The following is a 71780-nucleotide window of genomic DNA, read 5'->3' on the forward strand; positions in this document are numbered from 1 at the left end:
AAATCCAAGGAAGCTTTGTAGCTGATTGCGGGCACTTCAGGATTTCCAGTCTAACACAGCTTTCACTTTCCTTGAATACATCTCTATCCCCTCGCTGGAGATGTGATAGCCAAGGCAATCAAGTGAGATTTTGTGGAATTCACACTTTGACAATTTTCCGTATAGCTTGGCAGCTAGAAGTTTTTCCAGGACCTGTCGTATCAGCTTCATGTGCTTTTCTAGGGTCTCAGAAAAAAACAATGATATCATCAAGGTAAATGAGCACCCCTTGGTATAGGTAGCACCTCATTAATGTATTGCATGAAGACTGCAAGGGCCCTTTGTAGCCCAAATGGTATAATGTTGAATTGAAAACTGCCAAGGGGGCAGTTAAAGGTGGTCTTCCAATCATCTCCCTCCCTGATACGTATGTGGTAATATGCTTCTCTCAAGTCCAGTTTGGTGAACACCTTGCCTTTAGCCAAGTGGTTCAACATGAGGGGTATGGGATAGGTGTTTTTTGTGCAAAAGTCATTTATCCCACACAAATCGATGCAGAGATGAACTCTGCTATCTTTCTTGTCTTTGAAGAGCACAAGGGCTGTTACTTCTGACTTAGCTGGTTCAATAAAGCCTTGCTTCAAATTGATGTCAATGTACTTCCTTAATTCTACCATCTCTTTAGGAGTCATGGAGTACATTTTTGGCTTTGGTAGGGTAGCCTCTGTTATGAATTCTATTGCACAATCAGTGGGCCAATGAGGGGGGAGATAGTTACAGTCTTCCTCACTGAAGACCCCTGCCAGGTCCCAGTACTCTTTTGGCACTTGCTGGATGCCTGGGGGTTTTGTGTCTGTTGCAGGGGCTGCAGGCTCAGGGTTCTTTATTGGGTTCAAAAGTCCCTGGGTGGCCCTCTGGCTTCACAGGTGGTAGCGGTCCAAAGCTTATGATCAATTTCCGAATGCTGTCCTCCCACTTTATAGTAGGTGTCCACTTGTCCAACCATGCAAGCCCCAAGTTAATTGATTCATGCATCTTTGGAGCTATGATGAATCTGAGGAGTTCATAGTGGCACCCTATCTGCAACTTTACCAAGTTGATAATTAGTTTGGCCAGGGCCCCTCCAATTAGCATCCCATCTACCTGCTCAAATAGAATGGGATTGGCTAAGGGTCTTGTGTGTATGCCTAGCTGCTCCATGATAGACATACTGATTAAGCATCGGCAGTTTGTGTATGTGCTTGTGGGATTGGGGCCGGAGCCAGGTACTCCGATGCTCTGTGCTCATGTTGACCACACCGGTAACATTGTATTGCCCCCACTGATTGGAGGGAAGGCTTCTCAGCTTGCTTCATCTGTGTTCAGTGGCCCAACGGTCTTCTAGCCAGTTTTTCTGCAGTGGGCTTCCAATGGGGGTGAAGATCGTGATCCAGAAGGACTGTGGTGGTGTACCAATTCTGGATCTGTTCTGGACCCCCCCCATGCTGCATGCCTTTCTCAGTTCAGGATCTAAGGCGTTTTTGAACATGTGCACCATGAGTCTTTCTGGCCAGTCTTAGTTTTCCAGCCTCTCTCCTAAACTCCCAAACTAACTTCTTCACAGGATGGCCAGCCCGTCGCAATCCCTGTCTCTGCTCTTCTGCTTCCATGTGTTGGGCCGCATTGTTGAATCAGTTTCGCATCAGCTAGACAAACCCATCTGCATATTCTAGTCAGGAGCCCCTCCTCGTGGATCTCCGCTATCCACTCTGCAGCTTCTCCCTCATTCATTCCATCTGATATTGCCGAGATCAATTCTCTATCGGAAAGGTATTAATCCCCAAATTGATCAATGTGTGCCCACACTTGATTTAGGAAGTGCTAGCTTTCCTGGGGTCCCATCAAATATTGCATGAGATCAAGGGGGTGAGGGAGCTGGTGGAGCTGGTGGCTGGATTTGAGTGGATGCTTGGGCACACGCTTGCGGTGGTGGCCCCCCCTTATTGGGCTGCTCCCTGCAACTGAGGTTGGACAGGAGCCATTGCTGCTGGGGGCTGCCCCTGAGGTGGGGCTGGAACTGATTGGGGGTTCAGTCCCTGGGGTTGCCCCAGCCCAGTTATCTGAAATAGTGCCATCTGCTGAGGAGGCGCATATGTCCATTGATATTGTGCCCATCCATGGCCTGGGAAGAAAGCCCACTCCAGTAGATATTCATGGACAAGTGTGGCAAAAAGCAAATCAGTTCGTGAATTCTCCACCAGGCTTAAAAGACCTTTAGCCCTGTAATCCCAAATAAGCAGGCCCACACTTTTCACTGAATTAGTAGTATATTTATTGTTCTTCATTTTAAATATTGTATTATTTCATAGGTTTTTTTGCACTACAAATGAAGATATGTGCAGTGTTCATAGAAATTTGTTCATGTTTTTTTCAAACTATAGTCTGCCCCCCAACAGTTTTTATCCCTTCTTAATTCACCATTGGAGGCTGGGTATGTGTGTGTGTTGTTCAGGGGTGGGTTTCAACTTTTTTTACTACCTATTCTGTGGGTGTGGCCTTTTTTGTCGGCATGGCTTGGTGGTCATGTGAACAGGTGGGCATGGCCAACTTGTAAAATGGGGTGAAACTCACTTAACAACACTTTTGCTTAGCAACCAACATTTTGAGCTCAATTGTAGTCATAAGTCAAGGACTATCTCTGCCTTCCTCTGCATGGCAGCCTTGTCCTAGTAAACTCCTTCTGGCAATTTTCCTCTCTGTTAGAGTGACCAAAATAATCCATACAGTGTAAGGTTTGCTGCTGCAGCAGGGGGTTAGACTAGATGACCTCCAAGTAGACTTCTAGTCCTAAATTGCTATGCTGTTTTTCTTTCTTTCTGCTAACAAAGAAACCTTCCTGAGGCTCATTTCACATTCCTGCCAGATAGAGGTAATGAGATAATGAACCTATAGAAATTTTGGCTCCATTCACAAGCAGGGAATGATCCAAACCCTTTTAGAAACATAAAGTCCATATTGCACAAACCCCAAAACTTCAAAAACATAGAACCATATAACACCGGGATGGTACACGAGGTGTTGCCCTGTCAGCTGGCCACCACACATGTGTGCACTGGCCAGCTCAGTTCAGCCTTTTTAAAGCCATTTCTCACCCTCCCCAGGCTCCAGAGACTTTACAGGAGCCTGGGAAGGTCATAAACAGCTTCCCTGCCCCTGGGAGGCCCTCCAGAGGCTTCAGGAGCTTCCCTGAAGCCTCCAGAGCACAAAAAAACGGCCCTATGGGCAAACTGGAAGTTCAGGAATGGATTTCCGGTTTGCTCGTAGGGTCAGTTTAGCCCTCCGGAGGCTTCAGGGACCTTCAGGATGTTTCCCTGAAGGCTCCAGAGGACTAAAAATGACCCTACGAGCAAACCAGAAGTGATTTAGTCCTTAGGATTTAAAAGCGACAGCATTTGTTTTTCTCCTTTGCTAAAAAGTAAGTTTCCTTCTTTCTTTCTTTTATTTTTCTTTCTTTCTCTCTCCCTCCCTCCCTCTCCCTCCCTCCCCCCCTCTCTCTCAAACACACACACACGCGCACACACACACACACACACACACACACACACAGAAGTTGGATTGGATATCTCACTCCCACCCACCCCTACCCTCCCTCTCTCCTACCCCCTACCCCCTCTCAAACACATATGGACACACAGAGAAGTTGGATTGGATATCTCTCCCAATGACTTAAAAGCAGCTCCTCTGCTACCCTCCCCCATTTCCCCGTTGCCTTACCCAAACCTCTCCCCCATTGCAAATGTGTCATGCTGTTCAGGTGGGAAATGCCTGGAACGCAATAAAGCCCACACACTCACCTCCTACTGGCAGGCTGGGGTGAGAGGAGAGGCAGAGAAGCCAGAGGGGAGCCGATCAGAATCTTCCGAATGAATGGGGCTGAGGGAAAGTGTGTGTGCTACAGCATGCTCCTTTGCTTGGCTTCCTTCCTGCTGGGAAGCCACGTTGCTTTTTTAAACCTGCAGTCAGTGAAGCTGGGCTGGCTTTTTGCATAGCTTTATCCAGATGTTGGGTGGGAGAATGACTTCCTCCCCAGGCCCCTGTACATTTCTCCCTGCATAGACACACACACAGCTAGATAAAGCTATGCAAAAAGCCAGCCCTCACCGGCACCCAGCTTCACTGACTGCAATCTGCATCAAACTACACTAGGGAAGGAGAGAGCGTGAGCGAGCCAGGACTCTTCCCTCCAGCCTTTGCCCAAAGCCCCGCACCGCACCAGAATGATGAAATTTGAGTTCCTTCCTCCTCCTCCAACCCACGCGTTCATTTTCTAGCTGCTTCAAATAGGGCTTTTTTCTTTTTGTTTCTCTTTCTTTCTCCCTTCCCTTCCTCCTTCCCTTCCTCCCTCTCTCTCTAAAACACACACGCACACGAACAGAAGTTGGATTGGATATCTCCCCCAATGACTTGAAAGCAGCTTCTTTGCCACCTCCATTCCTCATTGCCTTGCCCAAACACCTCCCCCATTGCAAATGCAGCATGCTGTTCAGGTGGGAAATGCCTGGAATGCAATAAATCCCACCCACTCACCTCCTGCTGGCAGGCTGGGATGAGTGGAGAGGCAGAGAAGCCAGAGGGGAGCCGATCAGAGCCTTCCGAAAGAATGGGGCTGAGGGAAAGTGTTTGTTCCTTCCTGCTGTGGTCTCCCCAGTGCTTGCTCATGCTCCCCCTCCCCAGTCTAGTTTGATTGTAGAAAGCCATGTTGCCTTTTTAAACCTGCAGTCAGTGAAGCTGGGCTGGCTTTTTGCACAGCTTTATCCAGCTATCAGGGAGGGAAAATGACTTCCTCCCCAGGCCCCCATCGAGCAAGCCAGGACCCTTCCCTCCAGCCTTTGCCCAAAGCCCCACTCTGCACCAGGAGGATGAAGTTTAAATTTCTCTCCCCCACCGTCTGACCTATGTGTATCTTTTCCAGCTGCTTCAGAGAGAGCTTCAATGCTGCTCTTGCCTCAGGTCCTCTGAAGAAGCCCCGCCCTCACTTCCTTCTCTTTGAGAAGCACTTTGCAAATGTGGGCAGGCCAAGGGAGCATACCGGTACAGGGGTGTGGCCATGCCACCGCTCTATGGGTATGCAAATGTACACCAATTTCTGCTCCTAGTACGCTTGTACTGGTGGAACCCACCTCTGCTGTAAGTAAAGAATCAGCAACTAAGTGCCTTCATCCTGCCAAAGCCTGCTCAGAATTCATCTATCTCATCCACTCTGGTCTATTGCATCCACTCTGGTCTATAAATATAATCAAATGGTAATAATATTTTATATTATATATAATTTTAGGATACACACATTGTGTTATTAGGGTTTTTTAAAGTTAAGGCTTTTGTGGTAGATCCCAGAAGCTTCATAGTTGTGCCTGTCATGTCTGATGAAGCATCTTGGTTTTCCAGATCCAATGGAAGGAGGGAAGTGTCTGAGGTCTTCTCCCCGGCTGCCCTGATCCATCAGGAGAACCTTCCCTGCTCCTCTCCTCGTTCACCCTGATGATTCTGTTTGGCTTAGGCATCAAAGCCTGTCTTTGCAGAATTTGCCATGCTATGGTCATAATTTGGTGCAAAGGCTGTGGCTCCTGGGGGCAGAGCTGCTTTCCAGAGCAGGTAATGTACGCCTCTTCCCCAGATGGATCCTGTTGAGGTCTTCTGTGATGTCTAGGATGGACTTCCCTTTTGTCTCTGGAATGAAGAAGTAGGTGAAAAGTCCCATTCCGATGAGCACACCAAAGAAAACAAGGAAGCAGTAGTGGCCAAGGGCCTCCTAAGAAAATCAGAGGTCAGGATGAGTATTTTTGGCAGAGGTTTAGTTAGTTTACTTTATTGTCATTGCACCTGAGGTGTAATTGAGGCCTTGTCAGACTCTAGGAAGGGTAAGAATTTCCCATGGGTAAAGATGATTCTGTTTATCCTCAGTTCATTCTGGACTTTCTGAATGAAATCAGGACACTTTCTGGTTTTCTTCTCCCTTCCCAGAACCACATTCTCCCCTGCATAGTTCTTTGGGGCTGTAGGGGGTACTGTAGCACTGGAGAACTGAAAACCTAATTAAATCCAAGCCACTGAGTGAATCTGATGGACAACTGGTGAGTTGGACAACAAGAAAGTCCTTTTTACCCATCATATAGTCTCCAAGAAGGAGTGGACAATGTGCTCAGTGGCTCCAACTAAAAAGAGGTTGGACAAATTTAAAAGAGCTCAGGAAGGCCTGGACATGGGTGGATGTGTAGCTGAAAGTTGGGGGCAGCACAGGTCCTTTCTGGAGGCAGGAACCTAAAGGACTGGTAGAAAATTTTGGTGGCTGAAGGAAGCATTGAAGACATTTTCAACCTTCCTCCGAGCAACAAAGCAGAACAGAGAAGTAGGCAGAGGAGAGAGGCAGAGGGAGAAGGTTAAGCTCTTCTGGTGATTTTTGGCTGTCAATTCTTTAATCCAGAGGAGTGGCTCAAGTGCTGGTCAGTTAGGTCCCTTTTTTTAAAGTTTTTATTTTACACACATAAACACATCAACAAAAACAAACACGTGACGTAAGACAACATAGGAACAAGAAGTTCCATCATATATCATACAGCAGTTCCGTATCAGTTTCTTTGCAGTTAGTGTTTTCCCTTTCTATACCTTTCTATCTTACATTCATGGTCTTTTTATTCATTATCCATTTTTATGTACAATTCTATATTTATTTATACTTAGCTATTTATAACCAAATATTGTTTATCTATAATCTGCTATATATTCTTATTATCATTTATTCTCTTACATACAATTCTAGGTATACATTCACATGGTTATTCTTTTTCTTAGCCAATCTTATACTATTGTTATTCCATTTAAGAGATTATAGGGTACAGTTTGGATTGTATTGTTTATCATCCCTAGCGTCCATTATGACACCACCTTATTTTCTCTTTCTTTTCTTTTCTCTCTCCCTTCCTTCTCTACTTCCTTCCTTCCTCCTCTCCTTCCCCTTCTTTCTTCTCTTACCTCTCCCCTACTCTTACCCTCTCTCTTCCCCTTCCTACCCTCTCTCTTTCTCTTTTTCTTCCTTCCACCCACCTTTCCTTATCTCTTTCTTCTTCCCTTATCTCTCCTCCACTCTTCCTCTTCCTTTCCTACTATCTCTCCTTCTCTTTCTCTCCCTTCCATCCTCCTCTCCTTTCCCTTCCTTCTTCCCTCCTTTCTCTACTTCCTTTAGGCCCCTTTGGCGAAAGGTCCCTTTTGAATGATGCTCCCTATAGTGCCTTGGAGCTCGAAAGTCAAAATGGGAGAGAAGGAAGGGAAAACAAGAGTCTTCATTGGGGCAAAGAAGAGGGGTGGAATGGGAACCCTCTTTGGAAATAATTGAAAGAAACAGAAAAAAAATGCTATATTGAGCTATTTTAAGACTCTTGAAGGACAGCAGAAGTAAATCCAAATAATATTCTTTAAAGTGAACACATTTCTCTGAAATTAAGAATAATATGAATGTTTTGAAATGGTGCATTGGAAATCAGCTTTAAAAATCAATCACCAAGATTGTCATTACATACATGATTCATGTTATTATTTTAATTAATTTCTCCTTCCCTTTGGGCTCATGGCCTTCATTCCTACTTACCACCACAAAGGGAAAGGCTAAGCCGGTGATGAAGAGACCCAACCAGCTGAACGAGCCGGCCACGGCAAGGGCAGATGGTCGTGCATCAGGACGGAAAATCTCCACCATGACAGAGAAGATGGCACCAGCTGAAAGAAGAGACAGCTGTAGAATGTCAAGAGTTTCTCTCCTTGCAGGATTCATGTTCCATGCTCCTGAGCAGCCCTGGGTGTGGCCATGCCTTCAGTGCATGAAACAGCTTGCTGAGATTGCTCCCGGCACCCTCTAATCTCTGTATGTTGTTCACTTAATTTAAATTTATAGTTCATAGTCCAGATTCTGGTCCCCACACTTCTGTATGAACATCTTACACATAGTATTCCACCTCTGCCCCCAAGGTGGCCGGGAGAGTGAAAGACACATCACCCCCATGCCACAATATGAGATAATAATAATCTGCTGCACAAAATGCACTTTCTGGGAGCAAAGCTGCTTTTTCAAGATTGGTGAGGGGGCATAAATAGCTGTAGAAGCCAGGACAAAGCCTGTGTGGTAGAGGCATGGATTCCAGGGAGAAATTGCATCTGGACTCTCTTTAAGTGCAGTTGTCATCTACATCAGTATCTAACATCAAGTAGAATCACCTGTTACAGAAAAGGACTGGAAAAAACTCCAATCATATTTATTAGAATAAGGAGCAAAGTTGTTGTTGCTGAAATGCACAGACATTGAATGAAAAATATGTCACTTGGCAATGAAAAAGAATCTTGGATATTGAAGAAGAGGCAAATTCAGGACATGAAATCATGGGCATGAATAGTTCAATTTTGTTTAACTCTGTTTTCTTCTTGCTCCCAAATTTTCAAGTTCCAGACAAACTGGAATAGATTCAGATAAAGACATCAAATATGATTGGAGAACTAGAAATTCAGCCCTGATAAAGAGAGATGAGAGGAAGCAGCTGTATTTATCTTGAGAAGGCAAGATTGAAGGGGTGTGTGACCAGGCCCTTCAAATATTGAAAGGACAAAAGTACAATTTACATAAAAGTAGGTTCTGGTTGAATGTCAGGAAAAAAGTATTTGAGATGAGGCAGTTGAGAACCCTTGCTAAAGAAGATGGAGGCCTTCCCTTTATTCAGGTATTGAGTAGTGCCCATTTGCCATTTGCAAAATAAAGTTTCTTTTAACATGTAAGAAACAAAAAAGTCAAGGAAATGATTGGTCACCTAGCAGAAGAAGATAGTAAGGAGGTGATGAGCAGAAGAGAGAAAACATAATGGTTTACTTCATTCTTTGCATCTCTCTTTGCACAAAAGGGAAAAAAACAGTCCAGCCTATCAAAAACAGTGCTGTAAAAGACAGAAAAGGAAAGCAAGTCAAAACAGGCAAGAAAAAGATAAGGCGACACCTTTCCACCCTAGGTGAGTTCATATCATCAGGACTAGATGGATGACATCCCAGATATCTGAAGTAGTTGGCAGATGTGATCTTGAAACCACTGACCGAAATCTTTCAAAGATCCCAGAGCGTAAAAGGACGGCCAGAGGACTGGAAACAGCAGAAGTGGTTCAAATGTTCCTTGAAAATACAGACCAGTCAGTCTGACATCAATACCTAAGAAGATCCTGGAAAAGATAATCAAGCAACAGATCTGCAACCACCTAGAAACAAGCAAGTTATTAATAGAGCAAGTTATTGCTAGAAACCAACATGGTTGTTAAAAACAGATCATACCAAATGAATCTTATTGCATTATTTAACAAAATGTTGTGGAGTTAGCATATTTGAACTTCAGTAAGCATTTGACAAAGTAGACCACAGTGTAAAGTTCCCAAGAAATGACCTAATTAATTTACGAGCCTCGAGACAAAGTTCAAACAAAAAACATTCATTCATTAGGATCAACATCTTGGCTTGATCTTCTGTGGAGCCTAAACTGGCTTTCGCTTAATTGCGTTTGAACTGTACTCCTTATCTCCTTCCTTCTGTCATGCATCATACTAGGTTGTAGAAATATGAAATCCAACTCTGGCCGAAGATATGCATGGAATCCTCCCTCGAATGCCAACCTGATAATAGCCATGGCAACACTTTAGAAGTTGACATCTGCTACCCTAACTTCCCAAAAGTGATCTGTGTGACACAAAGACAATTTGAGTATAGGTATATAATTTAGGGATGCGTTCCTTCCCCAGGCTTGCCTGGATTTTCTGCATGGAATTTTGCTATAAGGCAATCAGCCTGGATATTCCTACTTTTTACCCAAGATGCCGCTGATAAGGGGTAGCCCTTCCACTTGATTAAGTATTGGAGTTGTCTTCTGTGCCACCTCGAATCAAGGACTCATTGAACTTCATAATGGGTTTGGCCCCCAATGACCATAAGGACTGTGGGCTCCTGGGGTAGTGATCGCAGAGTGGATCCGATCACAGGTTTTAAGAGACTACTATGAAACGCCAGATGTATCTTTCCCAACAATCGAGGCAGTTTCAATTACACTGTGACTGGGTTGATGATCTTTACTATGGGGAATGATCCCATAAACTTTGACCCCAGTTTCTTGCTAGGCAGTTTTAATCTCAAATATTTTGTGGAGAGGTAAGCCTTCTCTCCCACCTGGAATAGCCATTGTGGAGCTCAGTGTTTATTTATTTATTATTTATTAAATATATTTATATGCTGCCCAATCCCGAAAAACTCCAGGCGACTTACAAAAAATATAAGAAAAAAAAACATAATAAAAGAAAACAATTTAAAAACAACAAACACCCTCATACATTTATTCTAGTCAGGGCTGGACCTCAACAGTGAGGTCAACAGCCCCAGGCCTGCCGGAGCAGCCAAGTTTTTACAGCTTTCCTGAAGGCCATGAGAGTGGGTATGGTCCGGATTTCCGGGGGGAGCTGGTTCCAGAGAGTCGGAGCAGCCACAGAGAAGGCTCTCCTCCAAGGGCCCGCCAGCTGACACTGTTTGGCTGATGGCATCTGAAGGAGGCCCAATCTGTGGGATCTTACTGGCCGCTGGGAGATATGTGGCAGCAGGCGGTCTCGAAGGTATCCTGGCCCTAAGCCATGTAAGGCTTTAAAGGTAATAACCAACACCTTGAATTGAGTCCGGAGACCAATTGGTAGCCAGTGCAGCTCACAGAGGACAGGTGTAATGTGGGTGTACCTCGGCACACCCAATATCGCCCGCGCGGCCGCATTCTGAACTAACTGCAGTCTCCAAATGCTTTTCAAGGGTAGCCCCATGTAGAGCGCGTTACAATAATCCAGCCTTGCAGTGACAAGGGCATGAGTGACCATTAGAAGCACCTCCCAGTCCAAATAGGGCCACAATTGGTGCACCAGATGAACTTGGGCAAAGGTTTATCTGCCTGTTTCTTATAGGTTTGTGCTGCTTTAGCCAGTGCTTTTTTTACATTTTCCCAAGTTGCTTTCAGCATCAACATCCAATCAGTCAAGCTGAGGGGGGGGGGTGTCCCTTGGATACTGAGGCATTGGGACAAAGTCCATGCTGCTCACTACTTTGAGTGTGAGTCCTGTGCTACTGTGCTATTATGAACAGCAGTACACGACCTCAGCAAAGGATAAAAGGTCTGCCCAATTGGACTGCTGACAGTTCACGTAAAACCTCAGGTACTGCTCTACCATCAGTCTCTCTGCTGCCCCATTGGTACTCAGGTGAAAAGCTGAACTAAGACCCTGAGATGACCCAATGGACTGCAGGAACTCCCTCCAGAACTTAGCCGTGAACTGGACCCCTCTGTATGAGATAATTCTTCGAGGTACTCCATGAAGTTGGTAGATATGCTTCACAAACAGTTTAGCCAGCTTGTGAGCCAAGGGTAGTCCACTACAGGGTATGAAGTGCGCCTGTTTGGAGAACAGATCTATTACAGTCCAAATCACCGTGTTTCCCCCACTTTTGGCAACTCTACTATAAAGTCCATTGCGATCTCCTCCCACGGCCTCATTGGCTCTGCTACTGTTTGCAGCAAGTCCGGGGGGGGGGGGGGTTCCATTGTCTCTTCATTGTGGCACAGATGGTGCAACTTTTCATGTAACTATCCACATCTTTCTTTATGCCAGGTCACCAGAATGGCATCCGGGCTAAGTGTAAAGTCTTTAGGAACCCAAAGTGGCCTGCCGGTTTGGCATCGTGAGTCTTCTGGAGAACTAGGGTACGTAGGGATTCTGGAATGTAGAGTTTTGTCTCCTTCCATGCAAGGGCATCTCTTTTTGTCAAGATGTGTTGGTTGTTTTGGAACCAGGGGTCTGCTAGCAGTTCAGTTTTGAGTCTCGTGGTTAGGTCGCTTGTGGGTTGGTTTTGCTGGTCATGGTGTTGGTGGTTACTTGGGTAGCTGTTTGAGTAGAGGGAAAGATGGCGTCTACTACATGCTCCCATTCGCATTTGTACTGAGGCATGTGGGAGGGGCGTCAGCTAGAAAGTTCCTCCCGCCTGGAATGTGCTTTAAGACAAAATTAAAACGGTTGAAGTATTGAGCTCATCGGACTTGTTTGGGTGAGAGTTTCCATGGGGTCGTAAGCGCCTCCAGATTTTTGTGGTCATTCCAGACTTCAAACGGTTTCTGGCTCCCTTCCAACAGGTATCTCCAGGTTAGCAGTGCCCATCTCACTGTGAAAGCCTCCTTTTCCCATGTGTCTCATCATCTCTCTGTGTCTGTGAGCTTGCGGGAGGTGTAGGCGCAGGGTTGTAAGTTTCCTTGGTTGCTAAAAGAGCCAAGGTGGCGCAGTGGTTAAATGCAGCACTGCAGGCTACTGCTAGATCAGCAGGTCAGCGGTTCAAATCTCACCGGCTCAGGGTTGACTCAGCCTTCCATCCTTCCGAGGTGGGTAAAATGAGGACCCAGATTGTTGGGGGCAATATGCTGACTCTCTGTAAACCGCTTAGAGAGGCCTGAAAGGCCTATGAAGCAGTATATAAGTCTACTGCTATTGCTATTGCTATATTGCTTCTTTGGAGTAGCACTGCTCCCACTGCCATGTCGCTGGCTGGCTTGGATCATGAAGGGTTGTTCAGGGTCAGGATGCTTCAGCACTGGCTCCTTTACAAACATTTTTTTAGTGTTTTGAATGCCTCTTGGCAGGTGAAGTCCCACTGTAGGGGCTGTCCCAGATGAGGTTTCGTTCCTGGGCTCCCTATCTTGAGGTCTGTCAGGGGCTTGGCAATCTTTGCAAAAGAGGGAATGAATTGCCTGTAGAAGTTTGTGAAACCTCGGAAGCTTTGTAGCTGTCTACGGGTGCAAGGGGGCTGCCAGATTAGGACGGCTTGTACTTTGGCTGGGTCCATCTCTATTCCCTCATTTGACACTCAGTAACCCAGGTAGTCTAACCATGCATGGTGGAATTCACATTTTGATACTTTGATGTACAGGTTGGCTGCCAGAAGTTTTTCAGTACTTTGCAGACCAGGGGTACGTGGTCATCCATGGTCTCAGTGTAGATAAGGATGTCATCTAGGTAGACGAGGACCCCCTTGTAGAGGTGCTCGTGCAGCACCTTGTTTATTAACTGCATGAATACCGCTGAGGGCCCCTGCAGTCTGAAAGGCATCACTTTGAATTGAAAACTCCCTAAGGGAAGCTGAATGCTATTTTCCACTCATCTCCCTCTCTGATATGTACTCAGTAGTATGCTTCTCTGAGGTCTAGTTTGGTGAAGACTTTTCCCTTGGTCAGATGAGATAGCATGTCCTTTAGGAGGGGGAGCGGGTATAGGTTGTATACGCACACCCCATTTATCCCTCGAAAGTCCACATACAATCTCATAGTCCTATTTTTTTTTCTTTGAAGAGGACTGGTGCCATGACCCGTGGCTTGGCTGGCTCAATGAACCCCCTTGCTAGCTTTTTGTCTATGTATTTGCGCATCTCTTGCATTTACCGGGGTGTCATGATGTACAGTTTGGGCTTAGGTAGTTTTGCCCCGGGGATGATTTCGATGGCGTAGTCTTTCTCCCGGTGGGGAGGTAGAACATCACATTCAGCCTCGCTGAATACTTCTGCAAGCTCCTGAAAGTCCCAGTATGACCGCATCTGTCATTTTGGTGGCTATTATGAATCGGATTACTTCCCAGTGATCCGCTAGTTCTAGCCTCACTGGTTCAGTTAGGTGGATGGCATAGGCTCCTCCCATTAAGGACCCATTGACCTGCTCGAACCAGATTGGGTGGGCCAGTCTTTTTGCTCTGATCCCCAGTTTCAGAACTGTGGTTAGGTTGATCAAGCACCTTGTGCAGCCTGAGTCTATTAGGGCTTGAAAATCCCCCTGGTTTCCTGTTTTTGGGGCTGTGAGGCACATTGGAAAAAGGAGTGAATTGATTCACTCACCATTGGGTCATTTTCTCCCTCGTCCTTGCTGTCATATGATTCTGGTGACTGGTTGTCGTTGCCTGGGGTTCTACCACTTTCGCCTGCGGGGGAAGAGGCCTCTGCAGTCTGGAGAGCTTTCCTGGACATGCTGGTGGTCCATTTGGGCCCTTGTTCTGGTCGTGCCCTGTGTGGTGGATCTGGCCTTGGTTTTGGGGCTGGGGTTGGGCATGCGGCTGACATGTGGCCCATCCCCCCACATCTGTAGCATTTCAGCAGACTTTGAGGGAGGGCTGGTCTCAGGGCCGGCTGTGGTGCTGTGGTTCCCCACCAGCTGGGTGGTTTCAGGTCAGGTTGACCTCTCTTATGTATCTGGTTGCTTTCTCATATCGTTGGCGTGCAGCCTGCTGTCGACTTTTGTTGCTATTCGGAACGACTCAGAGAGTTGATTTGGGATGTCACAGAATGCGGTTACCTGGGCCATTTGCTTGTCCAGGCTTGTTCTGAAGAAATGCACCAGCAGTCGCTCTGGTTAAGGGGGTAGCCTTCCTTTGACCCTCCTAAATTCACAGATGTGCTCTTTGATGGGGTGGCCCCTCTGCTTTAGGTTGCTGAGTTCCTCTTCCGCATATGGGTCCTCCTCCACCTCCTCAAATCTGGCCTCTAGCAGTTGCAGGAAGTCATCTATGTCTTGCGGTTGGGGGGCTCTCCTCTTATGGAGGGCTGCTAGCCATTCCCTTGCTTTTCCGTTTCTATGCTTGCGCCTGATATGGCTGGTCATCTTCTTCACCCCTAATTCAGAAAGAGGATGGAGGTTGCCTGCTCTTGGCAGCCTGCCTGGTGCGTGGGAGAGGCACTGGTTGCCATTTTGGGCTCCTTCTCCTTCTATTGGGAGGGGGAGGGGGTGCGCTCCAGTCTGCATCTCCTCCCTTCAACAGGATCAGATGTCTCTCCCCTCTCTTTTAGACGGCATGATGGGTGGCCCGGTCAAAATCCTCCCTCAATTGCTCTTTTGCACTCCCTAGGGATTCCATCTGGGGCTTTGGGAGCCTGACTTGTTTCAAGTCCCACCTCCAGTCCACCCTTGCCAGCTTGCTTTATACCATCCCTTTATCTGGGAATTGGAATAAGGGAACTCTACTTCAGCTGCCTTAGAGGTTAATTTCCAAAAGTACTCATGCTTTCTTGCTTCTGCTGCTGGGGAAGATATCACAGCATGGAAGTGTGGAACTCTGATGGGGGTGGGGGCTGGCTGACTTCCTCCAGTTGAATTCAGACTTTCTCCTGATAATCCACCTTGTGCCATGGTTGCCTGATTTTCCCTCCAAACACCCCAAATATTGGGGGGAGTGCTCAGAGAGCTCAGGATTCAGGAAACCCGGAAATCTTGATAGATTTTTAAAAGTCAATTTAGGCTCTTTGTGAAGTTCCCAAGAGATGGCCTAGTTAATTTACGAGCCTCAAGACAAAATTCAAACAAAAAACATTTATTTATTAGGATCAACATCTTGGCTTGATTTTCTGTGGAGCCAAAACTGGCTTTCACTTAATTGCGTTTGAACTTTACTCCTCTATCTCCTCCCTTCTGTCATGTGCCATACATCATATTCACGAACTAGGTTGTAGAAATATGAGATCCAACTCTGGCCGAAGATATGCATGGAATCCTCCCTCGAATGCCAACCTGATAATAGTCATGGCAACACTTTAGAGGTTGACACACAGGTTATATTCTGGGAAAGATAGAACAATATGGGATAGACAGTAACCACCACCAGATGGATTCTCAATTGACTGACCAAATGTACTCAGCAAGTCATCCTCAATGGAGGGAAATATGCAGTCAGGTACCCCAAGGTTCTGTCTTAAGCCCAGTGTTCTTCAATATCTTCATAAATGCGATAGATGAGAAGATAGAAGGGGAACTCATCAAATCTGCAGATGACACCAAGCTGGGGGGGGGGATTGCTAACAGTTTGGAAGGCTAAAGATCCAGGACCTTAAGAGATTTGAACACTGAGTCCTATCCAACAAGGTAAATTTCAGTGCTGTGAAAAGTAAATTCCTACACATAGGCAAGAAAAACCAATTGCACAGATGTAGAATAGATTTAACTGTGAGATGGATCTAGGTCTCCTAGTAGAGTACCACTGAAGTATGAGCCAGTAGTATACTGCAGCTCCCCCCAAAAACTAATGCAGTACTCTGAATCAACAGAGAGATTGTTTCAAGATCATGTGAAATGATAGTACAGTTTTGTGAGATCACATTTTGAATACTACACCAAATTCTGGTCACCACAATACAAACAAAATGTTGAAACCCTAGAAAGGGTGTAGAGAAGAGCAACAAAGATGCTGAAGGGTCTGGAGGCTAAATCAACAGAGAAGACATATGGCTAATGAGAGCAGTATTTCATTACTTGTGGGGCTGTTACAGAGAAGACAGAGTCAACCTATTCTCTAAAGCTCCAGGGTAGGACAAAATGTAATTGGTGGAAGAAATTGTGGGTTCTCTATCACTGGAGGTTTTCAAGAAGCGAATGAAGAACCATTTGCCCCCCCAGATGATATGTTTTTCCTCAAAAAATTGTTGGAGAAACATTTTTACTTGATTGAAGAAGTAAAAGATTGTGGTGAGTAAGACATCAGACTAGAACGAGTGGGAAACCATGAGTTCTACTTCTGATTTAGACGTGAAACCAGTTGTGTGACTTAAACAATTTATTTGTTAAATTTATATGGCCACCCATTTCACAAAAAAGCAACTCTGGCAGCATATGATAAGGTTAGAATAAAATTAATATATAAAGCTAATATTTTTAAATAAACAAACAAATAAATAAAGTGTATAGACAATGAAGGAAGGTCCATATCTGATTTCACTGTACTCACATGGACCACTTCCATAGAAAATTATGAAGAAGAAGATGAAGGCAATGCTGCTGTAGGAAATCCAGGGAGATTGATCCTAAAAGGGAGGAATAAGAGCCGGTGGGATTAAAAGGAGGGTCCACTGAGAGCAAACCAAAGTTTAGACCAGACATTGTCCCCTCCTGCACGATATCTTTTGCATCCTGTGTGTGGAGGATATTATGGAAATAGGAAACCCAAATTATTCAGCTTACAATTGATTTAGCTGCTTCTGTGATAGTGGTCCTAGCAACAGTAAATCTTTTTTTCCCCAGATTTTTTTTAAAAAATTGTTCTCTTACATACCATTTTAAGTATACATTCACATAATTTTTCTTTACATTTGTTATTCTTACACATTTATTATTTCATTTAATGGATTATAATATACAGTTTGGGTTGCTTTATTTACCATATCTTTCTCCTATTGTAACACCACCTTATTTTCCTTTTCTTATTCAGCTTACAATTGATTTAGCAGCTTCTATCACAGAAGCTGCTTCTGTGATAGTGGTTCTAACCAATGTTCCCTCTAATTTTTTTTCAGTGTGAGCAGAAAAGTATAGTGTTTGAGCGGCATATTTTCATGCCTGAGCACCTGAATTTTTTTCACAGATGTCACCTAAGACAACAACAAAATCAGTATTATTTGAAACTCAAAGTTATGTTTATTCAAGGTACCCGCTTAATTAAAAGTGTTATATAATATCAGTATCACTTAACAACGCTCCTGCTTAGCAACCAAAATGTTGGCTCAGAAAGTCTGGCATTTGAAGCACGCAAGTCTTAAAGCTGTTGTTACAAGACCCTTACAAGACCCTAACCCTTTAGGGGAAAAAAAACCCAGGGGTCTTCAAACGTGACAGCTTTAAGACTTGTGGACTTCAACTTTCAGAATTCCTCCCTGAGGGGAATTGTATATTTGGACTGTTTCATAGTTACATTAGAGAACTACATTGTTAGAACTTAGCACAAAAGATACCTTTTATCTGAAAATCCAAATAGAGTAAACCTGCTATTATCCCAAAGCACTAATGTCATTTGTCCCAATCTGTTTTACGAGTCTGTATTAAAATAGATTTTCACTAAATTTTATAGATCTATATTTCAGGAACCTATCAGAAGTTAGGGCAAGATAAGAGTGGAAGAATGAATTTTGTTGCAGGTCATGGGGATTTTTTCAGCATCTTAAAAGTGGAGCGCATGTGCATTGAACTAGCAATACCCATTTAATAACAAAAGGAAATGGCTGAATTAAATTTGGTAAAGTTGCAAGCGAGCTGTAAAAAGCTTGTGGTTTTTAAAATCATAGAATTAGAAGGGATACTGGAGGTCTTCTAGTCCAGCCCCTTGTCCAAGGCAGGAGTCTTTATATCATCTGACAAATGGCTGTCCAGTCTTTTGAAAACCTGTAGCAAATGAATTAAGATTCCATTGATTTTAATTGTTCTTACTGTCAGATTTCTCCTTATTTCCAGCTTGAGTCTCCTTCTGACAAGTTTCCATTGCTTCTTGTCCTGTCCTCAGGTGCTATTGCTGCCGCCTCCTCCTCCTCCTCCAACAGCACCAACACATTTGCTGCCTAGCGCTGCGGCTGAGGTGAAGCCACCAAAGCTCCTGCTGGCGCCCCCGCAGTGTTGGGCGGAAATCCGGCAGTGCTGTTGGAGGAGGAGGTGAACCAGCCTGCCACCGCTGGCCACCACCAGCCCCGCCACTCTTCCCACCCCCTTCCCAGCCCCACAGTCCAGTGGACACAGCAGAAGCAGCCCCGGGTCTCCGCTGCCGCTCCCCGCATTTTCTGGACGGGGTCTCTCAGGAAGGAATCCCCCTTTGAAGAGCCGTGCTCTTCAAAATAAGTCTGGGGAGGTCCTTTGCAGGCGGCTAGTTGTAGCCGCCTGCAAAGGACTTCCCCACGTTTGCTTTTCAGAAATCTCTGCGCGGCAGTTAGAAACTGCTGCGTGGGGGTTTCTTTCCACATGCGCGGCCGCGCAGCCGCGCAGCCGCGCACCTTAGAGGGAACAGTGGTTCTAACACAGAAAATCTTAATAACTCCTATAGTCAGTGACGTGCGGTGAGCTTCATGGCCAGTGAGGCAAGCATGAAAGCCCCGCCGAAGCCCCGGCACCGTGTCCGCCATAGAGCGGTCCCCGGCCATGAAGCTCACTGCACGTCACTCGGCAGTTCAAACTCTGCTCTGCAGCCCAAACTTTCTCCTCCCATCAACTTGGCCTGTTGGACACAGTGGTGGCGGGGGAGGAATGGGCTGGGTGGGCTGGCTGGCTGGGGAGGGGGGAGCCCTTTAAAGCCCTGCTGCCGCGCCTTCCCAGCAAGACTTCCTTTCAGCTCGTGGTTTCCCTTGCCTGCCTTAACCAAAGCTTGGCGCCCTGCCTCTGCCTTCACGCTCTCCCTCTCTCAGCTGTGCAGCAGCTTCGGCAGCAGCTCTCGGCCTACGGCAGCAACATCGCGCAGGCTGTGGAAGGAGAAGGAGGAGGAGGAGGGAACCAAGAGAGGCGTTTAACGGGCGTGCGCCCCACAGCCAGGACCGTCATTGCGCCTCAAGCCACGTTTCTTCCTGCAAAGCCCTTTGGGCAACCCGAGAGCTCCGCCTAATGCCCGAAGGGCTTTGCAGGAAGAAATGCGGCTTGAGGTGCAATGACGGTCCTGGCCGTCGAATGATCTCACCCAGTGGCTTCATGTAGATATTAAACAGGAGGGGGGACAGGACCGAACCCTGCGGCACCCCATAATTCAGGGGCCTAGGGGTCGATCTCTGCCCTCCGACCAACACCGACTGCGACCTGTCCGAGAGGTAAGAGGAGAACCACCGTAGGACAGTGCCTCCCACCCCCACCTCCCGCAGTCGTCGCAGAAGGATACCATGGTTGATGGTATCGAAGGCCGCTGAGAGGTCAAGGAGCACTAGGACGGAGGCATAACCTCCATCCCTGGCTCTCCAGAGATCATCGATCAATGCGACCAAAGCGGTTTCCGTGCTGTAGCCAGGCCTAAATCCCGACTGGAATAGTCATGGCAGACAGCCAAGCAGGCATCAGTATAATTTAGAAGCTTGGGACAGAACACTAATATGTGTCAGTAGTACTTCTAATGATAAGATAAATAAAATGGTCCACCTCCTTATCTTTTTTTGGTCCCTTTCATCTCACTTTAAAGGGATTATATCTATTTCTTCTATGTCCCTTCTCAGTTCTGAATTCATCCATCCCATGTCGATTCTTGACCAAGAGTTATGGAAGTTTGAGAAAAAGGTATATTGACTCTTTTTTGGGGTTAACTCTCTCCACGTATCTTGCGTCATTTCAAAAAATGTATTCGGCAGTGTTCTTCTCTTCTTCTTGTTGTTTTTATTACTTATATAATCTTTCTTAGTATCTACCACTGCATTGAAATCTCCTATTAGGCATATGTTTTCATGACCTAACTATTATTTTCTGATGCAATTTATAGTAAAATTCCTTCTGATTATTATTCAGTGCATAAATTACTGCAAGTTACATTTTTTTGGATTTGTTATTATTTCAATCAATAGTGTTCTTCCCTCTTCATCAGCATAGATCTTTTTCAGTGTCAGCCACTCTTTTGCTATACCCCTGTTCTTTTACTGTGCCAGAGCCAGATGAAGTTTCCAAATTTTAGGAAATTCTAAAATATTATCATATTGTTTCTTTTTGGGTATCTCTTTTAAACAAATAATATCCATATTCTGTTTTTGAAGTTTTGTGAATATTTCTTTTCTTTTGGCTGTGGAGTTCATTCCATTAATGGTAATTGATAACATATTAATTTCTTCTTCCATCTTATCATTTATATATAAGTCTCAGTCCACTCTTTGCCCTTGTCTCTCTCTCTGTGCTCCTGTTCTCACACCTTCTCTTTCAATGGCATTCCATTTCCATCCCTTTTCTTATGACTTGGTCTAACTTTTTAGTTTGTGTATATCTCCTTTTACCTCTCCCATCTCGCTCTTTATTTCCACGTGATTTTTTTGTTATTGACTCCTGCGTTTTCATCATCGTTTCTTGAATCATAATGTGGGTCAACTGCATGTTCTGCAGACTCAGTGTAGAGCTTGATTTCTCGCCACCCAACATACTTTCTTTTGAGCACTGTCCAATGGTAGTAGTTTCTTCTCCATTTAGATATTCTTTTATTTGTTTTCCATCTACTTGTTCCCCTTTATACAGATTCTCAAAGTACTTGTATGCAATCTTTTGCTTCCCGTCTATTGTATGTTGTAGTTCACCAGTTTCCTCTTGAAGTTGATATATTAATCTTTTTTCTCTTTCTTATCTCAATCTATATGACTGCCACCTCCCTGGTTTATTTGCTTGCTCAAAGAAGTTTTGTTTTCTTAGTTTTAGGCCCCTTATCATTTCTCCCTGGTCTAATATATTTAATTTATGTTTTGCTAACATCCAATCCTTTCTAATTTTGTCACTTTGTGGCTTATTATGTAATTCTATTTCTAAATTTTAAATTTCCTCCTCTAATATCTTCTGTTGTGCCCATTTTTCTTTGTTTCTTTTTGCTGAATACGCTATAATAATTCCACATGAATAAGTTTTCATGATGTCCCATAGATTTTGTATAGATGTCTGTTCTTTTGTGTTTTCTTTAAGGAATAATTCCAATTCATTTCTACATTTTTGAATAAATTCTTTTTCTTTTAATATTTGCAGTTTTAACGTCCATCTTCACCTAGTTTTCCCCCCTTTCCAGATTATTTTAATGGGGTTGTGATCTGCCCATGTATTTGGTAATATTTCAATTGTATGTATTTCTGCCCCAATTTCCCCATTCATCCATGCCATATCAATCCATGACCAAGATTGGTGTGGGTTGGAATAAAAAGTAAATTTTTTTTTTCTAGTTCCATTTTTCTCCAAATATCTATCAAGTTTAGCTCCTCCATCATCTCCTCATCTCAAAACAGGTTGTTGGTAATACTTTTTTTTTCTTTTTAGTTTTTTTGTCACTTATGTATTTTTTACTGTCTACCATAGTAGCATTATAATCTCCTATTATGCAGATATTCCTCACTCCAATTTCTCTAATTTTTTCATGTAATTTTTTATAAAAGTCCTTCTGATTTTCGTTTGGGGCGTATATTGCTACCAGTAGTATTGATTTTTGATTTATCCATATCTCTATCATTAATATTCTTCCCTTTGGGTCTGCATAAATTAAATTTGTCTTATCCCATCTTTAACATATATAGCTATCCCTTTTCTCTTTTCTTCTGCTGAGGCTGCATATAATTTTCCTAATTTAGGACATTCCAGTGATTTTATATCTTGTTTTTCAATGTGTGTTTCCTGTAAGCATATTATATCTGCCTTTTGTTTTGTTAATTTTGCCCAGATACACTTTCTTTTTGTTGGCGAATTTAAACCGTTAATATTTACTGACAATAATTGAATTTCTTCTTCCATCCTCCTAATTCTCTACCTGTCTTTGTTTTTTATTAACTCTAGTTTCTTTTTTGGCTCCTTGTTTTTGGTCTCACTTCCTCCTCTCTCTGTTGTTCTTCCTCCTCCCTACTACCTTCTCCCTGTTCTTCCGTTACTCTCTGTTGTTGTTCTTCCTGGCTTCTATAAAAAATCTGTTTGTGAATATATCAGTTACTATGCAATGCTCTCTTCTAAGTTAGTTCTTTATAGTGCTGTCTTTATCTATCTATCTATCTATCTATCTATCTATCTATCTATCTATCTATCTATCTATCTATCTATCTATCTATATCTCTATCATTCTAGATCTAGCTGTATAGGCCAGGGCATGGTGAGGCTGGGAGTCTCACGAGCAGGGTGTGGAACATCCGCTTGCACAATCCCTTCTCCAGCTGTGCAGAGTGCCATTCACTGACCTAAGGGTATTCCGAAGGTGTCAAGCCACAGGAGCCGGGGAGTGGGGAACAGGCGCTCATGTGGCTTGGTTTCTTCGGGATACCCCTAGTCAGTGAATGGCACTGTGTCAGGCTGGAAAGGTGGTTTGTTGGATAGCTGCTCATGAGCATGGTCACCTCATGGCTGCTGTGTTGTGCTGCTGAGACAGCGCAACACAGCTGTTCCCCCTGAGGGTGTGACCAGCTCTTCAGGAGCCTGCTCATAAGAGACCAGATGCCCAGCAACCCTCCTCTCCAGCTGGGCATAGCACCAGTCACCGACCTAGCAGTATCCTGAAAGTGCCAAGCAACGCGAGCTCCTTTGCCCCACCCCCCAGTTCCCATGGCTTGGCGCCTTCAGGATACCGCTAGGTTGGTGAGTGGCGCTCTGCCTGGTCAGAGGGGACATCATTTTTTCGAGGAAACATGGTACCTATTCTGTGGGTGTGGCCTATTTTGTGGGTGTGGCCCAGTGACATGCAGTCAGGTGAGGCAAGTGAGGCACAGCCTCATCGCTCTCATCATGAAAAGAAAAAAATGTAAAAGGAAAAAGGCGAAATCTGAGGTGAGGCTGCTGCCTCACCATGGATGACTCTGTTTAACTGTTTAAAAAAGCCTCTAAAAAAGCACCCTCTACTATGAGACAGGAAAACTGCGTACCTCATCTAGTCTGACTTTTTAGGCATTTTATGATCGCTCAAGCAGAATTAAGCGAGGCTTAAAAGCCTAAAAAGTACAGAGGTAGGTGAGGCACGCAATTCTCCTGCCTCATAGTTCTTCCTGTGATTCGTTTCCTTTTTTCTTCCCTTCTTGCTTGCAATACAGTGACAATAAAGGGGGAGTGCAGAGATGTACCTTTATCTCTTCATTGATTTCCCTTTTTACAGGATGAGCCAGCTTCCAGCTTCTTTTATTTTCTGGAGGGCTCACTTCTTTCTCCATTTCTGCCATTTTTTTTTTTTTATTGTTTGGTGTGTGTGTGTGTGTATGTATATATCTACTTTGGTGGAGATGAAATGGCTGCTGGTATTATTTGGGGAAAAGCTTTTGGGGGAAGGTTGTGGAGAGGAAGGGAGGGAGGATCGGGGCGGCTTTTATTGCTGGGCACTACGGGTGTCAAAGGAGAAGAGCTCCAGTTCTTTTCTTGTGCTTATCTCACAGAGCCACGCTGTACAGGAGACTCCTCAGCGCTAGACTCAGATCAGCGTGAGCCGCTGCCTCCTTCAGATGCCCTCAGCCAGACAATGTCAGCTGGCGGGCCCCCGGAGGAGAGCCTTCTCTGTGGCTGCTCCGACCCTTTGGAATGAGCTACCTCCTGAGATCCGGACGTTACCCACTCTCATGGCCTTCAGGAAAGCTGTTAAAACCTGGCTATTCCGGCAGGCCTGGGGCTGTTGACCTCATTGCTGAAGTCCAGCCCCGATTAGAACGAATACATGTGTTGTGATTTTAAATCTGTCTTTTCTTATTATTTTTTTCTTCCTCTTCTTCTTTTTTGTAAGCCGCCCGGAGTCCTTTGGGATTGGGCGGCATATAAATTTTAATTAATTAATTAATATTAATAATAATAATAATAATAATAATAATAATAATAATAATAATAATAATGTTGGCTTAGGAAGGAGGGGAATGGGGAGCAGCAGCAGCAGCTGGTTGGATGCAGGGAGGGAACACAAAGCCAACATGGAGGGAACCGCAGCTGGCGCTGAGTGTGACACTGAGGAGTCTCCTGCACAGTGTGGCTCTCCTCAGCATCAGAGAGGGGAGAAAGAGAGAGAGAGAAAGAGAGAAATGAAAGAGAGCTGGAAGGAGAGAATGGGAGAGAGGGAAAAGAGAGGGAAACAAATTAGAGAGAAAAGGGGGAGAGGGAGAAAGAAATGAAAGAGAGCTGAAGGGAGAGGATGGAAGAGAGAGAAAAGAGAATGAAACAAATCAGGAGGAAAGAAAGGAAGAGAAAAGAAAGAAAGAAAGAAAGAAAGAAAGGAAGGAAGGAAGGAAGGAAGGAAGGAAGGAAGGAAGAAACTTTCTCAGACCTATGACGAAAGCAATGGTAAGCTAGATCTCTTGCCAAGAAAATTGCAGTTTGCCAGAAGGTACAAAAAATGCATCGGAAAATAAGATTATTTATAATTTTAGATAACGTATTATATTGTCCAACTGAAAATACTTAATTGTCATCATCATTATCATCATCTTTCTCTCTCTCTCTCCTCCCCCTCCCCACTCATAGGGACTGTTGTCCCTTGTGGAGAACACAACAAGGAACTCCTCAGCTCCTTGCTTCCCCCCAATCTCTTTTTTTGTTGTTGTTGGCCACTGGGGGTCACCTCATATGGTCCTCGGTGATACCCTCTTGCCCGCCAACCCTTCAAAATGCGCAAGGATGGGACGAAATGGTGCAGATCCTTTTATTAAAACGCCCTGTATTACGAAGGCATTTAATAAAAAGATTGCGATGACGTCAGTGCCTCACCGCACGTCACTGGTGTGGCCTATTTTGTGGGTGTGGCTTGGCAGTCATGTGACTGGATGGGTGTGGCCAACTGATGTCACTCAACAGGAGATGCCATGGATTGGGTAAAATATGGGGAAACTCACTTAACAACGCTCTTGCTTAGCAACCAAAATTTTGGGCTCAATTGTAATCATAAGTCAAGGACTATTTCTGCCTTCCTCTGCATGACAGCCTTGTCCTAGTAAACTCCTTCTCCTTTCTGGCAATTTTCCTCTCTGTTAGAGTGACCAAAATAATCCATACAATGTAAGATTTCCAGCTGCAGCAGGGGGTTGGACTAGATGACCTCCGAGTAGACTTCTAGTCCTAAATTGCTATGCTGTTTTTCTTTCTTTTTGCTAACAAAAAAACCTGCCTGAGACTCATTCCGTGTTCCTGCCAGATAGAGATAATGAGATAATGAGCCTATAGAAAGTTTGGCTCCATTCACAAGCAGGGAATGATCCAAACCCTTTTAGAAACATAAAGCCCATATTGCACAAACCCCAAAACTTCAAAAACATAGTCCCATATAACATAATCTAACCAGTTTGTTGTTCCGAGCAGCTTTTCAATTTAAAGCTTTAATTTAAAGTTTGCAGCATTAAGACTTGTGGACTTCAACTCTTAAAATTCCACATCCAGGCATGCTCAGTTCCAATTTAAAGCAACAGCATTTTTCTCCTTTGCTAAAAAGTAAGTTCCCTTCCTTCTTTCTTTTTCTTTTTCTTTCTCTTTCTTTCTCCCTTCCCTTCCTCCCTCCCTCTCTCTCTCTCAAACACACATGTGCGCACACACAGAGAAGTTGGATTGGATACCTCTCCTACCCCCTTCCCCCCCTCTCTCAAACACACACACACACACATGCACATGCACACACAGAGAGAGAAGTGGAATTGGATATCTCTCTCCCACCCCCTTCCATCTCTCTCTCTCACACACAAACACCCACACACAGACACCCACACACACACACACATGCACGCACACTTGCATGCACATAGAAGTTGGATTGGATATCTCTCCCAGTGGCTTGATAGCAGCTTCTCTGCCACCCACCCCCCATTCCCCCGTTGCCTTGCCCAAACAAGCATGAAGTTTGAATTCCTTCTCCCCCCCCACTCAGACCTCTGTGTACCTTTTCCAGATGCTTCAGAAAGGGCTTCAGTGCTGCTCTTGCCCCAGATCCTCTGAAGAAGCCCCACACTTCCTTCCTTCTCTTTGAGAAGCACCTTGCAAACAGGGGCAGGCCAGGAGAGAGTACCAGTACAGGGGCGTGGCCATGCCACTGCGCTATGGGTACGCAAACAGACAGCCACTTTCCCAGTATGTGCATACACCTCTGCACTGGAGGCTTTTAAGAAGAGACTGGATAGTCACGTCTTAAATAGTATAGGCTCTCCTGCTTGAGCAGGGGTTTGGACTAGAAGACCTCCAAAGTCCTTTCCAGCTCTATTCTGAATTTGAATTTTGGTGAAACCTTTGGTGAAAAGCACAAGCTTTTTTTTAACCTCATCTTTTAAATTGTCAATGGACGTTTTTACTAGTAAAGTAAAAACTTTTGTGACAGTTTGTGGCAAGTGGGACAATAAACAGAAGCCTTTTAATAAGATAATACTGCGGTTAGAGAAAGGTGAATTAAAAAGAAAGAATTGTCCAAAAGGTGTTGATACAGAAAGCCAGGAATTAGTCAGGTGGGACTTGCTTACCTGGAGAGACAGAGTGATGACGAGGAGGGCCAATGTGAAAGCCATCATCCCAAATCCGCCCCACAGCAGAACTCTCCGGCCCACGCGGTCAATGATGGAGCTCTAGGGCAAAAGAGATGGTCACTCCAAACAGAAGCTCATCCAAGGAACTTTGCCTCATGCACAGCAGTAGGTGAGTGAGCCTGGCCTGACTTTGTTGCCACCTCCTGCCTTGACTTCTGACTGAAAGACATCTGTCTGGAGGAGCGGATTCCAACCCACCAAGGCCTTGATCCAGCTACTGCCACCCGACTTTTCTCTTGGGACGCTGCTTCCTTGACCCTTTCTCTTTGCAGCTAATTGTACAAAATGAACAAGCAATACATTTGTACTTACGCACAGGATCACGGAGGCAAATTCGCAGAGACCGATGCCCAAAGTGACATAAGGGATGACCAGCTCTTCAAGCCTGGCAGTGCGGAAAACTTCAAAAGCATAGAAGTATATCTGAAAGACACAGCAAGGGGGTGGGGGGGTGGGATCATGGACTGCAGGTTTTCAAGATGAAGGGTTTTGTATATGAAGTGGACAAGAGAGACAGACTTTCAAGCTCCATTGTTGCACTTTGTGTTTGTTTTTAGCTTATTTTGTAATGTGTTATTTATAAATTGTCTGTGCAACAAGATGCTAGCCATTGTCATTGTCATCATCAAGTCTTCCATTTAGGGTTGCAGTTATCTCATGTTGCTGAATGGCAAAGCTGTTCCTCAAGGCTGGTTTTCCTTTTCCTTTTGCCAAACTCTTCATTACAATATAAAACTTGAACATGCCTGAACTCAGAAGTTAGCCACTCACAGCCTACAAGCTTCCCTCTCAGAGCTCTAGAAAATCAACTTGTACCCCGAGAAATCCAAATTGTCCTCTCTGTCTGCCCCCATCTTAATTAGGTATCTATTTTTGTCTCCATCACTTAAGTGATGAATGATCTCCCCAGAGCTGTTTTTCCTGCTTTTCTAACCTCTTGAAGCCTTTTGGTCTGTGGCATCTTGATTAAGAGACACTTAGCGGAATTGCCAAGCAACTGAGACCAGGCTGTTGGACTATTACAGCCCACTAAAACAATCAACAAGCCCATCTCTTATTATAAGCACTATTGGATGGTAGGCAAAGTCTGGGTTATTACTCCCTAACTTTTACCCTAATCCAGCAGCATCAATGGTGCCTTTATCAATTTTGATATGGAGACACAAAAATGGTAACTCCAAAGAATATAGGTACTTTTCTGAAATTGACAGAACTTTCTCAATAATAGATATACTTTGAGAGCTGTATGCAAAAAAAAATTCATTTTAATGAATGCTGATTAGTTACATTCAAAGTGACAATAGTTATTCTAAGACTAAATCTACTTTGGATTTCTAAGAACCTCACTATGGGTACAAAATAAAATGCAGATATTACAAAAACATTTTTCAGATCATAACCCAGTGACTTTGATATGGAAGAGGCAGAGTAGAATTTATAGATGGAGGCTAAAAAAGGAATTAATAATTAAGGACTAAAAAGAAGCTGAAATAATATTTTGAGATTAATTTAAATAAAGGCATGGAAATAAGGACTTTGTGAGATACAAGTAAGTTTAGGAATGGACAATTTGTACTGCAAAAAGGTAAATTAAAAAGATAAAGACCAAAGAAGGAATTTAAAGGGAATAAAAATAAAAGAGGATTGGAAGAGGCGTCCAGAAAGAAAAAAATATCTCACAAAAAAATTAAATTTTCACAAATTTTCCATGTTAACAATTAATGAAATAGAAATAAAAATGAAATTTGCTACACGGAATAATTTTGAGATAGCAAATAAGCTGGGAAAATACCTAATTTATAAATGAAAAAGAAGTGAAAAGAAAATGATATTAAAATTACAAAATGGAAATGCTATGGTAATTGATAATGTAAATATGCAAAAGAGGGGCTCGGCAGCTCAGCAGTTAAAGATGCTGAGTTCCTAGAAAGCTGAAAACCCAGATTCGAAACCTGAGCACCCCATGGCAGGGGTGGTGGTCTTGCCCTAGCTACTGCCCATCTAGTACTTGAAAGGATGCAAATGTGAGTCAATATATCGGTACCACTTCAGTGGGAACGAAACAGCATTCCGTGCCTCTCAGTCAGTGGTGGGTTCCTAGCAGTTGGGACCAGTTCAGCTGAACTGGTAGTAGCTTGGCGGCCTGGGTCACTGGAACCGGAAACAATCCAGGCCTGCCACACTCCTGAATTGATTCTCCTGGAGGCACCTACAGCTTGTTTTTTGCTTCTGCGCATGCATAGAGCAATTTTAGTTGTACTGTGCTTGCGCACACAGTGTGCATCAAACATGCACTTGCGTGGTGCATCCCTGAGCGAACCAGCAGTAGTCTCTGCTGGAACCTAGCCCTGCCCTCAGTGCATAGTCATGCTGGCCCCATGACCCCAGAAGAGTAAGGTGACCAGACGTCCCAATTTTGGCAGGACAGTCACGATTTTGCACAATTTGTCCCGCATCCCGGGGCGTTCTTAAAAAGTCCCGATTTTTGTGACCAGACCCGGAAGTAAGCCTGACCTGCCCCCAGCCCTGTATAACCGTCCTGGCCGGCCGGTATTTTGTCCCTTCTGTCTCCCCATTCGGGAAGGTCCTTTGCTAGAAGGCAGGTTCTAGGATGCCTGCTGCCACCAAAGGACCTTCCCAGGGTTGCTTTTCTGAGCAATGGGGAGACAGAAGGGATGCAATCTCCTTTCATTCTCCCTCTGCCTCATTCACTCGTTCGGGCAGCAGAGAACGAAAGAAAATCGCATAGCCGAGGACAAAGGAGCCTGCAGCCTCCTTCATTCAAACGTTCAGGCAGCGGGGATTGGGGGGGGGCTTTCTCACACACCTTCTTTCTCTGAAGCTGCGCCGGATTCAGCAAACCGGGCAGTGCATGCCCTTGGGATTGTGCAACAGCCGAAGAACACGAGGCGAGAATTCAGGTGCTGCACAAGGCCACGGGCACGGCCTACCCTCTTCTCTCTGATAGCCGCCTGGTTAAAAAGGAGGAGGTCTGAAGCCCATCTGCAGGGGCAGGGATCTCCCTCATGTTCCTCATCTTCCTCGATGGGCTCCTCCTCCTTTTTAACCAGGTGGCTATCAGAGAGAGGAGGGCAGCGCAAAGGAGGAGCAGAACGGCCTTAATCATGTCGAGCTGTCCAGTCAAAAAACGTTTTCCTTCTGTAGAAAAAAAAAGGGGGGGGGAATTCCAGAGACTGACTGAAAGAGGGAATCCTCAGCCAGGGCACCCTTTACTCCACCACAGCAACCTTTTCAAGCAGGATCAAACTAGTTTGAAAGCCTCACCTTCTACTTCAGCGGGGAAATTCCCTGCCACCCAGGCTCCGTCCCACAGAAAAAATCCCCTTCACTGAAGCTCGAGAGACAAGCTGATCCTCAGCTGACATTAGAATACCACCTGTCGGCTGTGACCAGGGGGCTTTTGCCAGGTTCGCCTGGTGCACCAGTTGTAGCCCTACCTGGACCGGGAGGCACTTCAAATGGTCACTCATGCTCTCGTCACCTCTAGGCTTGATTACTGTAATGCGCTTTACTTGAGGCTGCCCCTGAAGAGTGTTCGGAGACTACAATTGGTACAGAATGCGGCCACGCGAGCGATATCGGGAATACCTAGGTACACCCATGTCACACCTATCCTTTGCGAGCTGCACTGGCTTCCCATTGGTCTCTGAACGTGATTCAAGGTGCTGGTTATTATCTTTAAAGCCCTACATGGCTTGGGACCTGGATACCTACGGGACCACCTCCTGCCACATACCTCCCAATGACCTATAAGATCTCACAGATTGGACCTCCTTCGGGTACCATCGACCGGGCAATGCTGGTTGGCGACTACTCGGGGGAGGTCTTTCTCTGTAGCTGCCCCAGCCCTGTGGAATGATGTTCCCGCAGAGATCCGGACCCTTCCCACTCTCTCGGCCTTCCTAAAGCCACTAAAACCTGGCTGTTCTGGCAGGCCTGGGACTGTTGACCCCAAAATACGGTCCAGCACCACTTAGAACAGAGTGCATGGTGTGTTTTTAAATCTATCTTTTCTTTTCTTCTTTTTGATTTATTTGTATTGTTAGCCGCCTGGAGTCCTACGGGATTGGGCGGCATACAAATGTTATTAAACTTTAAACTTTAAACAAGCGCTGCCTCCACCTGCCAGAATCTCTGGAGAGAACTTTGCAACTAGCTGAGGAGCGGCGAGCAGTGGACTTGAGCGTTTGCACGCATTCAGCCAAGGTCCTGCTGAGCCCTGCTACTTTGGATGACCCAATGGATTTTACGATGGATGTGCACCCCTGGGAGGTATTGAAAAAGGACAGGCAGCTCAGCCTGATCCAGGATGACAGGTGCGACAGCAGCTTACAGACAGACACAGAGAGACACACACAGAGTGAGAAACATACTCACACACACAAACACAAACATACACAGAGGGAGGGAGGAGAGACACAGAGAGAGAGAGAGAGACAGAGAGGCAGACACACAGAGAGAACGACAGAGAGAGAGATGGAGGGAGGGAGATAGAGGCAAAGTGAAAGACAGAGAGAGGGGGGAGAGAGGCTGAAGGAGTGTTTATGCACAGAAGGGGGTGTAAAAAACTTCAGAGTGAATCCAGGAAGAGATGGAGGACTGGATTTTCACTCCAATTTCTGAGCACCCAGCTGTTAGTGATGGAGGAGGAGGAGGAGGAGGAGGAGGAGGAGGAGGAGGAGGAGGAAGGAAGGGGTTGCATTTTGTCAGGCTGACAGCTCATTCTGTGGCGTTTTAAAAATGTCCCGTTTTTTTTTAAGCACAAAGGGAAAAATCTGCAAAAAGTCATGGGGAGCTCCTGGGAGTGTTCCTCGCAAAGCATCATGGTAGCAGAGAATGCAAATGAAGGTGGTTATCTCCGCGCCCGGCTCCATGTCCTTCTATTCAAATCGGAGTCACGCTGAGTCCCATTCAGAGGGCGGAGGGACGCTGTGCTTTTTTATTTTGTTTTACCTATGTTCTCACAACCATGCAAAGGTGGGTTTTGTGCTACAAGGATCTTTCTTTCTTTCTTTCTTTCCCTGTTGCGGTTCCGATTGCAGTCATCCTTTGCTTTGGATTAAAGCACCATTTCTCATTCCTTGCAAAACTGGGGAAACGGCAGGGCCGCCTCCCTCCCCCCTTTCCTTGCAGCACCCTCGGTTGCAAAATGTTCCCCTGATTTGGTTTATAAGTTCGCAGCAATGCGATCCAACAAATGTGCTAAGATAAGATAATAAGATCTTCTGACTTTATTTGGTCTCTGCTGCCCCCCCACCCCCAACCTGTTAGCCCTTGGGTTTTGTCCCCTCCCAAGGAGAGAGTGGGAAGGAGAGGAAGGAACGAGGGAGGAGGGAAGGAAAAGAAGAACGGGGGGGGAGAAGATGGAAGGAGAAAAGATGGAAGGAAGGAGAAAGAATAGAAGGAAGAAGGAGGAAGGAGAAGGAGGAAGATGGAAGAAGAAAGGAAGGAAGAAAAAGAAGAAGGGAGGGAGAAAAGAGGGAAGGAGGTAGGAAGAGAAGGGGAAGAGAGGGAAAGAGCAGAAAGACAAAGAGAATGAAGTTGATAGGCAAGAGGAAGGAGGAAGGAAGGAAGAAAGAAAAAGGGAGGGAGAGAGGAAAGAAGAAAAGATGGAACTAGTAAGGAAAGAAGGGAGGGAGGAAAGGGGAAGACAGGGAAAGAGCAGAAAGACAGAGAAGGTGAAGATAGATAGGCAGAAAGAAGGAAGAAGGAAGAAATAGGAAGGAAGGAAGGTGAAAGGATGGAAGGAGGAAGGACCAGAAGTGAAGGGGAAGAGAGAAATGGAAAGAGCAGAAAGACAGAGAAGGTAGATAGGCAAAAGAAAGGAAGCTGAAAGAATGGAAGGGGGAAGGAAGAGAAAAGGAGGAAGGGAGTGAGTGAGGAAAGAAGAGAGGATGGAAGGAGAAAGGATGGAAGAGAGGGAAAGAGCAGAAGACGGATAAGGTGAAGGTAGATAAGAAGAGGAATGAAGGAAGGAAGAAGTGAGGTGTCTCAAGGAGGGGGAAAACATTTAGTGACCAAAGTTACAATGGCATTGAAAAAAGTGACTGATGACCATTTTTCACACTTAGCGACCGTTGCAGCATCCTCATGGTCACGTGATCAAAATTTTGTTTGGCAACATATTCGTATTTATGATGGTTTCAGTGTCCTGGGGTCATTAATAGCCTTTTGTGAGCTTTTGACAAAATATAAAATTTTTAATCTAGTCCACCCCCTTCCCCCCCCCCCCCGGTCAATGGTGTCCCTCTTTACCAATCTGAAAATCTGGTCACCTTACAGAAGAGTCTTCAGACAATGCTGACTCCCTAAGAAACAGAGATGACCACCTTTCTCTAGAGTTGGAAACAATTGGACAGGGGAAACCTTTACCTTTAAATATGCAAAAAATGTTCCATCAGTATTATACAAAACTTTACGAAGGAGAATAAATTCCTCTGGCAAAAATAAATATTTAAAGAAATAAAATTTGCAAAAGTGAATGAATAAACAGCTGAGTAATAGACCTATAATAATAACAGAAATCTATGAGAAAAGGCTAAAATAGGGAAAGCTGGCCCAGAAGAATTGCCAGCCTCCTATTATAAATATTTTGAAGATTAACTATTACAACCTATTTAAAAAGATGGCAAATTCTATTCTGGATGGAGGAAGGATACCAGAAAGTTGGACAGATGCAAATATAGCACTAGTTCTTAAAGAAGGCCAAGACCTGATCTTGTTATCATCTTTACTGAAGAACTAGGCAACCCTGCATCTTTAGGTCATTGTCTGGGGGCGATTAAATACCATTATTTAAAAAGTTAGGTTAAAACTAAACTGAAAAGATGTGAAAATATGTTGATCTGAAATAGGTTTTGGGGGTCCTTGGGAAGAAATGGAAATACAAAATATTAGTAATTGTCCCTGGTCCTGTTGAATGCCTTGGGGTTAAAAAAAAGGCTAGAAGGTCTGGACCAAATCGCATAATTCCTCTCTTCTTTCATCTTAACACCACTGCCTATGAATGGAGCGCAAAGAGGAAGGCACAATCCTGTTAGCCTTGTCTGCAAGTAGCAACATCAAAAAAGGGAATGAAAGGTCATTTTCTTAACTGTTTCCAAATAGTATTCTACTCAACTGCACTCAGGCCACAGAGCTGCAAACTTGTGACCAACAGAATGGCGATAAGCAACGGACATCGCAAGCTGGGCTGTCTCACCACTTCCCAGATACTCAAGTTCTTGGAGCCTGCAATGGCCATCTCTTTCAATGCCTCCTCGATTTCCGTTTGCTGATGTCTTTCACCCCAGAGGTCTTTCATTACTTTGGGGAAAGGGAGAGAAAAACAATTCAAATATTCATCCCTCACCCAAAAAAAATCACATTCAGCTGATTCAACAAGAGAAATTTCTGGAGGGTTAAATGCATCATCCATTTGAAATCACTGTGCAGCCACAAGTTCAGCTCACTGTGAATTTAATTGATCCTTATCTAGCACCAATTTGGCTTGACCCTTAGTGTCAGCCTCTGTTTTGCTGCTTGCTTTTCGGCTGCCATTGAAATGGGGAGGGGAGGCATGGTATTTGGGTGTGGGAAATATTCTGTACAGGAAAGACTGTGAGGAGGGAGTTGTTCTTGCCATCTACTGCACATTTGGCAGGGAGAGGGGTTTCCCGCTAAGGCCAACTGTCCGGCATACCAACCTGATGATGATTTTTGAAGATGTCTCCCACATGACACCTGTGGAGTTATTGGATTGGACTATGGGTTGGGGTTACCAAGGGGAGGGGAATGGGTCATACATTGATATCTATGTTTGCGTGCGCTTTTATCTCAGATCCAGCTTTGCTTAGCTACTATCTACTTATAACTAGTAAAAGTACTCTTAACTCTGCAAAATGGAGTTGAGTGGTTTCTTTCTTTGTTATTAAGTGAAGCAGCCTTGACACATAGTAGATCAGATTTTTGTCTATAGGAAGCTGAATAATGCTTAGTGCTTTGAACCCAATTTTTGTTTCTGGTTTCCTGTGCCTGATGTTTATAGACAGAATTGCAATTGACTTTTGAAATAGCATCATATTAGATCATTTGGACTTTTTAAAAGCATACTTTATATTTGTGGAGATTCTGAATACCTACAGTATTAATCAGATTTTTTTAAAAAAATCATCAAAACCATGATAATATTTTAAAGAAAATATCCTTGTACTTTTTTGTAACTACACATCATCTGGTAAGTAGAGCCCCATATTTGATACTGTGCCAAAATGGGCTTTAGGCTATTCATGGTTTCCAGCAGATTCAATTGCTTATCTTAAGAATTTGGCAAGCTCTGGATGGAGAGGCCCAAAAGACTAGAGAAGAACAAATATCACCTTAATTTTCAAAAGGAGTAGAGAAAACTAACCATACCCCTACCCCCCCCCCCGGAGGGTGGGATGATTCAGTCTCTTAATTTGACTTTCTGGGCTGCAGTTCTTACTCTGTTGAGGTACCCACAGACACTTAACCCAGGTCTCCATTTTCATTTGCAGAGCCCTGTTGCTCCAAACATCGGGGCATTTTCAATACTAAAACTGCTACAAAAATACAATACTTTCATACTTTATATTTTAGCCAGGGGGTAAGAGGGGCAAACAGGAATTGCTTTGCAGCCCCATTGGGGATTTTTCTCTTTCCTGAAAAGCATTCCTGACAAACACTTTCAACTTTCCTCCTTCAAAACATACTCAAATTTGAGAATAAAATTAAGAGAGATGCTGGAAGAAGGCAGGGCTTAGCAGTGAGAAGACGGACTTTCAAGCTGTTCCTGAATCTCTTTCTATTCCGAAGCATCTAGACGGTTCCTTTTTGGACCCAAGCTGTCCCGAAGAGACAGTGAAAGGTAGGGGAGACCCAGTGGTCCCAGAGACGTTCGCAAAGTCTCTGGGGACCTAGGAAAAACCTTCTTTGCCAGTGACTTCCGGATTAGCCACAAGGCTAATTGAAACTGCAGACAGCCCTAAAGAAAGAGAAAGTGTTTCCAGCTGGTAAGAATATTTTATTATTTAGAGAGAAACGGACCGCCTAAAAATTCAAACTAATTTAAATTAAAGAACAGAAGAATCTAGCAGCGATTTTGATCCTTTTAATGGTTTTGGACGGTGGTTATCCTAAATGTTATTCACACGGATAATGGATAGATTACTCCAACATCTCCTCTGATCTTCTGCAAACGGGCTGTAAACCAATTCACTATAATTTGGCTGTTTACATCTTGGCACTTTTATTGCTTGGCTGTATTGGCTTAAGATCTAATAAGATTGTACAGCTTTCAGTCTGCTTTTACTTGCAAATACTTCAGAGCTCTCAAGAAAAAATACTAACTGCATATAAACATGGCGTCTATTCAAGTGTCTATTCAAGTGATTTTTTTCAGCACTACAGAAGCTGTCTGACACACAAGATAGAATTCAGAGAAAATTGGATTATTTGGTGTTTTTGGCAACAAAGTACGAGGAAAAAACTGAGAATGTTCTCCAAATACAAAATAAGGATGTCGGAGATAAAGAATCTGAATTTGTTGGTATTCGGGACAATTGGTTTACTTCTGAGGGAGGAAAGAATGGAATGTTTGAAGAGGAGGTAAACGCACAGAAAATTTACTTCAAAAGACGGAGGAGTTGGAAGTATTAAAGAATTGATAGTTTATTAAATACCATCTGCAAAACATTTGATACCACTACTGAGAATTAAAGACAAGCTGATAAAGGAAATAAAAAGAGGGCGGCAACATTATATGAGAGGCACTACAGACAAAAAGGTGCAAAGATTTCTTCGTATAGACTTGTTCATAAGATGTTTGGAGAACTGGACCCACGAATGGCAGCAGATATAAGACTGTTCTGTTATTGGAGAGATACAGGTTGATAGATGGAAGAGTATAATTCAAAATTAGCTAAACTTAGTTAAATCCATTTGTAATAGGTATAGTTGAATAACAATTGATAATGATAGTAATGTATACAATGTTGAGTTGCTATGATAAGTAATAATTGGATATGAGAAGGGAAGGTTAGAAATATCTTTGGACTATATATAAAGATTATTAATTACAATAATTATTATTATAAAAAAATAAAATAAAACTATATACAGTTAAATCTTAACTAATAGGGGGAAAATGCTATGATATAGGATATAATTAAATAAAGAAAGGAGAATGATAATAAATTATATACATGGAGGATTAGAAATTAGAAATCTTTGGTATTAAATATTATGGATGTTTAGCTAAAACAGGATATGAGGACTTAATGTTAATTTTTTTAAATAAATTTTATAAATAAGTAAATGAAATGCCAGCATGTGGTTATGGATTGAATTTTTGGTATAGTTAAGGATGAAGGATGTTTAAATAACTGTAGTCAACTAAAAGTGGAGGTATGATGATGTTAATATAGTAAATATTTGAGTTAAGACATTCGAATTAATATAAATTAATGGAAGAGATGCACAAAAACTTTTTGTAACCAGCTGATGTACTTTTTTATAACATATGTATGTTGTGTTTTTTGTGTTTTTTTATCAAATATATAAGTATATATAAAATAGAGAGATACAAAGTGTGTCTGTGGGGGGAAATATAGTTAGGCTAGATTAGCAAAGGTAAGGGAATAAGAAATGATACTAAATTATATTTGGGTTGGCGGAAGTACCATCCCAAGGAAACAAACTGAGATTTAAAATAGACACGCCAATAATAGTAGAAAAAGAAAGGGAGAAAGGAGGAGAGAATGAAAGGAAGATGGGGGAAAGAAGAAAGAGGTAAGGAGAGGAGGATGGAAAGGAGAGAAAGAGGAGGAGAGAGGGTAGAAAGGGGAAGAGGAAGAGTAGGAGTAGGAGAAAGGCACCAGAGGAAGGAAGGGGAAGGAGAGGAGGAAGGAGGAAAGTAGAGAAGGGAGGGAGGGAGAAAGGAAAGAGAAAGGAAAGGAAGATGGAAGGGAGAGAAAAGGAAGGAGAGAGGGTAGGAAGGGAAAGATGAAGAGTAGGAGCAAAGGAGAGGTAAGGGAAGAAGGAAGGGGAAGGAAAGGAGGAAGGAAGGAAGTAGAGAAGGGAGAGAGGGTGAAAAGAAAGAGGTAAGGAGAGGAGGATGGAAAGAAGAGAAAGAGGAGGAGAGAGGGTAGAAAGGGGAAGAGGAAGAGTAGGAGTAGGAGAAAGGCACCGGAGGAAGGAAGGGGAAGGAGAGGAGGAAGGAGGAAAGTAGAGAAGGGAGGGAGGGAGAAAGGAAAGGGAAAGGAAAGGAAGATGGAAGGGAGAGAAAAGGAAGGAGAGAGGGTAGGAAGGGAAAGATGAAGAGTAGGAGCAAAGGAGAGGTAAGGGAAGAAGGAAGGGGAAGGAAAGGAGGAAGGAAGTAGAGAAGGGAGAGAGGGTGAAAAGAAAGAGGTAAGGAGAGGAGGATGGAAAGGAGAGAAAGAGGAGGAGAGAGGGTAGGAAGGGGATGAGGAAGAACAGGAGTGGAAGGAAGGTACAGGAAGAAGGAAGGGAAGGGAGAGCAGGAAGGAAGAAAGTAGAGAAGGGAGGAAGGGAGAAAAGAAAGGGAAAATAAGGTGGTGTTATAACAGGAGGAAGGGATGGTAAACAAAGCAACCCAAACTGTATATTATAACTTATTAAATGTATAAGAATGATAAATGTTAAAACACTTGTAACCAAACGACATGCTATATGTGATGATGGGTTTTTTTTCTGTTTTGTTTTTTGTTTTTGTTTTTTTTTCATTGTTGTGGGTATGTGTTGTCTATATAACAAAAAAAATTTAAAAAAATTATAAAGAAAAAAATTAAGAGAGATGCTGCTCATAAACTGCAGTTTTCCCCACAGGAAAAGCAAGTTAGAAATTTTTCTAATTGCCATTATTTTCGGCCTCAGCATCATCAACAACCCAATCCTTCTCTCTCTCTTCATGGTACTTAGTCCCTTTGTCCCTTTTGTGTTTCTTTAAAGCAATTCCTGTTTCTCTGAGTCCTTCTTGTGCCAAAACCGAAGGCAGAAGCCATGGTGTCAGCAGTGCAGAATAAAATGGAACGGTTATTTTTTTTCTTCAAAACTCTTTGGATGCAACCTACAGAATTCTATTTGCCTTTTTTACAGCATGATCACAGTGATGATTCCTAATAATTTTAATCAACAACTGTTAATTGTATTCCACAATATTTTTATTGACATTATTACCAAGCCAGATATGCCCAAAGTCTGTGTATCTGATCTTTGTTATCTCAATGAAACCTATTGGTTTTACTCGACTTGATTTCCATGATTCAAGTTCAAGACAATATATCGACAGTACAGTAATAAGCAGTTCAAGTGAGAAGAAAGCCATCAAAGCAGGGCTGCCCACCACCACTTAGCCCATAACCTGCGGCTGCTGACAGGTCTCCACTGAAAAGTTGTTATTGGCCTGGCTGAACTGGTTCATGAATGTGGCAATAGTTGTTTTTTAAGTATCTCTTTTCTGGCTTTATTTATTTCTTCCTTACTCACATCATTCTTATTTATGTATTTATTTATTTGTCACATTTGTATGGCTGCCCTTTTCATGGAAAGTGACTCTGGGTGGCATAGTGGTTAAACGGCCACCTTTAGCTAAGCACAAAGCAGGTTTTCCCACAGAAAAAAATGTGTCACCTTTTCGGCAGGCATCAGCATCCTTCCTTTGTATCAGGAGGTACGGGGGCGACTCTGGGAAGAACGGCAGCAGCAGCAACTGCAGCAGGGCTGGGAAACCACACAGTGCCAGCAGGAGGGGCCACAGGGTCTCGGTGCCTAAAATGTCTCTGAGGGATGGGGGAGAAAGAAACACTGTTGTTCCTTCTGAAGGGGTTGGATGACCGGAGGGAGCCAAAGTTAGGGGGGGTGAAGCGGGCACCATCTCTTTGACCAAAGAAAGCCAAGTGCCCTTCCCACCATCACAGCCTGAACTGAGGGGAACCCAAAAAGGGAGAGCAGTTTATTCCTCAGAGGGAGTTTTCATATCTGTCTAAAGGAAACAAGAAGACCATCTCTTTCCTTGGCAGAGCAGGTGGGAGAACTGCAGCTGAGGACAGCCAAACTAATTGGTCTTCAATGGGAATGGAGGTTGGGAGGGCAAGAGCTTGTCTGGCTGGATAGGCTCATGGGTGGTGGACTCACCTTAAGCCCAAGATTTGCCCCAGGGCTTTTCCGAGGGAAAAAAATATGGCTGCCGTGGTGGTGGCGAAGCCTCGGAACTTCTTGGGGGAAATTTCGCTGAGATAGGGTCCATGAATATTCAGGCAGAGTCCTTCAAGAGAAGAATCACCAAAATCAAAAGGTCTCCCCCACACACCTATTCTGATTTAGGGGATGCATTTGGTCAGAGGTTGGGCCCTCCTCCCCATCATACCTGCACTGATGCCATAAAGAAAACGGCCCATCAGAATAATTTCAAAAGACCTGGCCATCTTACTGGAACCAATAAGAAGAGCTCCCACAATTATAATAAAATTGCTGCAAATTAAAGTTTTCTTTCTGAAATAAATCACAATCAAGTGTTAGAGACTCCAACCACTGAGTATTTCCCACTGTTGAGTGATTACTCTGTGACTCAAACTAATTTCAAGGCTTTCAGTTCTAATTTAAGATAAAAAAGGGGGGGGGGGGAAATGACAACTCTCCCAATTATATAGTCACGGACATCAACATATCTGAGAAAATCTCACAGCTATAAGACAAGGGGCCATCATGAAAACTTCATCTTGAGGAAACTAGAAATTAGCCAGCTGCAAGGGGGCATCGCAAAATCCAAACAGACAAACTGCTGTCAGGGGGGGTCTGCAGACCAGAACCATCTTGAAGAGACAGGGGGAAAGAACAGGTTTCTCAGATGACCAAGAGGAACCAGCAAGTTCCTTGGTAGGTCAGAGGAAAACTCTTCGAATCGACAATGGGGGTGGCAGCCATACCCAAATGACCACTTTCAAGCTGGGGCAACCGGACTAAGATTTTTGAGCTGGAGCAAGGTTGGAACAAAGTGTTGAAACCGAGTGAGTGATTGGCTAACTCAGAGGTAAAAAGAAAATTTAAATTTGGATTTAAAGGGATCCCGGAGTGGAATTAGCAGCTATTTGGCATTTGGGAAATTTCATGGAGGAAGAAAGTTGAAGCGGAGGCTAAAGCACTTAAAGCCTCAGAAGATCTATGTTTTATCTGGATTGGAAAATATTAAAATTGACAAAATGAAAGTTCTTTTTTTTTGCTTTAAAAAAAATAAAAGTGGTTTTTGACAGTTATTGACAATTAATGCATTAGAGTGTACCATGGAAATAGGTCACCTGCTGGTGAGAAGAAATCATTACAATACTTAGAGACAGATGAAAGAGAAAGTAACAGCTAGAGAAATTGACCTTGGCTACAGGGAAAGATACACTGAAGCAGTGAGAACTTTTAAGGAGTGCTTGTTTTTGCAGCAGTGTTTGGTTTTCACTGTTTAGGGTTGTGGAAGAAAAAAACCTCTCAATTTGGACTGGACTAACATTAAAATTGGACTCTGGACTTTAAAGGGAAAGAAAAAAAGGACTGCATGGACTTTAAATTTTAATTAAATGTGGTACATTTTTAAAAAAAATAAATCTTAAATTAGTTAAATTAGTTACTGGCATTATGGAGCTCTGGATGTATAATGAACTATTTGAGATGTTAAAAAATGTGTTTGAAACTGTAAAAAACTCAGAAATGCAGATAGAGTACTCAGACCAGGACACAAGGCAGCAAACAGGAAAACAGGGGGTAAAAGGGCTTAAATGAAGAGCAAGAAGACGATGTGGGAACTGAAATTAAAAACAGTTAGATGATTTTACTGGGATTTACAGTGATACAAAAAATAAATAAACAAAGGGGAATGCCTCCCCGCCCCCCCAAAGAAACAATCGAATAGCAAAGAAGAGAAAAGTGGGAATAGGTGTGGAAAACCCCTGGGGAAAATTACTAGAACAATAAAAGCACAAAGGAGAGAAAGGATTTGGAAGAAAAGAAATAAGAATTATAAAAATAAGAAAAAGAAAAAGAAGAAGGTAGGAGAATGGGAGCAAAGAAGAAAATTAAAAAGGAATACCCTGTTTTCCCGAAAATAAGAATTGGGCTTTTGAGCACATGCACTAAAATAAGCCCTCCCTGGAAAATAAGCCCTTCCCAAAAATATTGCAACACAGCATCAGCCATGAGGTGACCATGCTCACTGCCTCCTGCACTTCAAAAATAATAAGACCTCCCTGAAAATAAGGCCAACCGCTTATTTCAGAGGTCAAAATAATTTTCGGGGAAATGTGATAGAATCTGTGAAAGACCCAGAGAAAAGGGATATATCAGTAGATTAAAGGGAATTGTATCAATACTGTTAATCATATGTAGGTAATTAAAATATAAGGGAATTTTATAACATTAGTAATGGTTAAGTTAAATGATCTCTGTGTGAAAATTGAAATGATGATGTATGTTGCTTGTAGTAAAATAGACTAACAGATGAAAGAAGAAAGGATATTTGGTTTAATTTTGCTTAATTTTGAAATGGAAATTCGGGATATTGTTATACTAAGAAGAAAATAAGTTTAAGATGAAAAAATTGAAAGATAATAAATTGGGTTAGAAATGGAAACAGAACAATGATAAAAAAATGTTAATTTGTTAAATTGGTAGCATGGATGTATAATGAACTATTTGAGATGTTAAAAATGTGTGTGAAACTTTGATGGGCAAGGATAAGCTAGAAATTTATATGGAGAAGAGAGAGTAAAATAGGGCTTAATTGAAGAACAAAATATAAGAAAAAGGAACTAAAAATAAAAAAAAATAGCTAGATGGTTTCACTAGGGTAAAATAGATGAAAAAAAGAATCATGAAATGATAATTTGGTATAACTTTGAAGGGGCAATTAGTGATATTGTTTATGTAATAAGAAAATAAGTTTAAGATGGAAACTATGGAAAGAGAATAATAGAGCTGAAATTGGAAATAGAATTATGATGTAAAATGGATTATGTACAAAAGAGGATGTAAAAGGAAAAAAAACTGAACAACACTTTGTTCATAGCTTTGTTATTTGTATTAAAAAAATAAAAAACTTTATTTTTTAAAAAAAGAAAACTTCATCTTGAGGAAAAGCCATACTTTCCATATCTCACAGCCAGGGATCCACTCCATAAACAGCCCAGAAGACCCCCCAGGCAGTAGATGGAGATGATGAAGGACCACAGCACAGCCAGCCTGTCTGGCGGGAGAGACACACCATGTCGCTGCAGCCATGTCTCATTGATGAAACTCTTGATATCCTATGAAAAGCAAGAGTGTGTACAACTACCAGTCTGATTGCAAATCTTGGAGCATAACACAATCTGAATCAGTTTTTTACATTATATGAATTGAACTAGACTTCAAGGTCCCTTCCAACTCTGTTATTCTGTATTCTACACGACAAGTGCCTTCGACCAAATTGTCCCTGAGCATACTATACATGTCTATACACCAACACACAAAGTATGAGGAATAACCAGTGTGAACTAAAAATTCAACTAAATGAGAGCAGATATGATATTGTTGCCATTAAGGTGGTATGAAACCCATGAATTGAATATGCAGCTAGAGGGATTTAAATTATTTAAAAGAAATTGACCAAGTAAAAAAGGAGGTAGAGTTGCACTATACCCGTGATGGCGAACCTATAGCATGTGTGCCACAGGTGGCATGCGGAGCAATTTCTGGGGGCATGCAAGGCATTGTCTTGTCAGCTTGCTGCGCACTGGCCAGCTAATTTTGGCCATGATTTTCGGCCATTTTTCCACCCTCCGGAGATTTCGGGGAAGCCTCCTGAAGCCTCTGGAAGGTGAAAAACCACCTAACATGCAAACCAGAAGTTCAGAAATTGACTTCTGGTTTGAGTGTTGGGCCATTTTTCGCCCTCTGGAGGCTTCAGATGGCTTCCCTGAAGCCTACAGAGGGCGAAAAATGGCCCAATGGGCAAACCTGAAGTCTGTTCCCAAACTTCCAGTTTGCATGTTGGGCCATTCTTCAACCTCCGGAGGCCTCAGGAGGCTTCCTTGAAGTCTCCAGAGGGTGAAAAACAGCCCAATGTGCAAACCAGAAGTTGGAAAATGGGCCGTTTCTGACTTTCTGGAGCAGGGGGGGGGGGTCATGTGTGCATGTGTGTGGGGGGAGGTCACATAGAATTATGGTTGTGGGCACACATGTGAATGACACACACACACCCCATTCCCCACGCTTTTGGCACATGATGGCAAAAATGTTAGCCATCATTGTACTATACATTATATTAGAAATAACTACATCTCTTATAACAACTCATAACTACAGAAATGGAGCAGAACAATGATGTAAACCATCTTGAATGTATTTGGGCTATTTGGGAAAAAAGGGGGGGGGACATGACACTACCATTGGCCACCCAAACTGTATACTATAGACCACCCAACCAAACAGAGGAAAGAGATTCACTTTTTGTTAGTCAGTTAACTAAGGTATGTAGGAAACACATCACAATAGTATTCACGGACTTTAACTATCCTGACATCAACTGGGAGACAAACTCTGCAACAAGTGGAAGAGCAAACAGATTCCTGACAAACCTAACAGACAACTTTGTCTTCCAAAAAGTAGAGAAGAGATCTAAGGGGTCAGCCATATTGGACTAATTCTCACTAACAGAGATGAAATGATAAAAAGTGTTGAAGTTACAGGAACCTTGAAGGGTAGGGGAAATTCAATTCTTTATTGTAACAGAACAAGTATGTACAATCCAGTGAAGGTTCAGTCTGACAGCAGCCCTTTTATAGGGAGCTGTCAGACTCTTTGACCAATGAGATTGAATCTCTGTTCCCGCCGGAACAGAGGACCTTGGTAGAAATCATTATAACAGTTGCTAATATCTAACGCCCCTCCGCTCTTAGATGGAATCAACTTTGTGACATAGTCACGCAGATAGGCGGGCTTTTTGGTAGCTCTGCCACACCTGCACAATTCAGTCGGAGGATGTTCTTCGGACAGGTCGGATGGACCTGTTGGCTCTGCAGCTTCGCCTGGTGGAAGCTCCTGGAAACTTCACAGGCTGGAGCTGGAGCTTCTAGAGCCGGTTCGCTCGGAGCTCGCTGCAGACCTGCAACACAAGTAGATGAGTATCCTGGTGTTTTCGGGTTTGAGTAGGCTGTGGAAGGAGTGACTTTGTGCTCCTTTTGAGTAGGACTTTGGCTAACTCATGCAGCAGTTACCTCTGGCTGCCTAAAAGTGGAATTGGAGAGGAGGCCATGGAGTTGGTCAATGTGCCTTCTCCAATTCCGACCGCCCTCAAGCTCTACAAGATAAGAATGAGGCCCGGTGATGCCTATCAACTGTGGCAGGAATCCACAGAGTTCCCGTGGGCGTAAACTGAATCCCCTATGCTAAAATTCCAAATTTTGCCTGTTCAATCTGGGGGTGATGCGGCAGAATAGTTTGGGTGTAGCCGGTCTAAGTGGGACCTTAGCCGGCGACCCATGAGAAGCTCAGAAGGGCTTCTCCCCATGGTAGCACTTGGCATGATGTGTTGAATTAGAAGATAATGATCAACCCATTTGCCAATCTCCCGGGCCCATCCTGGATAGGGCCTCTTTTGTAGATCTCACCATTCTCTCTACCTGATCATTGGAGGCCAGATGGAATGGTGCGACCAGGGCATGTCTGATTCCCTGCGCTGCTAAGTAGGTCTTGAATTGCATGGCCATGAATTGGGGCTCGTTGTCAGAGATCAGGACATCTGTCAGGCCGTGTGTGGAGAAAAGTCTCCATAGTACCTTGATGACCGCCTCTGCCGTAGTGGAGGTCATGAGGACTACCTCTAGCCATTTCCAGTAGGCGTCCACAACTACTAAGAATGTCTGGCCATGAACTGGGCCAGCAAAGTCTATGTGCACCCTAGACCATGGTGCTTGAGGTCGCTCCCACTCCTTAGCGGTTGCCTCTGGGAGACCTGGTCTGGACTCCTGGCACGGTGTGCAGGTAGCCACCCATTCTTCAATCTCCCTGTCCATGTTAGGCCACCACACATAACTCCTAGCATCCTGACAATTCCAGGATGCCCTACATGTAAAGCCTCTAATACTGCAATGCACAGTTTGGGTGGAACAACGACCCGGTTCTCCCACAGCAAACAGTCATTAATAACAGACAATTCATGTTTTTTACAATAATACATTTTGAAATCAGACCCAACAGGCCCCTTGGGCCACCCCCTCTACACCCAATTGAAAACATGATTGATCGTGGAATCTCTTGCAAAGTGGTGGGCAACGTCATTAGACCAGACAGGACCAGTCTCTAAGCAGTCAATAAGAAGGACTGGCATCTCAGGGGTAGGGTCTGTAAGTAGTTCTGACAGAGGGCAGCTACTCAAAGTGTAGGCATGCCCCAAGGTTGAGCCAGATCGATGGACAAGGAGATAGATGTAGGCCATGAGGAAAATAGTCCATCTAGTCATTTGCGGCGATAATGACACAGTAGGTCGGTCCTCAACCAACAAGCCCAGTAGCGGTTTGTAGTCCATGATGAGTTCAAAATCACGGCCGTAAAGGTACTCATGGAACCTTTTTACACCGGCCACTGCAGCCAATGCCTCATGGCCAACTGGCTGTAGTTCCGCTCAGCAGCGGACAAGGTCCTTGAGTAATAAGCTATGGGTGCCTCGGATCCATTGAGCATGCAGTGGCTGAGGACGGCTCTGACGCCAAACAGGGAAGCGTCACAAGTTAAAACAAGTGGCAGGGTCTGGCTGTACTGAACCAGGAACATGTCTGCTGACAATAGTCTCTTTACTGCAGCAAATATGGTGGCTTCGGCTCTGCCCCAGGACCACTTTGTGTTCTTTGCCAGTAGACAATGTAAGGGCTCAGCAACAGCGGCTTTCTGTCTAAGAAAGATGCTGCAGAAATTAAGGAGCCCGAGGAATGCCTGCAGCTCGGTCTGATTGCGAGGTGTAGGGGTGTCCTGGATTGCTTTAATTTTTTTAGTGGTCGGGTGAGTCCAAGAGTCGACGATGAGGTACCCTAAGAATTCAACCCTTGGCACGTTAAGTTGGCATTTTTCGTTTTTGAGACGGAGGCCTTTGTCTCTAATTCTCGTCAAAATAGTTCTTAAACGTTTGAAAAGTTGCGCCTCATTTGCAGCCGATACCAAGATGTTGTCAAAATAGGGGACGACTCCTGGAATCCCCTGCAAAAGCCGTTCCATGATACTTTGGAACAGTCCAGGGTTGATACTAACTCCAAATTGCAAGCAGTTACATTTGAATGAACCCTTGTGCATCACAATGGTTTGGGCCTCTGCTGTAGCGCCATCTACAGGCAATTGTTGGTATGCCTGTGCCATATCTAATTTAGCGAATACTTTGCCGGGGCCTAAGGAATGTAATAAATACTGTACAATGGGTGCTTACAATGTTGTAACGCTTTATTGGTTGTGCGCTTGTAGTCTGCGCAGATGCGGACAGACCCGTCAGATTTGACAGGTGTCACTATAGGGGTCTCCCAGTGTGCGTGATCAACCAGCTCTAGGATTCCCTGGCCTATGAGCGTGTCAATTTCCAGATCAATTTTAGGGTGGAGAGCAAAAGGTACTCTCCTGGGTTTTAGACTGATGGGGGTATGTTGGGGTCCAAATTAAAAGAGATTGGGGTCCCCACATACTTACCTAGACTGGTGCCGAAGACATCCTAGAACTCCTTAAAGAATTCTTCAGCGCTCTCGTCTTTCAAGGCATTGATACTGGTCACTTCTAGGCCCAGGGCTTTGAACCAGTCAAGCCCCAGGAGGCTCTGCAGGTCACAGCTGACCACTGACACTGGAAGCTGGCTGCTGAAGTTTTTGAATTGCACCCAGAAGGTGCCCTGGCCCATGATGGAGACTCGGTTCCCCTGGTAATCGCGAAGGTGGATGTCAGGGGCGCATAGATGCTGCTTCTTCAGGCTAGGGATAGCCTGCTTGAGTGTAGTCAGTGATGACCCTGTGTCAATCTCCATCACGCATGGAGAGCCCTCAATGAGGACTGTGACCTTCAGCTTTTTTGGCCGCCTTGTGTAGATTGAGGTGTGGTAGGTGACTCTGGTGTCGCCCTCTGAGTGCCTTGGTGGTGGCTGCCATGCCCCTTGGTTGGGCCTCTGCTGGTGGTTAGGTCAGCTTTTGGGCTTCCAGGTCATTGTGGGATGCTCGCTTCTGCAAACCTTGGCGATGTGCCCCTTTCTCTCACAATGCTGGCATATGGCATCACGGAAATGGCAAAATGATCTGGCATGGTCTCCTCCACAGCTTGCGCAAGGCAGGAAATGCTGTTCGAATTTGCGTGCTGGCTTGGTGCAGCTACTACGCATGCAGAAGCTGTCATCTTCACTTTCTGAGCCCTCGGCCTCTGTATCCTCATGATGTACATGTGCACTCTTTCGTGCATCTTGTGGAGAGTTTTGGCGCTGCAAAGTTTCTGTAGACTTAATGGCAGATTCGGATGCCCAGGCCTCGTCCAAAGCAATTTGTAGAGTGAGATTAGATTTGGCAAGTAATCTCCTCTGTAAATTAATGTCCCACACACCGCATATGATTGTCTACTATGAATTTGTCTAGGTCTCTGAACTCGCAGTACTCTGCAGCCTTTCTTAATGCCACAACGTACTTGTTGATCGATTCACCTTCCTTCTGATTGTGAATATTAAATTCGTGCCGGCGGACGTGCTTAGACGGCTTGGGAGCGTAATGTGTCCTCAGCATCTGTTGGAGCACTGACCAAGCGACTAATTGGAGTGGCGTTGGCTCAGATAGATCTTTGGATGTTTCAAACACTTCCCGTCCACAGTAACCCAGGAACATGTTCTTCTTGCAGCCTTCAGAAAGGCCCATGAGGTTGTTGGCTTCGAGGAAGCAGTCGAACCTCAGCATATGTGATTCCCAGTGCTCGCCGACTGGGTGGTATAGAGTCAGTGGGGTGTACATGGCCATTTTGTGTTCTGAGGGCGTTTTGAGTTTGCCACTCAAAAATGGTTGCTCGAAGCCGCACTGAGTTCTGGGCTGGATTTACTTGATGGATTGCTACGCTCTTTTTGGTTCACCTAGTTGCCTTCCAATCCCACCTTTGTTGCCAGTGTTAGATCAGGTAATGGAAAGGCACACTCAGGCTTAGGCAACAACAGCTCTTTATTGTAACAGAACAAGTATGTACAATCCAGTGAAGGATCAGTCTGACAGCAGCCCTTTTATAGGGAGCTGTCAGACTCTTTGACCAATGAGATTGAATCTCTGTTCCCACCGGAACAGAGGTCCTTGGTGGAAACCATTATAACAGTTGCTACTATCTAACAAAGTGGAAAAAGTGCACACATAACTAGGGTAAAATATCATCTCCATAAAGAGAATTCCAAACTCCATCAACACTTGCTTTATTATATTTCCTGGCTATAAGAGTCACAAATATATTGTTGTCACTACAGGTAGTCCTCGACTTAAAACAACAATTTGGATCAGAATTTTGGTTGCTAAGCAATTAGTATATAAACCAATTAGCAATTAGCAATAAAGTATAACTGCATTCCTTAATGACAGCAGTCTCTGCAGTCTCAGCAGCCATTGTTATCTCCTTTCCACAGCAACTTCCTGCTGGCTTTCTACCATGAAAGTCTGTGGGGAATCTGTCAGGAAGCTGAAACTCCCAGCTTCCTGTCAGATTCCCCACAGGCACCTGCCACAGTTAGGCAAGTGCCTGCCACAGTGGGTGCAGTAGAGACAGATAGGGAGGATTGGGGAACCCTAACATTTGCTGACTGAATGGTTGTAGGTAAAGGACTACCTGTAGATTACCTGTAGGGAAGAAATATGGCTGCCTCATCTCAGAACCTATTGTTCTGTTACCAAATACATTTGTCGTGGGTTTTGTGTCACCAATCCTTCAGTATCTCTGACTCATTGAATGCCCATGAAGAGAGAAGATTCTAGCAACAATTCAATCCCATTGGCCCACAAGAAGGCATCCTGTCACCAGTTGCTAGGACTCATCAGAGTGGTGACTGGCCAGCTGTTATTCTATGGGGTTCAAACTTTCTACCACACAGGAGGATATTAATTGTATAAAAAACAAAGAAGTTTCTACCCTCTGCCCCAGGTAGAAGTCATGTGAAAGCATGCATGGAAGCATGATGTGATGTCACCTCTAGGCCTCCCTGATCTGATGACTGATGGGTGGCATATATTGTGCTGACATGAGAAGTGATCTTTGGCCCAGCAGAGGCAACAGTTGAATGACTCCGGCAGCAGGGTGCAGCTGGAGAAGGACACCAAGAAGAAAGAAGAGTGGCTAGAAAGCTGTCTACGCCAGGATTTGTGTATTCAGCTGCCTAAATTGAACACCTTGTCTCCTAATGGAGCCCTTTCTAACTCCCTTGAGGCCATATTGTGCTTTGGGATTGCAGATACTGAATTGCAAAAGCTTCGTCACTTACCTGGGATGGATAGGTGATCACAGAGACCTGGAAGCCAATAAGGAGGGTACCACTCATTCCTAATACAATCACCATTTGGAACAGCTGCCGGTACTGCATCTGAAAGACAACATCCTGGTCTAGGTCATCTAGAAGTCCCCTTTCATAATCCATTATTGAAGCAACAGAGAAGGAAGCTCCACAGGTGTACAGTGGGTACAGCAGAGGATCTAGTGAAAGCAAGAGACCCAGGGACAAGTCTTCAGATCAACAGCCTCATCTACCAAGAGAAGGCAATCAGGATGTCCTCCAGCTAAAATATTTTTCCACAGCTTAGGCAGAGCCATTTGCAGAGAACACAAGCATTGCCTATATGCTATGTCCTGGCTAGAAGAAGCCATACTTACCACTCTCTGCACCTCCTTCCTGTCTGAAACAGTAATGCTTCCAAACCAGACAGTAATGCAATCTGACAGGATGCTCTTGATCATCCCTCTATAGAAAGTAGTAAGGACAGGGGACTGAAGGGGCCAGGGTGGGGGTTTAGAGATTAGCTGGGTTGTTGTAGTCAAAATAAAATTGGAGCCTAAGGTCATCTAACAACTGGGCTGTATGCTGATTGGACCATGTGACTGAGATTCTGGGGGAAGTGATAACGTTTTACTTTTAATTGGGGGAAAAACCGGTGCCAACTTAGTACCAGTTTTCCACCAGGAATATGCCAATTTGATATATCCTAATAAAATGTTCTTTGAAGAACTTGCTTGCCTTGGAGCTCTTATTGAACTGGGATGTATTACTTGGAACCCTGACACCTGCCTCATCCAAGAAGGAAATGGACCCCTGGCTGGTCACATTCTGCACTTGGAAGAAGAAGGGAACAGCTGTGTTAGATCTTGGGTGAAGAATGGAGCCGAAGCCAGCAGATGTAATAAGTTATGTTTATTAACTCTATAACAGCAACATACTAGCAAAAGGCAAAGGCAAAGGCTGGCAGCGCTCTTTAAAGAGGGCTGTCAGCCATTAGCCAATAGATTCAAAGTATTTTCCCATGCCCAGAACAGACCAGAGTGAAACCTTCCAACCACGCATGCACATACACAATACCCCTCCCCACCTAGCAGAAGCTGTCAGTCTGCAGTTCTTATGCTACAGGCATAGTCTTCCATGTATGGAGGTTGGCGGCAGTTGTGCATCGACTTGGGGTTTCTCTCATTCTTAAAGAGTTGGCGGGAACAGTAGGTGCTTGGGTGACCTCAGGGTCACCTCGAGCCTTTTTGAGTAGGCATCAACTACTATGAGGAAGGTCTACCCATGGAATGGTCCCACAAAATAGAGATGGACCCTGGTGTAGGGTTTTTACAGTGAATCATTTGAATGGTCCTTGGAACTGAGGTTACACGTGTAAGCAAAAACTGCAGCAATCTGCAGAAAATATTTGCCTGTCAGCTATTCTTTGCTTGCAGTGTTCCCAGGCATCAAGGGCATGGGATGATACAAAGTATAACCTGCAACATTTCATTCACTCATTTGATAACACTTGATTCATTCGGTGTGTGAGAACATGCACGTTCTCACGGACACTAATGATGTAAGGACTAACCAATTATTGTGCCTTGGAGACTTGTTAGCCAATAATGATATAACACGTAAAGTAGGTAGAGCTCAAAGAAGCTGAAAACACTATAAGAATGATGTTTCATGATTAATAATTTTGCTGTTGAGTCTCATGTTAATTCTGGATGCTAATAAACTTTGGTTGATTCAGCTATCCGTGAGCGGATTACATTCTTTTCATCTTCAGCCTCGGGACTCTAAATGCTACACCCTGGACCACAGTGTCTTGGGTGTTTCCCATTCCGATGTTGGTGCTGCTGGGGGTGCTGGCCTTGACTCTTGGCACAACGCAACCCATTCGGCAATAGCATTGTCCATGTTGGGCCACCATACATAGCTGCGGGCCAGCGCCTTCATTTTCATGATTCTGGTATGGCCATCATGCAATGATTCCAGGATGGATTGCCTTAGTTTAATGGAAATCACTATGCAGTTTCCCCAGAGTAAGCAGCCCTGCTAGATGGCTGTCAGGTTTCCAAAAGATGCCTTAATTAATTCATGATCCTCGAGTCAAGTTTCCAAAAAAAATCCAGTCATTTATTAGGAACACCATTTTGGCAATACCCCATTGCAGTCAGATTTGACCTCACTTAAGTTACGGCTGAACTTTGTCCCTGTTTCTCCCCTCCCCTCAGTGTGTGTCACAAAACACATTCTCCAATGAGGTGTATGCCTCACAAGCCTGCTGTAGTAATCAGAGATCCAACTCTAGCTGAAGGTATGTGTGGAATATGATCTTCCCTTTCTTCACAATGGCAACTCGATAACAGACATGCAAATGCTTTATGAGTTGGCAATGGACAATTCATGTTGCCTGGTATAAAACGGCTTGAATTCTGTGCTCATTGGTTCCTTGGACCATCCCCTCCACACCTGTTTGAGTGTCCTGTCCTTGTTTGAATGGTGGGCGACCTCAGCTGCTGTAATGGGGCTGGATGACAAGGTCTCAATCACCAGCACTGCTGATGTGCGGGCTGGGTCTTCTACAGCGATGGGGAGTGGGCATCGGCTGAGAGCATCGGCATGGCTCAGCGACTTGCTGGGTCGGTGTGTGAACTGGTAGCCATAGGACATCAGAAACACAGTCCATTGCATCATCCAAGGAGATAGAACTGGGTGGTGTTTGATGGTCCACGGCAATTAGTCCTAATAGCGGCTTGTGGTCAGTCACCAATTCAATTGGTCATCTATGTATGTATTTATGGAACCTCTTGACCACGGCGACTGTAGTCAATGCTTCTTTGTATAGTTGGCTTTAATTCCGCTCTGCTGATGGTAGAGTTCTTGAGAAAAACACTATTGTTGTCTCCCATCCATCCGGAAAACGATGGCTGAGAACTGTTCCAACCCCGAACAGCGATGCATCGCATGTTAAAACTAGTGGCAAGTTCTCGTATTGAGGACACTGTCGAAGGAAATTAGTTTTTTTACTCTGTTGAATACTGCTGCTTGTGCCCCCATGACCACACTGCCTTCTGATCCAACAGTCGGTGAAGCTGTTCTGCGATGGATGCTTTATGCTGCAAAAATAAGCTGTAAAAAGTTAAGGAGGCCCAAGAATGCTTGGAGCTCCATCTTGTTCCTAGGGGTTGGCGCTTCATGAATTGCCTGTATTTTCTCTTTTGGGGGGTGTAATCCGGATGCATCAATTAAGTATCTGAGGAGATTGATCTGTGCAACTGCTATTTTGCACTTCTCCTTCTTTACTTTAAGTCCAACTTTCTGAAATCTCTTTTTAAAAAGTTTTAGTACAAATAAAACAATATTCTTCATCTTTAACACAATTAAGAATCTTATAGACTTTTAGTAGTAATACACATATTCTGTTGAATTATAATCTTTCCTTAATTATTCCATATATTGGTATATGTCAATCTCCATATTCTCCATATTTTATGCCAATCTCCATATTCTTGATATCACTCCTTTTACTACAGATAGAATACCAATAATCACATTTGTTATGTTTAACAGACATATAATTCTAAAAGTAATACACAGATTTACATTGAATTGTAATCTTCCATTGTTCCCCTTTCTTATTTTTAGTTATGCCACTGCTATATTTAAAAAATATCCCCTTTTGGACTTCCGGTTGTACTTCTGGTGCCTTCAGAAGCAAGGACCATGACTGACACCCGCAGTCCCATTCTGAGCTCTCTCTGTTGGAGGGCTCAAATAGAAACATAGCCACTCTGGAGGAGTGGTGAAGTAAAGGGGGACTGCCCTGCAGGTTGAGGAGAGTCACATCTCTCCTCCCTGACTCAGAAAGGCCCCTCATCTAAAGATAAAGAGCAGGGGCAACCAAAAATAATCGCCATGAAGCCAAAGACAGCCTGAATACCCAAGACTGTGCTGGTGCATAGAAAGTGAATGGAGTGTGATCTGAGTGAGAAAATATTTTTTGTTGGAAATTGACCCCAAAAACAAATAAAACAATATTCATCTTAGTTATATTTGACAAGTTATATAATTCTAATAATAATAATAATAATAATAATAATAATAATAATAACAACAACAACAATTGCATATTTTGTTAAATTATCATCTTTCATTATTATCTTGTTCAATTTTTATGCCAATCATTCTATATATCATTCTTTTTACTACACATAAAATGTTGATAATCATTTGTTATATTTTAACAAATTTACATAGTTATACTAATAATACACATATTTATATTGTTATAATCTCCAAACTTTTGCTTATTCAATATTTTGTTATTTTTATAGCCATCACCCTTTTATTCAGACATATTCAAAATTTTCATCATTAAAAGCCTAGATTCCCTTATTATTAATTCATCTGAAAAATATTACAATCCTCCTTTCTCTAATTTCCAGCCCTATTTTAACTGATCTCACTGTTACTTTTAAGAAATATTCCCCTTGTTTATCCTTCATCTCTCATCCGATTTAAAGCTTTAATTTTCCACTTCTTAGCTTGTCTCTCATATTCCTCTCTTGGATCTTCTCTGTCTGCTTGCACTGCTCGGCCAATCCTCTTAAATAGTTCTCCTTCTCTCCCATTGTCTAAGATGAAGCAGATTATCTAGATCCCTTTCAGTCGGGTTTCAGGCCTGGTTACTCCACCGAAACTGCTTTGGTCACGCTGACCGATGATCTCTGGCGGGCCAGGGATAGAGGACATTCCTCTATCCTGGTGCTTCTTGACCTCTCAGCGGCCTTCGATACGATCAACCATGGTATCCTTCTGCAACGATTGGAAGAGGTGGGAGTGGGAGGCACTGTTCTATGGTGGTTCTCCTCTTACCTCTCGGATAGGTCACAGTCGGTGTTGGTTGGAGGACAGAGGTCGACCCCTAGGCCCCTAAAGTATGGGGTGCCTCAGGGCTCGGTCCTGTCCCCCCTCCTATTTAACATCTACATGAAGCCGCTGGGTGAGATCATTCGCCAGCACGGGATCAAATACCACCAATATGCAGACGATACCCAGTTGTATCTGTCTGCCCCGTGCCAACTCAGCGAAGCGGTAGAAGTGATGTGTCAGTGCCTGGAGGCTGTCAGGGTCTGGATGGGAGTAAACAAGTTGGCACTCAATCCAGACAAGACCGAGTGGCTATTGATGTTGCCCCCCAAGGACGGACCAGATATTCCATCTCTCAGCCTGGGGGGTGAAATGCTTCACCCCTCAGAGAGGGTCCGCAACTTGGGTGTCCTCCTGGATTTGCAGCTGACATTAGAATACCACCTGTCGGCTGTGACCAGGGGGGCTTTTGCCCAGGTTCGCCTGGTGCACCAGTTGCGGCCCTACCTGGACCGGGAGGCACTTCAAATGGTCACTCATGCTCTCATCACCTCTAGGCTTGATTACTGCAATGCGCTTTACATGGGGCTGCCCCTGAAGAGTGTTCGGAGACTACAATTGGTCCAGAATGCGGCTGCGCGAGCGATACTGGGTGTACCTAGATACACCCATGTTACACCTATCCTCCGCGAGCTGCACTGGCTTCCCATCGGTCTCTAAACATGCTTCAAGGTGCTGGTTATTACCTTTAAAGCCCTACATGGCTTGGGACCTGGATATCTGCAGGACCGCCTCCTGCCACATACCTCCCAACGACCCATAAGATCTCACAGGCTGGGCCTCCTTCGGGTACCGTTGACTGGGCAATGCCGGTTGGCGACTACTCGGGGGAGGGCTTTCTCTGTAGCTGCTCCAGCCCTATGGAACGATCTACCTGCAGAGATCCGGACCCTTCCCACTCTCTCGGCCTTCCGGAAAGCCACTAAAACCTGGCTGTTCTGGCAGGCCTGGGGCTGTTGACCCCAAAATACGGTCCAGCCCCATTTAGAATGGAGTGTATGGTGTATTGTTTTTAAATCTATCTTTTCTTTTTCCCTGTATTTTATTTTTGATTTTATTTCTGTATTGTAAGCCAGCCAGAGTCCTGCGGGATTGGGCACCATATAAATGTTATTAAATTCTAAATTCTAAGTTTCAAATTATCTACTCTTACCTCTATTTCTCTCCCAAATTCTTCTTTTATTCCAGTTTCTGTTTAACTTCTTTTAAAATACTCTTTCCCCTGGTTTATTTCATCAATCATTCTTCTTTTTCTCTCCTTTTTGTGTTGTCTTCTTGCTTTTTTTTGTTTGTTCTGTTTCTATATAGGCTGCAGGCTGGTAGCGCTCTTTATAGAAGGCTGTCAGCCATTAGTCAATAGATTCAAAGTATTCTCCCACACCCAGTACGGACTGGAGTGAAAACTTCCAACCATGCATGTGCATACACAACAGGCTACATTGGCTAGGCAACAAAGCACCAGAGGGAGCTTAGTGAGATGAATTCAGGTCCTTGGGCCAGATTAGTTATACTCCAGGACACAAAAAAATTTAAAGAGCCATGCTCAGGAATCACTGAGAACTCCTAGAGGCCTGGAAGGCCCCAGGCAGCAAATTCCCATCTTTTACAATGGGACACAGGAAACTACAAGCTTGTCAGCTAGAGCTTGCTGACATCATTGCCTGGGAAGATCCTGTAGAAGATAATCAAGGAATAGATCTGTGAACATTTAGAAACAAGCAAAGCTATTATTGGAAGCCAACATGTGTTCATCAAAACAGATCATGCCCAGACAAACTTTATTGCATTCTTTGATAAAGTGATTAAATTAGTGTAATGCTGAGGACATAGTTTACTTAGACTTCAGTAAGGCATTTAACAAAGAAGTACACAGTCTATTTCTTGGTAATATAGAACAATGTGGGATAGAGAGCATAATCACCAGATCACAGTCAATATGCAATACTCAATGGAACTACATCTACATAAAGAGAAAGGTGCAGCCGGCTACTTTAAGGTTCTGTCTTGGGCTTAGTACTCTTCAACATTTTCATAATTGATCAAGATGAGGGAATAGAATGAGAACTCATCAAATTTGCAGATAACACCAGGTTGGAGGGAATATCCAACAGTCAATAGAAGATAGGCTCAAGATCCAGAAGGACACTGGGCATGTCGGGGAAGGAATGAAATGCCAAAACTGGCTGCAGATTGTGAGACCCTGCTGCAATTCTCCAAGGCCATACAACACAGGTGCTTGAACGATTTGGACTGTTCCCATAACAAAAGAAGTGGATTTAATTGGACAACGCAATGAGGTATAGCCAAAGGGAAAAAGCAAGTTTAACTATATGGGATTATGTGTGGGAAAACCAGAGTTGCTTTCACTTCTTCTGGGCCAATGTAGTGTATTAATAAACTTTTACTTTGGGGAAGCACAATGTCCAGGAATTCTCTTTTTGGACTCTCTAGCTGGACAGTTGCAATTGCTGAAAACGCCAATGCAGTCCTAGGCTACATCAACAGAGAGATTGTTTCAAGATCACATGATGTGATACTACTGCTTTCTACTGCACTAGTGATACTTTACTTGGAATACTGCATCCAATTCTGGTCATCATAATACAAAAAAATGTTGAGAATGCAGAGAACAACAACAAAGATGATAAAGGATCTGGGGGCTAAACCATATGATGAACAATTGAGACAACTAGGTATATCTAGGCTAAGAAGGAGAAGACCTAGGTCTGATCTCATTAGCAGTCTTTCAGTATTTGAGTGGCCGTTACAGAGGAGAATGAGTCAACCTATTCTCCAAAGCATTTGATTGCAGGATAAAAAGTAATGGGCAGAAGATACAGAATTACTACAAAAAAAGAATACAAATAGTGAAATATGAAGCTAGAAACCAGTCCAGGTAGGTCAGAGAATGAAATATTTTTTTACTGAACTATATAGGATTCAGTGTCTCAATCATGGACACCCTGTTTCCCTGAAAATAAGCCCTCCCCCAAAATACTACAACACAGCAACAGCCATGAAGTGACCATGCTTGCTGCTTCCTGCACCTCAAATATAATAAGACCTCCCCAAAAATAAGGCCAAGTGTTTATTTCTTGGGTCAACAGAAAACAAGACCCTGTCTTATTTTCAGGGAAACACAGTAATACAATCTGTGCCAAATATGAACATCTTTAATACAGAATAACAGAGATCAACATTTTTATCAAGGAGTTGGATGAGGAGTTTATGGGAACACTTAGAAAGACTACAATTAATGTAAAGCTGCCACTTTAGACAAGAAAGTAAATTCAGAAGGTTGTAGACATTCTTGAATAGGATAAAGTTTTACAAAAAGAAAGACAGTCCTGTACCAGGGAAAGGAAAAAAGGCAGACATATATGATGTAGGAGTAGCATATGAGAAAAGCATCTGGGAGTTCTAATATATTCCAAATTGAAGGTAAAAATAGCTTTTTGCTAAAAATAACAGACTAATTTGGGAAACATTCAGAAAGACACAGAGTAGGGACCATAAGAAGCTAGAATTTCACTCCTAGTTGGATCCTAACTGGTCCCATGACAGTGAATTCAAAGGAAGGATATTGTAATGGTGATAGATCTGGAAACCAAGCCTTAAGAGGTTTGTGGCTCTTGGCTGTTTAACCTATAGAAAATTGTACAGAGATCTTCAAATGGCTGAAAGTTCATCGAATGGATGAGGGAGCAGATTTATTCCCTACCTCCACCCCAATGAATCAGGGAGGCATCTGCCTGAGCCATTTTTGAATAGCATCTTGTTTTTTAAAACTTAAAAAATATTTCAGCCCTGTTGCCTAAGAAACAATTCTTGCATATTTCCATCAAAGTTGAGAGTTCGGGTTAGCTTTCCAAGTGGGGACTGGGTGGGGACCTGAGGTTTAACCCGCAACAGGCAGTATACTCACAAACTCCAAGAGGAAACTGACTGTCATTTTCTGGAGGAGATTCTGTTGATCTCCAGCTGGCAGTTGTCAAGCTGACCAAGTTTCATTAATTGAACCTTGATATTTAGGAGAACTATGACCCAGAGTTCACTGATTTCTACTCTTGTTGGCTATTGGAGGATGGTATGCAATGTTAGATTAACAATTTCAAGAAGCAATCTGCTTGAGGTCACCATTTCCCTCACCCTTCCTTCCTCTTTAGCATGCTGCCAGAAACTGATCTGAAGCCAGGAGATGGATGAATTACTTCTCTGAACTTTAGTAATCCTTTGGCTGATCAGTAACAGGAAGCTGCTGATACAGCTGTCTAGGGAGAAATGTGAAAAGGGGCAGCTAACTGAGGAGAGTTTGAGGAGTAGGAATCCAACATCCAGATTATGCCCTTCTGCAGTATGAGGAAAATCTATGGAAGACTTGAAGATCAGGTAGTGATCATGGTTCCAACATTGGGATTGACTATTTACCTAGAAGCCATTAAATCCCATTAATGGGAAGGAGAAAAGGCTGGTTCAGAGTGATTGTGAGCAAATCCTAAGCCTCTGGTGTCAGGTCTGCCATCTAAATGCTTCATGCTGCATTGCTTCACTTTGCCCCCTGGAAGATACTGCAGAATGAAGTTGAATCAGTTAAAGTATTGGGTCCAGCAGAATTACTTCAGAGACAATTTTTAGGGTGGTTTTAAAGTTTCCAGGTTCTTATGGTCTGTCCGTACTTTGAAAAGGGTTCCACCCTCTAAGAAATGTCTCCACGTGTAGAGTGCCCAATGCACCACGTATAACTCTTTTTCCCATACTACCCACCTCTGCTCAGTGTCTGACAGTTTTTTTGGAGATATAAGCACAAGGTTGCAAGACCCCTTTTGAAGTAAAACAGCTCTGACTTCTATTTTGAATAAAACTGGAAACATTCCGAGGGACAATTGGAAAGTGTTTTGCCAGTTGCAACTTTCAATTGCTCCTTGGAATATTTCCATTGAGTACTCCCTTATCGCCTACAAAGAATAGTCTTAAACTCTGAGGGGGGGAGAGGGAGGGAGGGAGAGAGAGAGAAAGAGAGACAGAGACAGAAACACCAGGAGCCATAAAACCTGGGTAGGCATGGCTGAGGGGTAGTCCTGGGTAGTCATGTGACTGGGTGGAAGTGATGCTGGATTTACCATGCCCACCCGGGTTTTGTGGCCCCCTGTGTTTTCTTTTCTGTGAGAAAAGGGTCTAAATAGCAGTGACGTGTGGTGAGGTTTATGGCTGGTGAGGCAAGCAGGCAAAAGCCGCCCTGCCGCCCCAGCACTATGTCCAACATAGAGGCGAGACGACTCTATGTTGGACACAGCAGCAGGGCTTTTGGAAGCCCCAGTGCTGTGTCCGCCATAGAGGCGGAACACAGAGGAGGAGGAGGCCGGCAGACTCTTCCCAAGAGCCTGCCTCCCTTCCCTGCTCCCTCCCTTCCTTCCCTTCGACTCCAAAGCCATGGCCAGTGAGGGGATTCCAGCTTTGGCTGTGTTGTTGGGTTTTTTTTTTTTGCTCCAGGCTTGTCCGCGCACACTAGCAGGCTGAACAAAGCGGATGCCTTGAATTCCTTCCCAGCCCAGCTCAGGTTTGGCAGCACTTGGAAGCCCTGATCGGCCAGCAACAGGAGGAGGATGCAGCCCCTCGCTGCAGTGCCCCCAACCCACCCGGTGCCCACGCCAGCCCACAGCCCATGCCTTACCAGTCCTCCTTCCCCAGCGCCGCCGCCACCGCCACTGCTTTCCCTTTGGTGCGGCGTGCAGGAGCCCAGGGCGCCCCAGACTTTCTTTGCCTCCATAGATGCAGGATGCCTCTATGGCAGACACAATGCCGGGGCGTCCAAAAGCCCTGCCGCTGTGTCCAAAAGCCCTGCCGCTATGTCCAAAAGCCCTGCCACTATGTCCAAAAGCTCTGCTGCTATGTCCAAAAGCCCTGCCGCTATGTCCGACATAAAACAAGTGCCAGCCTGCACGCCAGCAGAGGCGGATAAAACACACACACACACAAATTACTTACAATAATATAATTATTTACAAATTACATTAATTTTGAATTCCTCCCCCTCCCTCTGACCCACATACCTTTTCCAGCTGTTTCACAGAGGATTTCAACTCTGCTCTTGTTTGCCATGATGAAAATGTAAAAATGTAAAAGGAAAAAGGCAAGAGTTGCTGAGGTGAGGCTGGGTTAGCTGCTGCCAGAGTTCCCCAATGGATGACTCTGCTTAACTGTTTAAAAAGCCTCTAAAAAACACCCAGTACAGGAGGAGGCGAGAGAACTAAGTGCCTCATCTACATAAGGAATTTTTCAGCTTTTAATCCTTGCTTAACTCTGCTCGAGTGGTCATAAAGATAGACTAAATGAGGCATGTGGTTCTCCTGCTTCCTCCTGTAGAGGGCACTTTTTAAGAGGCTTTTTTAAACAGTTAAGCACTAAGCAGAGTCATCCACTGTGACTCTGGCAGCAACTACTTCAGCCTTTTTCCTTTTAATTTTTTTTCTTTTCATGATGACAGTGGTGAGGCCCTGCCTCCCCTGCCTCTCCTGACTGTACGTCACTGATAAATAGCTCTTTGAGTATTTAAGATTGCAGACCCCTGCCTTAGATGCCACACTAACTTCCAACAAGGTGACTGGGCTGACCTCCTCCCCTTCACAGAGGTATCTTATAGCAATGCTGTTCACAGCAGCACCATTCAAGTTACAATAGCCAAGACTTTGTAGCCATTCCAGAACTACCACAGACCATTGTGGGTAACCTGAGAGACAGCCTTGAGAAAGAGATGCCTGGAATGTCCTTCTGTTTGTGGCTGCAGTGCTGGTCCATCAGTTTCCAATCCCCCTTGCCTATGGCAACTCGAGAGCAGGCCAGGGACGATTTACGAGTTGATATTTGGCTCCCCTCACTTCTTGAAGGCAATCTGTGCAAAGCAAAAACAATTTGAGTACAAGTGTAGAATTTAGGGCTGCACCACCACCCCTGGCTTGTTTGGTTTTTTCTGCATGGAATTTTGCTATGAGGTGGTCAGCCTGGATGTCACTACTCTTTACCCAAGATGCCTCTGATAAGGAGTAACCCTTCCACTTGATTAAGAATTGGAGTTGTCTCTAACCACAGGTTTTAAGAGGCTATTATGGAATACTGGGTGTATCTTCCCTAGTAGTCAGGATAATTTTAATTACATTCTGACTGGGTTGATAATCTTTACTATAAACTTTGGACCCAGTTTCTTGCTGGGGAGTTTTAATCTCAAGTATTTGTGGAGAGGTATACCACCTCCCCCAACATTGCAGGGCTTGGTGTTTGTTTGCCTGTTTCTTATAGATTTGCACCGCTTTAGCTAGTGCTTTCTTGACATTCTCCCATGTTGCTTTCAGCATTGATGTTAAGTATTCAGAGTGAAGCTAGTGGGCTTCACTCAGGTTCACCATTCCGGTGGAACCCATTCCAATTTTTTTTTATTTTATGACAGCTCACTATAAAAGGACAAGCTATCAGACAAGCCGGCTGCTGGATTATACATAGTTGTTAAATAAAGAGCTGTTTGTTGCTGAACATCTTGTCCAGTCTCTTCATTTGCCCAATCTAACACTGGCGACAAAGGTGGGTTCGGAAGACAACTGAGACAAAAAGAGCGGACAGCTAAATCCAGCCAAACCCAATCAGAGTGAATGAATGTCAGGCACCAAGCAGCCATTTTCAGCTGCAAATTTAATCTGCCTCGGCATGCCAAAAATGACAGCTCACACCCCACCAGCTCCATGCAATCCAGCCTCTGAGCACTGGGACTCTTGTGTCACTCATTTTGAGTGCTTTATGGAGGACAACAACCTTCTTGGTCTATCAGACAATAGGAAGGGGGCTCTCTTCCTTAGCTATTGTGGTTCCGAGGTGTTCAACACAGCAAAGGCACTTTCCGCACTGGCAGCTGTACAGACGGTGCCCTGGTCCATGTTGCAAAACACACTGAAAATGCACTACGTGCTGATGCCATCCAAGATAGTGAGGCTGTCAGTGTTCCAAGTATCATGCAGAATTAAATCAGAGTCCAAGGCAAAACTATCCTTAAAGTTCCAATTTAATAAGTCAGACATCTTGGTACATCTGTGGAATCCCAAATCTGAACTTCCTGGGATTCCACCCAGTTGAAAGTTCATGATCTTATCCCCACACCCATAAATCCACCACATGGTCCAGTCTTCTTCACCCACGCTGGCATCTCCACCCAGCTGCTTCTGGTCAGGTGCAGAGGTACGGAGACAAAAGATGACCTTGGACTTCTAGAAAAGAATGACAACAACACATTCTACAATTCTACTCCTTTCTTTTCCCCCTCCCAACTACTAATCTAATGAAACAGCATAATGAAATAACAGAGAGTGTGGCAGGCCAAAGATCCTAAAAGGGATATAACTGCAGGCCTGACAGAGGCGGCATGAATTCAATCAACAAAACCAGAAGACTGCGGAGACCATCATTCAGTACGTCACTGCGCTTTGAAAGGCTGCAGCGTACTGCGAGTTGAGGGAACTGACCAACCAGCAGGAACCACAGCTTGAGGCTGTCTCTGTCTCTGACCTGGAGAACAGGGCAGAGCACCCTCTACCCTACACTCCCCCGGAGGAAGTTTCCAAGCCTTTGAACTGCAGACCATTTTCACATCACATGATTATCTTTGCTTTATTGATGGTCATTTTGTTTTTGCTTATCTGGGTTGGGGAATGTCAGGCAGTTCTTGCTGGGGCAAAGGATGCCTCCACCCCACATCATCGGCCCAAACGCACAATGGATTGGCATGTAAATGAGTTTCATCTTCTTATACATAACCTTACCCATATTAACAATCTGTCTGATTGCTGGGTTTGCATGCACAGCCCTGCCTCTAACATGCAGGGCTGGCCCATTCTAGCCTCTGGAACTTTAAACCTCACAGGCTGGAATGTTACTGTGTTATATTCCACAAAACATGGTGGAATGTCTCGTATGAAGGTTATTCTGCCCAATATATTTTGACACATCGGATTTTACCCCCTCTTGCCCCCATCTGCATTTCCTAATAAAATAATAAAAGTAGAAGTAACTTTTTTTTTTTAGGTATTTATTATACATTTATAGGCCACCCTTTTCCCTGAGGGGACTCAGGGTGGCTTACAGTAAAAGGGGAAAGGGAGTGTAGGACAAATACAAAAAGAAGTGTGAACGAGAATAAATTAAACAGTAAAACACAACATTCACTCGACATTCGGGAGGGGCAAAAGTAAAACTTATCCCCAGGCCTGATGGGCTAGCCAGATCTTGAGGGCTGTGCGGAAGGCCTGGACGGTGGTGAGGGTACGAATCTCCACGGGGAGATTATTCCATAGCGTCGGAGCCGCAACAGAGAAGGCTCTCCTCCGAGTAGTCGCCAGTCGGCACTGACTGGCGGATGGAATACGGAGGAGGCCAGCTCTATGCGATCTGATGGGATGCAGGGAGGTAATTGGCAGAAGGCGGTCTCTCAAATAGCCAGACCCACTACCATGGAGCGCTTTATGGGTGGTGAGTAGGACCTTGAAGTGCACCCGGAGATCGACAGGTAGCCAGCGCAGCTCACGGAGGATCGGTGTTATGTGGGCGAACCGTGGTGCGCCCACGATCACTCGCGCGGCCGCATTCTGGACTAGCTGAAGTCTCCGGGTGCTCTTCAAGGGCAGCCCCATGTAGAGCACGTTGCAGTATTCCAGCCTAGAGATCACAAGGGCTCGAGTGACTGTTGTGAGGGCCTCCCGATTCAGGTAGGGCCGCAACTGGCGCACCAGGCGAACCTGGGCAAATGCCCCCCTGGTCACAGCTGAAAGATGGTGGTCGAAACTCAGCTGTGGGTCCAGGAGGACTCCCAAGTTGCGGGCCCTGTCTGAGGGGTATAAATTTTGTCCCCCCAGCCTGAGTGATGGTACGTTGGTCAAATTTTTGGGAGGAAAACACAACAGCCACTCGGTCTTGTCTGGGTTGAGTATCAGCTTGTTTGCTCTCATCCAGTCTTTAACAGCCTCAAGACCCCGGTTCATCACGTCCACCGCTTCATTGAGTTGGCACGGGGGCGGACAGATACAACTGTGTATCGTCCGCATATTGGTGGTATTTTATCCCGTGCCTCCGAATGATCTCACCCAGCGGTTTCATGTATATGTTAAATAGTAGGGGGGATAAGACCGAACCCTGCGGCACCCCATAAGTTAGGGGCCTCAGAGACGATCTCTGCCCCCCCACCAACACCGACTGCGACCTGTCCGAGAGGTAGGAGGAGAACCACTGCAAAACAGTGCTGCCCACCCCTATCTCCCGCAGTCGTCGCAGAAGGATACCATGGTCGATGGTATCGAAAGCCGCTGAGAGGTCAAGGAGAACTAGGATGGAAGCGTGGCCTCCATCCCTAGCTCTCCAGAGATCATCGGTCAATGCGACCAAAGCGGTTTCTGTGCTGTAACCGGGCCTGAAGCCAGACTGGAAGGGGTCTAGATAGTTAGCTTCCTCCAAGGTACGCTGAAGCTGGAGGGCCACCACCTTCTCAACAACCTTCCCCACAAAGGGGAGGTTGGAGACTGGACGGTAGTTATTAATGACAGCTGGATCCAAGGACGGTTTCTTCAGGAGGGGTCTCACCACCGCTGTCTTAAGGGCAAGCATGAAATACCCTCCGGTTAGTGAATGGTTTCTGTCCTTTTTAGAATATCAACAAACAATGGGAGGAGGCAGTTTTCGCCACCTTACAAAAAGAGAGGTAAAATCTATTGATGCTGGGGTATGCAAAAAATGCATAACCACAGTTAGGACAGAAGGTAAAATTGGCACTACATTAATTTATAAAAATAAATATTACTGTGAAGGGACAGTAACCACGGGATGTGTATTTCATAATATTACATATAACGCATGTACCAAGGGGAATCAAGTCACTTGTTATAATCCAACACAAAAAGCCATATCGTATATATTAAAATTGAGGCAAGGGAATGATAACGGACAGCTTATTACTAATGTACGATTGGATACCAAAAATAGTAAAGCTTTGCTAATTTTTGACCCTTGTAAAATTGCTAGATGGCCTAATACATGTGGTAATATGGATTGGCAGAGACATTACACACACCAGGATAAATATATTTGCCCTAAAAAATGGAGTCAAGGGAAGGATCCGGACTGTGAGAATTCGGATGAATTGTTTTGCCCCTATTGGAGATGTGCATCATGGGCACAAGATTGCTCATGGGGCTATCGTACATATATATATATGCTTAATAGAATTATTAGATTACAAGCTGTGTTAGAAATAATTACAAATGAAACTGCATCGGCATTAACAAAACTTGCAAAAGAAAGTGTGTTGTCAAGAACATATATTATGCAAAATCATTTAGCTTTAGATTATTTGCTTGCTGCTGAGGGTAGGGTATGTGGAAAATTTAATCTTAGTAATTGTTGTATACAAATAGATGATTCTGGAACTGTAATAGAGAAAATTACTCACAAAATGATACAGACTGCTCATGTCCCAGTACAAACTTGGAAAGGTTTTTTGGAAGCAGAGGGATGGCTGGGAGGAATTTTCAATAACTGGAAACAGGGATTATTTTTTATTGGAATAATTTTGCTTGGATTGATCATGTTACCATGTATCTTACCACTATTACGCTCCACTATGCAAAGTATTGCTGACGTTGCAATTCAGAAACATAATGCTATGTTAGTAGCTGCCAACGCACCAGAATTAACTATTCCTGGCTGCCCGATGAAAAAAGAATTTACGAGAAACAAAAAACAGCCCATGGCAATTGCCTCCCCTTTAAAGAAATAAAAAGGAGGAGATGTAGGAAATAGATGTCGCCATAACTGGCTAGGTGAGTTAGCTAGGAAAAAAAGCCATCTGAATTAAAGCCTAGTGAAAATTTACCAAGGCCAGTTAGCTGACATGCAAAAGAAACATTCCTAAGATAAGAAAGTGTTAGAATTCATTCCGGACGTTTTGTGTGAAAGGCAGTTTCTGTTATCTGGAACACAAATACACAGGAATGATTTATCTCCACACTAAGAAACATCTTTATGGCTTGATGGTCATAAATGCAGCTTAGTGTAACAAACAAGATGCGAACCAACTTCTCCCACACACACATGCCTCAACCTCCTCTCTCCCCCCTCTAAATGCCATAAAATTTGTAATCCTTTGTTCTCCTTTTGCTCACCCTTTCGCTATGAAGTGATTTATGATTGGTTTATTTTGTAGAATGCTGTGATCTTTTTACTTGTACCATGTGATACGCTTCTCTCTGATGACGCTGTAATTAACTTGTTTTTCTAAATAAAAAGAGCGTTCTGTGGACACAGAATCAGCCATTTTCACCCAGACCGTTGCTTTGTGTCTTATTGGGTAAACAGTCTAGGATTGGAATTGTGAATTTGGTCCGCTGTTTGGAGAGACCTCTGGATTTCTGCAGACGTTGTCTCTTCACTCGGCTAAATTTGTAACTTTCAATGTCCATTCTTGAGTTGTAGGCAGGTCTTCCGTCTTCCAGTATTGCGCCACCAACAGTCTTGCTGCCGTTATTAAGTGCAGGATCAAGTTAGTCTCTACGGCTGTAAAGCCAGTACATATACCTAGCAAGAATAACTGAGGAGTAAACTTTATCCTTCTTTTAAAAATATTTTGCATAATCCACCACATTTTTATCCAAAATGCCTTAACCTTTTGACAAGTCCACCATATATGGAAATATGTAGCATCGAGAGAACCATATCTCCAACATTTGGGTTGTAAATTCGGATACATAGAAGCCAACTTTTTAGGATCTAAATGCCATCTATAGAACATCTTGTAAAAATTTTCTCTCAGGTTTTGAGCTTGTGTAAATTTCACATTTCTTACCCAAATTCTTTCCCATGTATCCAACATTATGGGTTCTTCAATATTTTGCGCCCATTTTGCCATACAATCTTTAACTAATTCTGTTTCCGAATCCATCTGTATTAATACATTATATATCCTCTTTATATGCATTAAACTTTGGTCTCTTATTTGTTTAATTAGATTATCCTCAACTTGGATAAAACCAATTTTTTTATCTATTTTCTACCTGGCCTGTAATTGCCCATATAGGAACCATGTTTAAACTACCTTCTCCTCTTTCAATACCTCTAAGGGTTTTAGTTGTAATGCCCCCCTTTCCAAGATGAGGAGCTGTCTATAAGTAGTTCTATCCTGTTTTTGTGCTATATTCATATTTTCAATTGTATGTCTAGGAATTGCCCACATGGGTATCTTGTCATTTAATTTATGTTGATAAATGAAGTCGTTGCTGACAGCCTGTTTCTTGTGTGCATGGTGTGCAGCATCCAGCACCCAGCGTGTCAAAGGCCACAACTCTCTGTAAATGTGTTTTTTATTTTCCATTTTCATTTTCGTATAGTCACATATATACTGTGCATAACCGGGGTCATATAACATTAAACAATAAACACAGCCATTCCTCTTGTCAACAACCCCCCCCAAAATAAAGACCCAATGTACCTCTTTGACCCTCCATACACCCTTTCTTTCGCTCCCCTCCAACTTTCCATCTTCCCTCCATCCTTCCCCTCTATCCTACTTCCCCTCCCCCTCTACGACTCCCCTCTCCCGGTACACTCCCTCCCTTCCTTCTCACTCTCCCTCCAGTCCTCTCTCCCACCCTCTCTACCCCTCTTTCTTCTATCCCTCTACTCCTCCCTTCGGTGTATTTCTACTATTAATATATTCAGCTCATCCTATTTTTACAGTGGAATTATAGAGCAACAGTATACAAGTGCAATCACGTTACTTTAAAATCTAACACATACTATATATCCCCCTCCCCCCTAACACCCTACCTCCCTTCCCCCCCCCGACTTCCGAGAGCCTGTACACGGTATAGATTTTTAACAAACACAGTCTAAAATATATTAAGACAAAGGAAATTTTTTAAAAAAAGGAAATTAATAACATCTCGGCATTGAACTCAGCTTCTTCCTGTTACACTAACTTTGAGCAGCTTAGATTGTTCCTAATCTTAAGCATAGGCTATCTGTAATTTCTTAGTCCCATATTTGTTTTGTATATAGTCAATCCATTTTTTCCAGTCTCGTTTATATCTCTCATTTGAATGGTCTTTAAGATATGCTGATATTTTAGTCATCTCGGCTAGGTTTGTAACTTTCAATGTCCATTCTTGAGTTGTAGGCAAGTCTTCCTTCTTCCAGTATTGTGCCACCAACAGTCTTGCTGCCGTTATTAGGTGTAGAACCAAATTAGTCTCTACCGCTGTAAAGTCAGTACATATACCTAGTAAAAATAACTGAGGAGTAAACTTTATCCTTCTTTTAAAGATATTTTGCATAATCCACCACATTTTTATCCAAAATGCCTTGACCTTTTGACAAGTCCACCATATATGAAAATATGTAGCATCGAGAGAACCACATCTCCAACATTTAGGCTGTACATTCGGATACATAGAAGCCAGCTTTCTAGGATCTAAGTGCCATCTATAAAACATCTTATAAAAATTTTCTCTCAGGTTTTGTGCTTGTGTGAATTTCACATTTCTTACCCATATTCTTTCACATGTGTCCAACATTATTGGTTCTTCAATATTTTGAGCCCACTTTATCATACAATCTTTAACTAGTTCCGTTTCCGAATCCATCTGTATTAGTACATTATATATCCTCTTTATATGCATTAAACTTTGATCTCTTATTTGCTTAAACAAATTATCCTCAACTTGGATAAAACCAGTTTTTTGATCTATTTTCCACCTGGCCTGTAATTGGCCATACTGGAACCATGTTTGAACTACCTTCTCCTCTTTCAATACCTCTAAAGATTTTAGTTGTAGAACCCCCCTTTCCAAAGTGAGAAGTTGTCTGTAAGTGGTTTTATCCTGTTTTTGTGCTATATTCATATTTTCAATTGCATGTCTAGGAATTGCCCACATGGGTAACTTGTCATTTAGTTTATATTGATATTTTTTCCAGACCCGCAGTAAAGCATTTCTTAAGATATGACTTTTAAAATTCTTATCCAATTTTTTGTTGAATAATAAGTAAGCATGCCAACCATATACCAGATCGTGTCCCTCGATATTCAGTATTCTATCGTTGGTTCAATGGATCCAATCACTAATTGCGGATAGCGCCACTGCATCATAATATAATTTTAGGTTAGGTAATTTCAAGCCTCCTCTCTCGCGTACATCTTGCATTATTTTCATCTTTACCCTCGGCTTCTTTCCTGCCCATACAAATTTGTTGATACCCTTCTGCCATTCTAAAAGATTCGCATCTTTTTTAAGTATAGGTAACATTTGAAAAAGAAATAAAAATTTTGGTAAGATGTTCATTTTCACTGCCGCTATCCTACCCAACAAGGATAAGTGCAATTTCTCCCATTTTTTCATCTCTATCTGTATACTCCGCCAAAGTGGTTCATAATTGTGCTTATATAATTTCCCGTTTGAGGCTAAAATATTGACCCCAAGACATTTGACTTTTTGGACTACCTCACATCCTAGCATCCCTCCTAGTTCTTCCTTTTGTTTAATATTCATATTTATAGCTAATATTTTGGTTTTTCCTAAATTTATTTTAAAACCAGACACTTGACCATATTGATTAATCGTATTCATTAAAACCCTACTGGATTCCTGCGGTTGTTCCAATATTATGACCAAACCATCCGCAAAAGCGCGGACTCTCTATTCTTGCTGCCTAATCTTGATCCCTTTTAGACCACCCAAGTCCCGTATTTTATTCAACAATACTTCCAAAGTTATAATGAACAATAGTGGGGACAAAGGACAGCCCTGTCTTGTACCTTTTCCGATTTGAAAAGGGTCTGTTAAACTTCCGTTGACTATGATTTGAGCTGTTTGCTGTTGGTATATTGCTTTAATTGACTGTAAAAAGCTATCTCCTATCTGCATTTTTTGCAATATCTTCAACAGAAATTGCCAATTAACTCGATCAAAGGCCTTCTCAGCATCCAGAAATATGAACGCAGCAGGAATTTGATTGTTCTTTCCCAAATATTCTAATGCATTAATAATTAGTCTAACATTACTCTTCATCTGTCTCCCCTGTATAAAACCTGTTTGGTCGGTATGTATCAATTGTTGAATAACCACCATTAACCTATTTGCTAGTATTTTAGTAAAATTTTTATAATCTACATTAAGTAATGAGATAGGTCTGTAATTTTTTGGTTGGGTAGTATCTTGATCTTCTTTGGGTATCAAAGATATAAACGCTGTCTTCCAAGATGGGGGCACTTTACCTTCCGTTTGAATTTTATTGAATAGTTCTCTAAGAGGTTCTACCATTTCTAACT

General features: G+C 43.6%; 2 protein-coding genes across 4 annotated transcripts; both read right to left on the minus strand.

The window, feature by feature from the left end:
- Positions 1-3669: 3669 nt before the first annotated feature.
- Positions 3670-59449, minus strand: LOC106548562 (solute carrier family 2, facilitated glucose transporter member 11). 3 transcript variants are annotated; one of them, XM_087705956.1, is made up of 12 exons: positions 59361-59449; positions 50507-50605; positions 43156-43316; positions 40397-40521; positions 40165-40294; positions 39661-39809; positions 34133-34317; positions 27304-27414; positions 26929-27030; positions 16806-16881; positions 7601-7728; positions 3670-5767 (listed from the first exon to the last, which is right to left on the minus strand). In XM_087705956.1, the coding sequence occupies exons 1-12, from the start codon at positions 59385-59387 to the stop codon at positions 5555-5557; spliced, it is 1506 nt and encodes a 501-aa protein (XP_087562082.1). In that variant the 5' UTR covers positions 59388-59449; the 3' UTR covers positions 3670-5554. The 3 variants fall into 3 exon arrangements, with proteins under 3 accessions (XP_087562082.1, XP_087562083.1, XP_087562081.1); XM_087705957.1 differs by having other exon boundaries at positions 3670-5685; positions 50507-50620; positions 59361-59433; XM_087705955.1 differs by having other exon boundaries at positions 50507-50620; positions 59361-59433.
- LOC148048911 (uncharacterized) lies at positions 48200-49078 on the minus strand. Its single transcript, XM_087705933.1, is given in 2 exon segments — positions 48200-48620; positions 48622-49078. Coding segments are annotated over 2 exon segments (813 nt in total). The 5' UTR covers positions 49014-49078.
- Positions 59450-71780: the final 12331 nt, after the last annotated feature.

The sequence above is a fragment of the Thamnophis sirtalis genome, unplaced genomic scaffold, assembly GCF_051295495.1.
Source record: "Thamnophis sirtalis isolate CommonGarterSnake01/CBP01778 unplaced genomic scaffold, rThaSir2_p1.2 scaffold_2, whole genome shotgun sequence".
NCBI lineage: Eukaryota > Metazoa > Chordata > Lepidosauria > Squamata > Natricidae > Thamnophis > Thamnophis sirtalis.

Excerpts from the sequence above, each read along its gene's own strand:
- LOC106548562 (XM_087705955.1), bottom strand. The coding sequence starts at position 59,387 with ATGACAGTCAGTTTCCTCTTGGAGTTT. Across the intron at positions 27,031-27,303 it reads TTGCCTCCGTGATCCTGTGC|AGCTCCATCATTGACCGCGT; the intron begins GTAAGTACAAAT and ends CTTTTGCCCTAG. Across the intron at positions 5,768-7,600 it reads TAGCCTTTCCCTTTGTGGTG|GAGGCCCTTGGCCACTACTG; the intron begins GTAAGTAGGAAT and ends TGATTTTCTTAG.